The sequence below is a fragment of the Lutra lutra genome, chromosome 3 (assembly GCF_902655055.1).
Source record: "Lutra lutra chromosome 3, mLutLut1.2, whole genome shotgun sequence".
Classification (NCBI taxonomy): Eukaryota; Metazoa; Chordata; class Mammalia; order Carnivora; family Mustelidae; genus Lutra; species Lutra lutra.
Genome location: NC_062280.1, coordinates 61,552,979 through 61,625,067, shown reverse-complemented (window position 1 = coordinate 61,625,067; position 72,089 = coordinate 61,552,979). Strand labels below are relative to the sequence as shown.

Below are 72,089 nucleotides of genomic sequence, written 5' to 3'. Positions count from 1 at the left end.
ACAATTTACTTATTCTTAATTTATTTTTATAATGAACTGCTTCAGTAAAATGACAAATGATTCCATTAGTTAAGAAACTAAATGTCAATTTACATGTGGTCTTTGGTGACTAATTTGCTGAGTTGAGGTTTTTGTTTTCGTTATGATAATAATATTTGGCTATGCTCTGTGAGCAAAATTTATGAGGTCTTAAATATTAATCTTTCGATTTACTGAAACAAGGTAATTTTCAGCTTCAAAATGTTAGCAGTTTCTCTTTTCAGGGTCTTGACTATTCAAGTTTTAGGCACAAACTTCGGCAACACTGTCATCCAAAAAATAATGCTCACTTTGTTCCCTGGGATCAAAATGATTCTTTCTCACTAATGACTGCAAATATCAGCTCATTTCTAACACAGTTTCCAATGGCAAACATTACTCAATTGTCAGTAAAAGAAAAGGGATTACATCAGCATTCAGGGGGAAAAAAATGTTCTGCTCCTTCTTACTCCACAGTCTATGCTCAATCAGCCTGGAGCTAATGGAAGCCCTCCAGTGCTGAGAAATAAACAAACACAGTTGGGCAAGTAGTCCAAAATCAAATCTAGTATATAAGGTGGACAATACATAGTTAGTTCCATTACAGAATCCTCCCTTGGGAACTGGAGCAGCTTCAGAGCCCTTCTCATTACACACCAGCACCATCTGTAGCCAGCCTGAGCCTGATTTGGGAATGTATAAAGTACACGAAAAACAAAATAGACTCCGAATCAGGAGCCAGAGAATCCTATTTCAAGTTTAAATTTTGCTTGTGAAAGATCATTTGGTTTTAGACTCCGCAAACAATGGGCCTCATCACTCACAATGAGGGATGTAAGTTACAAGGATTACTTCAGATCGGGGAGAATGAAGGTAATTGCTACTGTCCACAGGGATAGCCCCAGCTCTTGTAGAGCTCAGGAGAGTTACAGCATGGTCCCATTAGCTGCAGAGCTCCCATTCCACATCAAGTGGCAGGCCCCCTTTTCCTTGTGGCATGTGTTGCAGCGCTGCTGTTGAAGTGCATTATTTAATTCGGACTTTAAATGGAAAGGAAGCCAATGGCATAGGCATCCCGGAAGTCTGTAGGCACCTTGTGTGTGCATGCCTGTGAATTTTAAGAACAGCTCTGGCTCAGGAATGGGACAAAATCTTTTATTTACCGAAAAATAAACTGTGAATCATGAGCAGGGAGTGATGACGTTGGTTGTTACTGTCTGGGAGTTAAAAAATTAGGGACGTTATTACCATCTCGAAATTCATCGCAATATTATGTGTAGTACTTGGATATTTTCACCCAAGATACGCCACCATCCACCTGGCAGGCGGAAGTTGCTTTTTCAATGTTTTCTATTGCCATTTTTATTCTCATTCCACCTCCATTCCCCTACCAAACTCCACCTTTGTCTGGCATCAAAATGTCTCCAGAAATCTGATTCTCTTCCTGGTTTGAATCACACTCATACAGAACTGCACGTGATGATGGTTCTCCAGGCTTTTGAACGCCATGAAAAGTCTATATGTAAATTTGGGGAGCACCATATATAAAGTAGCTAGGGATTCCCAGGCATGGTAGATTACACGCGTCTGAGGTTCAAAGAAGGCACTCGGAACACTGTTTTGATTCTGGCTTCCTGACCCAGCAGAGGCTGTACCCCCTGTAATTTGAAACCTGAAAGTAGAATCCAGCCCCCGACTTAGGAAAACCCACAATCCTCAAATTGTGTCTCCCGCTCCCAACACAACGTGTCGGCACACAGCACAGGTGGGAATCATTCATTATCAGTAAGACCCGACTCTGGCGCTCACCTGCCCGAGGGAGGCGTTCCCAAGCTTGCCCAACTTCAGATCCTTTCCATGGTGGCTGCGGCGGCATTAACTCTGACCCTCCCGTCTTGGTAGGAGTGATCAGGACCTCAGGCTTGACGTGACAGTGGCTTTGCTCTAGGCAAAAATTTTGTGTTGGCAAAGTTGTCGTTGCTCCATCCTGTGAGATGGACCTCTGGTCTTCTTTGGAATTTGACTTTCTCTGTTCTTGGCCTTGGCTGAGAAAAGCTGACAGTCCTTCAGAACACTTGATGAGGGCGCCTGGGTGGCTCAGTTGGTTGAGCGACTGCCTTGGGCTCAGGTCATGATCCCGGACTTCCAGGATCGACTCCCGCATCGGGCTCCCAGCTCCTTGGGGAGTCTGCTTCTCCCTCTGACCTTCTCCTCTCTCATGCTCTCTTTTACTCATTCTCTCCCAAATAAATAAATAAAATCTTTAAAAAAAAAAAAAAAAAGAACACTTGATGAGTCCTGTTCACATCAGTTCAAAATCTTATTTGGGGAATCTTCTTCACCGTAGATTGTGGTACTGACTTTTTTCGTGACTATTTAGAACCTGAAGGCTCCAGTAAGAGAAACATGAAATTCAATCTTAGTTCTATCACTTTCTGGTTGAGGATTTGTGTGAATTACTTAATTTTTCTAAACCTCTGTTTACTCAACTAAAAAATAGGTATAGGGGCCCCTGGGTGGCTCAGTTAGTTGAGCATCCGACTCTTGCTCTCAGCTCAGGTCTTGATTTCAGGGTCATGAGTTCAAGCCTCGTGTAAAAAAAAAAAAATGGGTATAATAATAACATTTGCATCATAAGGTGACTCTGAGTATTGAATAACTTGATCTCTGTGAAGATCTTTATCAAGTTAGTACTCAATAACTGTTAACTGTCATTATTAGTAACTTAATAATCATCTAAACTTGCAATGCAATTTGTTCCTTGCTTAAGATTTTGTTCAGTAGCTTTTGATCCTGGATCATCCCCACTGAGTTCTGATAATTCTCCTCATGACAGTTCAAATGATGTCCTTAAATACTTTATCCACAAAAAGACAATAGACAACATTTAGCATGTAGTTCCTATTGTCAAACACTGAGCTAAGTACAGTAGAGGCAAATCACATTTAATCCTTAGAACAGTTATACAAAGTATGAATTACTAATACTACTATTTTATAAAAAAGGAAACTAAAGCTGTAGAAGTTAAGTCCTGTGCCCAAATGTATGGGAAGTAAGTGGCAAAGCTGGGACTTAAAACTACCTTTGCCTGTGGCAGAGACTGACATAAATGTGTCAACACCCATTTCCTCTTCTCCTGGACACACAGACTCTTAATGCCCAGCCTCTTGCAGCATAAAGCTTCTCCACGTAACTAGGTTTTAGCCAGTGGAGTGTGAGTGAAAATGATGTGCACAGTTTCAATGTCTGGCCCCCTAAAATCTCCGTTCAAAATCTTCTACCAGCTGGATGTGAGTACCACATGGGGAAAATGGCAGAGCCTCACCCACCCCCATCCTTGAATAACCGTGTGGAGCAGGGCACTTCCTGCTCCCCCCTTGCTTTGCCAGCTGAGCTGGACCAAACTTGGTTTGTGGTGGAGGCATATGCTTTTAAATCACATCTGATGTTGCTGTAGCTAATGCTGTATCCAACTCCAAAGGATTCTGTCTCTGCTATTATATTACGCTGGCATAAAACCAGCCAGAAACATGTCCCACTTTGCTAAGACACAGAGGAACTGCTGAAATGTTTCCTAGGTACGTTGCCTCAACTTTGGAATAAAGGTGTCCATGCTTTTAATTAATTATTTCAAAGCATTATAAAATGAAGTCCTCAAATTAGAGGTTGGTATATTTAGAAAGTTTCCTATTTTGAGTATTTCCCAATTACCAAAAGTGGTATAGAAATGAAATAGTCAGGATATCTTTAATCATAGGAATCAGTCCCTTAAAATTGTCTTTTAAAAGTTTCTTAATGATTTGCCACAGTACCCTTGATTTTGTACCTCTCTATGTAACTGACACATTTTTTAAATGAACTAAATCGTAGTATCCTACACAGTCAATGATATTTTTTAAAAAGTAGTGTTCTGTCAAAATCCTCTGCATGTTAGGACCCATTAACTATGAAAATTTCTTGCATATTGCCTTTTCACAATACATCAATTAGCAACAACAATCATGTCAAGGAACTAATGCTTTTATTCCACAGTAAATTCAGAACTTTCCAAAATATATCTTTTTGTTTCCATTCATATGCCATGGAGGGAAAGTAACATAGTGAAGATAAAAAGTTCGATAAAAAGGTAGACAGTTCTACCTTTATATCTTGTCTCCTGCATTTATAAGCTATGTGACTTTGAGAGATTTACTTAAAATCTTTGGGTTTCATTTTTCTCTTTTGTAAAAGAGGGGCAATGATTACATCTTCAAAGGTTCGATATGAAGAGAAAAAGGTCATTTAGGAAAAGCATTATCGACTGATACATAATAAGTGCTCAATAAATACTAGCTTTTAGAAGACTATAATTATTATTAAGTGTACATTTTCCAAAAAATTTTATCTAAGATAATCTTTACATTATAAATGCTGTGCTGTCAGACATTTCAGATGGAAAAAGTCTGGACTATATTTGTATCCACTATGTCTTAACGAGAAGACATATTGTGAATGAAAATGGTGTGTTTCATAGATATTTCCAAGAGATTTGGAGTTTTTATTTCAGATTCCAGGAAGCAGAGATTTAATGGCTAATATTTAAATGACAGGAAAGAAATTTTTCATTTGGGGTCAAAAGCTTTCTCCTTTTGTTAATGTAATGATGTCAAAGGATGACGGAACCCCATTCCTCTAGCTTAGTCTGATCCCAAATGATGATGAAATAGAATATTCATCAGTTCTCTCTTCTCCTGAGAATTGGAAATAATGAGTCTCTACCCTCTACTTGGTGATTTGTGGAGGAAGAAGAGGAGAGGAAGTTTTGTCTTTTTTTTTTTTCTAGTTAGAAAATTTAAGTTCTCAGTCGTCTACCCAATACCTACTTGTCTTGCTCTCAGATGTACCGTCAACTTAATTGCTCTTCTTTCAGCATGACTGGAGGCACCTCTTGAATCCTGTGCATATCCAAGCTATAGCCATCGAAAGAGTAGACGCTGTCAATGAGATTTCTTTTCTTTTTTTTTTTTTAAAGATTTTATTTATTTATTTGACAGAGAGAGATCACAAGCAGGCAGAGAGGCAGGCAGAGAGACAGGAGGAAGCAGGCTCCCTGCTGAGCAGAGAGCCCGATGCGGGACTCGATCCCAGGACTCTGAGACCATGACCTGAGCCGAAGGCAGCGGCTTAACCCACTGAGCCACCCAGGCGCCCTGTCAATGAGATTTCTATACCAGCTGTGGGCATTTTCCAACCACAAAGACCTCTCCTCCAGTGTCACTCCACTACCACATAAAGAAAGTTCTTTAAATAAAGCCGTTCAGTATGATTCAGCAGTACATTTCATTGGGTAATTCGGAACTTCCTCTTCAGCTTCTCTGCCCATCCAGTTGTTCTCTTACAGGCAACTAAACTCTGCCTTCTCCCCGCGAGACTCATTCTCTTGCCCTCACAATGGCCCTGCTTTTTGTGTCTCTATTTTTGTTGATGGCATCATCTTTTCATGAGCTCCAAATAGAATCTTTAGTCATCTTTGACTCCTTCCTCCCCTTCAAGTTCTAAAATCAGTCACATCTAACTCTGAAATTTCACTCACATTCATCCTCCTACTCTATCTTCATAGTTTCTATAGTCTGGGCTTTACCCACCTGTCGCAGAGGCTGGCTCATTAACCCCATATCTGACCCCTCTGTCTCTACTCACTTTCAACTGCCTCACAGCCCCCAATTTATTCTTTATTCTCTTGGCATAATTTTCTGTCTAAAGCACTGATATCCCCCACCCTTAAAACCTTGGTATAATTTATTAAGATATCAATACATACTTTGTTCTCACTATACTTTCTGTTCTGCTAAATTAAATTTTTCCAAGTTGTTAGATCTGGGTTTTCTTGAACAAGAGAAATTGCAAGGTAGAAAGCAGGAATTGCGTGCAGAAAACTGCTTATGCCAACTTTTGTTTCCCACAGTGTGAACACCTTGAAAGGATTATCCTCTTGGGCATGTTGGAGGAGAGCTCCTTTGAGGAATCAAGGTGTCAGGCACGACACCGAACACTAGATGATTCTTCTCTTACAAAAGCTTTCTTTTTCTGGGGAACTGAAAAAGAACTGCTGTAGATGATGCCGGCAATGCAATCAGTGGTGGGTCTGGTGTCAGAAGGAGCAGGCAGCAGCCATTTGAGGGCAGAATCTCTATCTATCAAAGGTAAGATTCTCTAGAAACATTTGAGTCAGAGTTTAGTGTGCAAATTGTTTATTAGGGATTAACACTGTTAAAGAAAGGAAGGCAGAGTGAGCAGGATTGGGTAGTGGGACCAACTTATTTGTGGAGCAGGCTGGACAAAGCCTTGGTCAACCCGAAAATGAGCTCTAGGGTGAAAACTGGCCATCAGAGTCATCTTGCAACACGAACTGTCCTAGGAAGGGCACAAACTGGGTGAGGAGGTTCTTTGTGGCTGAAGCAGACTGGGCAGGAGCTGAGATCTGGAGGCTACCTGCTGACCACACCCTTCTACTACACAGTAAGTCCTTCTGTGCAGATGGTCTGGGGTGAGCCTCTCAGTGTCCACCATGATCTCTATAGGACCACTGGGAGCTGGCATGAGGGAGAACCTTTTCACTCTAAACTTTTGGAAGAAGAGCAATTTTTCTCTAAAATTGTTTGTCACTCTCAAATAAGGGTCAAGCATAGTAAGGGTAAAGTTCTATTGCCCGAAAAGCAATGCCTCTCCAGTCTCATTGACTTTGAGCTTCACAGATGGAAACACTCAAGTCAAAAACTGCAGGAGCTTCAGTGCAGCCTAAGAGTCACTGGCAGCTTGGCAAAACTCACAAACCCATTGACAGTCAAGAGGAATGCCAGCAGCAACCATTCATGTTCACAGATAAGTATTTCTAAAAATTTTCAGAATTATTAAGGATAGATAAATCTGTACAAAAAAAATAATAATAGGCATCCTAAAGCCAAGAAGTTGGAAGATAAGTCACAATGATTTGAATATTCTTTATGGGCAAGTCTGTGCTATTTGGGATACAATAGTTACATATTCGCAGGTTTGTCTTTCTTTCTAAATTATGTTTCACAAGATAGAAAATATCTCTTGCTCATAGGACATTAAATAAGCAAGTCAGTGAAACGAAAGGATTTAATTTAGTGTAATTTAGGTGTAAATGTAATATTTAGGGTGTCAAATTTTCATAATTTTTAATATATTTAGATTGCATACTCTTATTTTCTATAGAAACAGAGTTGGTTATTTTTTAAAAAGGTTTATTTATTTATTTATTTGAGAGAGAGAGAGAGAATGAGAGAGAGCATGACAGGGGACAGGTCAGGGGAGAAACAGACTCCTGGCCGAGCAGGGAGCCCAATGCGGGACTCAATCCTGGGACTCCAGGATCATGACCTGAGCCAAAGGCCATTGCCCAGCCAACGGAGCCACCCAGGCACCCCAGAGTTGGTTATTTTAAAAGAATCATATTTTAATAAACCTATGTATATATTTAAAATATAAGTTATTTAAAATGTGAATTTAAAATTTTATGGAATTGCAAATTACCTAAAACTTCTGCCCTAAGTGTGTATGGGAGGAAGGGAAGTAGGGGGATGTATGTGCTTGCATAAAATGTGTATGAAGAAGAAAGGAAAAGACAGAATAACAGTTTTTAAACAGGAAGTCTACCTCAGAAACCCACTCTTGAAATAGAAATGTTTAGGAAAACCCTTGATCAGATTATTGGAAATGAAGAGATTAGAAAGGTAGACGTTGAAAATGAATTGTCATGGTATGTCAGACACTGAGCATACAAATTGATTAAGACAAAGGAGAATGCAATGAGCTCCCAGCCATATATAATAACTGACTTTTGTATAGTGTTTTCATTGACATTTTCCCATTTGAACAACCAGGTTATGCATTATAACAATTTTCACTTTACATATGAGGAAACTCATGTCAGATGCCTAGTTTAGAACAGAAATATGATTTTGAGTCTGTGATAATCGGTGCAACATCCTCCTTCCTACGTCATGGTGACCAGCTACTGATACTGAGTTGAAAATATTCTTAAAAAAAAAAAAGAGAAAATATTCTTAAATTAGTACATATGAGATAATGTTCATTCATCTTTTCATTCCACACAATTTAGTAAGCCCAAGGATCAAAGCCACCAAGTGAAGGGAGTATACAGACAAAATAGACTAGATTCCTGTCCTAAGAATGCCTACAGTCTAAAGCATAGGACTCTGTGGAGACAGATTGGTGGAATGTTCTAGAATGTGCTCGTATGCTAAATCTAGGAAGAAAGATAAGTAGAAAGTTCCATGAAGATGATCCCAGGGAGAGCAGTCTAGAGTAAAACAACAAATTGATTTCTCCTCATGGAGTATGTGATATCAAATCTTCATGTGGATGAACTTGGAGTAAAATGTAAAGGGTAAGGGAAACCATACCCCAGAGGATGCTGTCTGATCTACTGAAAAATGAATTCTGTGCACGATGAGGGCCAGGGAATGGTTTTAAGTTGAAGAATCAAGATTTTAGAACCAATACCTTCACTTGTGCAACAATGAGGAAACTGCTTCCATTCACAACTGTGGATTAGCATTGAGGAAAATGAAGCCGGGAGAAGGGGGAGAAGCTGGGGAGAAGCTGGAGTCCAGACTAGCAGTGTGTGAGTGGAGAGAGATGCTGGGGGCTTGGTTTGGGAGCTCTTTAGGAGACAGACTCAACTGGACCTCATGATAGATTTCAAATAAGAAAACATAGTGAATAGGAGGTGCGATGCCTTTTCCCTGGGATGAAAGGAAAACAAACAAGAGTGGGTTTATCGGTGGGAGATTGTACAAGTACATGTAGATGGATTCGTGAATAAGGAGACTAGATCACCTGCTACAGGGATCACAATGGTCTGGAGTGATGGAGCTTTGCATAGGTTCTGTGTGAGAGGCAGAGCACCATGTGAAAAGATCTCTATTTGATGTCATGGTTTATCGAGGGTCCTTGCCATATCCTCACAGCATTATCAAGCCCAGCTATCTCTTTTCTACTGGCCCTCAGCTCCTCAGCGCCAGAGTCAACGTGCAAGGCTGTGCAGACCCAACTCTCAGCCGTCAAGGAACAGATTAAGAGAAGGATGGGAGTTGAAATGTAATTCCAAAACTTCTGAGCTAGGTATGACAAAAAGCATGGAGGATTAGAACTGAGACTGGAGGCTTTGATGACACAGAAGATTGTGTGTAGAGGGAGTACAGATGAAAAGAACCGGAGAAAGGAATGTCATGTCAAAGGGAGCATACTGTAATTTACATCGTCTGAATTGGTACAATATCCCTGTGCATGGTGCGGTAGTCTTGTACAGCATTTTACGATGCAGAGTGCTTGTTAGAGGTAGAAAGGACTTCAGAGGCCATTTATTCTTGTCCTCTCTGTTTACTGGAGACATAAGTAAGTCTTAGAAACCAGGCAGCGAGCTAGGGAAGAGCTGATGAGCGAAATATTGACTCGGCCAGGTTGTCTGCCTACCCCAGATACAGCTAAAATTTTAACAAAGATTTGTTAAACGCTTGCTAAATAGCAAGGCACAATGATTAGCATTTGCTGATACATCATCCCTATTCTCAAGGAGTTTATTAACGAGTGTCTTACTGAGAATTCACATTATATATTAAATCAAACAATTATTAAGGGGATTATTCTAAAAAAATTAAGAATCCAAAATCCCTCTAAATTAAGCAAGGTGTGTCACCAAAGTGTTGAATAGTTGCCTCTTTCCTTATGGAATCACTATTTGGTATCACTAAGTGAAGAGATAGTGGCATAATTTTTATGTTCTGGGTCCTTAAATTATAGTTTCTATGAAGAATGCCTGCTGAAATCAAAATAAATAAACTAGAAAGTTATTTCATATTTTTACTTTCCTATCTACAATATTAAACTGTGCTCATTTTTTCCTTAATTTTCCCTACTAACTTTCTGGTGAGGCTGGAATTGAAACTGTGTACAAAATGCTTCATTTTTTTTTTTCACAACAATTATTTTTTATGTTCTTCACCTCTGGTGAAATGACCTCTACCGATTATATCATTTTACAAGAGGCAATCAGGAGCTTTACAGGAAAAAAAAACACAAAACAACCACAAATATTTTATTAAATTAATTTAAAAAGAAATATTTGAACATGAAAATCTGCATAGTATAAATATTTTATATGGGAAATAGCAATAAAAATTAATATTTAGTTCTATTATTCGTATGTACGGAGGGTGGAATCTACGAACTAATTTGGAAGCCATGGTTCTCCTCCTAGAATATTCCAAATAGCATATGTAGAACGATTTTGCTGTACCATATTTTAAAGCTTGCTTATATTAACTCTGTTTTACTGTTTTTTAAACCATACTCATGATTATGTTTCTCACATATTTTCTTGAATACTCATATACCACAGAGATACAACATATAAATAAATTAATGTAAAATCCTTATAACCACTACAACCAAATTGGAAAGAATCCAATATAATACATATTAAAACTTCTCAGTGAAGTGTGAGACCGAGATACTTACCAGCACTTCTTTTTTCTGTGCATACTGCAGTATTTAAATGGCGCTGGGATGCCCCTGGCTACATCGGTCCCCTACAGAAGGGAAGGGATCCAGTTTCAGTCTTCAGAAGTAGAAGCCTTCTTCAGGTTTGGCTTTCTGAGCAGTATTTAGAACTGTCTGAGAGCTGTCTTGGTGGTCTGAGTAATTTGGTTCAGATTCTCAATGTGCTTTACTTTCATGAAATAGTCTCCTCTGGGAGGATCATCAAATTGAAATGATTCCTGAGCCTGTCTCTCTTTTAACTCTTATTTTTTGTCACAAACTTTTTGTAAAGTAAGATTCTACAACAGATTTCAAAGGTCTTACCATCCTTACCTACCTGTGTTAATGGCGCCATCAATCAGCTGAGCAAGCCCTGAGAAATGTGTAACTCCTGAAACAACTCCTCAATACGTTTGACTAGCTCTTCCTCAAAAAATATATAAAATCCTCCCAACACTGTTTTGTTTTTTGTTTTTTGTTTTACCATCCTTGCCATTCCCTCAAGAGTGAATTCGAGCAATTGATGAAAATAGCATGTGACACCTTGTGACTTGTCTCCTTTCTAATCATAGCCTATTTCCAGCTAAAGGAGTAATTATTTAAGCTACATGTGGGCAGTAGCTTAGAGGGGTGGTTTCAAGATGTTGTCACTAATCCAGCAACATCAGCATCACTGGGAATTTGTTTAAAAAGGCAAATTCTTAGGCCATTCCCATTTGGAATTAAAAAAAAAAAAAATCTCAGGAGTTGGGCTCAAGGATCTGCATTTTGCCAAGACTTCTAGGTAATTCTAATGCAAATTAAAGTTGTATACCTGCTTTGGAATTCACCTTGCCAGAATAGGCCCATGTCTTAGGTGGAAAGCATTGCCCTACTCTATAGAACACTGTTGAGGGAAAGAGAGGGAGGAATAAAGGAGTCACAGAAGGGGTGAAGTCTTTGATAAGCCTTAGATTCCCACCCAGCAACAAGTAGAAACAACAAAACTGGTTATTACTAGACAAAGCTCAGGCAAGATATCCCTTTATTACTACTTGTTCACATCACCCTGCTATCCCTCTTAATCACTGACTCGCGTATGAATTTTACAGTCCAATTTTAGAATGACTATGTCCAGCTCTCAGTCTCAGGTCCTGGCACTTCAATAGACTCAAGGTGTTGGTAAGAGAGACGCCTAATAAACCTGACCCCCTGACATTCTAACCTGCTCACTCTGGGAAGCTAGAAACTGTTGCCTGACATGGAGGTCCCTGTTCCATTCCAAACAAGTATGGGAAATATTATATCCACAGATCCTGAAATTAGCTCAAACTACAAAACAAAGCCCGGAGTAACTGTTGAAAATCCTTCACAGAGAATAACTGTCCAAGATGTAGTTGAAAAGAAAAAAGAAGTAAAGACAATTTATTTTTAGTTTCTGTGACATTTAAAATGTGTAAAAATTTGTAGGTAATTGCTTGGACGTGCTTCCACTCACGTGTGCCATTTCTCCTAGGCAAAAAATTCAGGAACCAGGGGAAGAAAGTAATTCTCCTAGCAAATCACTCATTCATTGCCCCTTTTGGGGGGACTAAATTGTCCAATTCGAAATCAGGCAGAGAAGTCAAATTTATTGAACTTTAACTTGAAATGTATTGCTAGCGGAATGGCAACAAATAATTATATAGCAAACAATAAGCTAAAGAGGGTGACGGTCTTACGGCTTTTATAAATCTTTTCCATACCTAAGATAACTTCTTGAGCTCTCAAAAAGCGGTGAGGACAATGTCAAATTGTTTCTGTTTGGCTGCATTTTTCTGATTCCTCTTCATATCTGGGGTCATTTAGAAAATTATGAAGTAAAAATTACACACACACCCACCCTCCCCACCCCCCACATATATAATGTAATAAATGCTTAGAAAAGGATAACTCACTAAAAGTATTGCTTACAAAAAGATATGGGAAAAACCAGTGGGATTTTTATTTTGTCAAAACCTTGTTAGTCATGTTTTGGTTTTGGATTTGCAGTCTGTAGAGTATTTTATACTTCTCAAATTTCTTCTGTTCACTTGTGACTCTCAAACCTAATAGAAATCTCCTTTTCCCCTTCAAGTAATACTTGTCTGCTTCGAGGGCTATCAGGGGAATACTTTCTAAAAAATTGTTCAAACCAGCCAGAGCAGTGCACAAATACATACCGAATAAGAACATACTGAAAAGCAGCCGTCAAAATAGCCAAAATAATCTAAAAGCTCATTGTAAAAAAAATACAGAGAACAAAGTAGAAAGAGTGCCTTAAGGGCTTAGTTTCAATTTCTGTAATAATCCACCATTTCAGATAGAGTTAATTCCCCAGACTGTGTACACATGGATAATTTAATTCCATGGATAATCTCTAATATTTGTTTGGGGATAAAATGTCAAACTTTTCCCACTAAACCTTTTCACCTCACCTTTGGACAAGCGGTCAAATGGGGAGAGCTGTGGTTGCCTCTCGTTTGCCCGACTCCACACTCCAAGGGTAGTGCAAACAAAGTGTGAAACGGATCTCCCCACCTCATTCCTACCATAACCTCAGCTTCGTTTTGCCTGGACTGGGGCAGAGAAATGAACAAGGGAGTAGTGAAATGTGAAAGTCGAAGTATCTTTTTAAAGACATTTAATGAATTTCAAAAAATATAGGGATGATTATAATATTTTAATGGGATAGATAACATGAACACTACGTAGAAAAATGGATATCTGGTTGTTTTGTTTGGGAAGGCAACCTTGGAAAAAGCTTCAGATTTTGAGGCAAAATGCCATGTTTTTAGATTGTAGCTCTGGCACTTGCTAGCTGAGTGACCTTCAGAACTAGAAAAATCCATGAGTCTTCATTTTGTCATCTCTGAGATGGGAATAGCAATAACTTTCTCAAAATGTTACAAGGATTAAATAAGGCCGTGCACATAATAAGCACTTTGAAACCCTAACTGCTGCGTAGCTGTTACTTGTTAAGAGCTAACATGTAGGGCGCCTGGGTGGCTCAGTGGGTTAAGGCTCTGCCTTTGGCTCAGGTCATGATCTCAGGGTCCTGGGATTGAGGCCTGCTTCTGGCTCTCTGCTCGGCGGGGAGCCTGTTTTCCATCCCTTCTCTCCACCTGCCTCTATGTCTGCTTGTGATCTCTCTCTGTCAAATAAATAAATAAAATCTTTAAAAAAAAAAAAAAAAGAGCTAACATGTAGAGTAGGAGAGCTCTAATACTGGTTGCGTACACCACCAGGATGTTTCAGTGTGCTGAACTGCAAAACATCATTGGCAGCAACAGTCAGTGGTGTGCCCATGGGCTCCTTTGTTTCAGTCCCGCCTTCTCATTCAGATGTTCTACCTCTAGTAGACGCCCACTACACATTTGCTAACAACCTGCAAAATCCTTTTCTAACAGACAGATTGAAATCCAGGACGGCTAGCAAGAGTCTTGGCGATATATCTTTTTCTCTAGCTGGCTAGAGATGGATAGCGGGACAAGTAAAAACAACTTCAGTCCCTGCATCTGGAAGACACATGTTTTCTCCAGCAGTCTACAGAGTTGCTTGATATAACAAGGAAAAATATAAGAAAGTTTTATTTTAAGAAGGTACAAGTGGTTTCTTTTTCATTTGATGTTTGCATGTTCCAAAAATTAAGGAATTATGTTTCAGTGCTGTCAGCACCCTAGAGTGAATCTCCTCCAGAGAGAGAAAGAGAGTTGCTAGACAAAAAATTCAACACGTGGCCTAAATATTGAAGAATCAAATACTTGCTAGTCCTTGGTGTGCCCCTCAGATTATTTTCTGTCACACGTGGTAGGATCTCAACTCCAGTGAGCTTAGGGAACAAAAGTAAAATGCATTGGTTCTCTCTGCCTCTGTCTCTCTTCTCCTTTCACATTATCCTTATTCTCTCCTGCTGTCATAGTTCTCTCATCTTTGGGAAGAACCATAGCCAACAACAGCCTGGAGCTATATACTAATAACTGTACCACCAGAAAAAAAATAGAATGTCCCTTCTTCAAAACTCCAATTATAGTTTTCATCCTGGAAAATTTTCTTGAACAGCTTGACCTCAGGTACCCCTTGGGCCCATCTTGAGTCAGATATATGTGGGGTTGAGGGTGGGGTCTAAGACCAGAAGAGTGGGAAGGGAAAGAATTCTGGGAAGACAGATTTTGTATTTGGTATAAGGACAAATTTGGTATTTGATATTTGGTATAAGGACAAATTATTTTCATTAGTAAAGAATGTGTTAGAAATTCCATTAACTTCTGTATAATTCAAATATTTTTTGCTAAATATATTTTAAGTAGAGGAAATGCTTTGAGTTATCACTGAAACATTTATAATACCCTTAAAGAGTACTGCAAAGCCTTAGATATTACCTTAGATGAAGGAAAAATCTTAAATATTATTGTCAAATTTGAACAAATTCTCAACATAACAGTGAAATCAATATGTGATGGGGAGGGTTTTATAGCACTGTGACATTTTAGAAGACAAAACTTTCCATTCCTCCTTCTGAGAAAATTAACTCACTAAAGACTTTTGGCATCACTCTCCTCAAACATAAAATTTCATATCAGCAGAGCTGGGAAGACATTATGACCTACAGAGAACACTTCAAAGTAAATCACTGTTTCTCCCATCTAGATCATCAAAATAGTAAGGAGATGAATATCTATTAAATAAAAGCTCAAAGAGAGCTGAGTTCTAACAATCTTCTCTATTTTGACAGTGGTCAGTCATGGATCTCCGAGGTTGAACAAGTTGAATTAGCTTCATCTCTGGCACACTTCAGAGCCTTCAATGAGCTGTGATGTAACACCTCCAAACCTACATGACTTACAGAACACTTTTAAAAATGGCCTCCAACTGCAGAATAGTTACTATCTTCTTCCAGAAGAGTAATCCTATTTGGTAACTATTTTTCATATATTTATGACATAGAGTTTGCCAGTCTTTACATATTACACATTTCTCTTTTTAGTGGGCCAAATTTTCAATAAAATATTATAATTAGGAAATACCTCTTAAATTTTCAAAAATGAAAAAAGAATTTTAAAACTTCATGTGACATGTAATTTCTTAAATTTTAATTTGTAATTTCAGAGTAGCATAGTAGAATATTTAAAATTAGGACTTGAATAATATCTACTATTTAAATGTCACAGCCTTTGAGAGGATTGTTCTGCCCCCAGTCTTTCCAGTGTTCAGTCATCCTACACTCTGGGGAAAAAAACACTTTGGAAACTGGATTGCTTCTCTACTGAAAAGGTCTTTTGGATTTCTTCTATTTTCCCATCCAGATTTCTTATCTACTCTTTTCTACCCTGCTCTTTGTCCCAGAGTCTGACCTGTATTGACCACGTCAACCATCTCCCTTGTCCTCTGACTTCTGGCTGAATTTGGAAATGGAAAACACCAATAGGAGACAAGAGATGGAGAAAAGACTAAGTTCAGGGTCTTAATTCCCTTATCCTATTTGTCATGACCAGGCTGCCCACCTCCTGGTTCCTGTAAGGCCGCATGTCAACAGCACCCTGTCTGTTGGTTCCGTTGTCTGCTCATTTCTCATGCCTTCTCAACCTATAGGTGGTAAGAGTCAATGAAAGTGCCATCCTTAGGTGGAGTCATAAGGGCTTTTTCCTTTAGCCTAATGCTTTCCAGAGCCCCACTCTGATTCTCCATATCACTAAGAGTCTGCAGCATTAAAAAGATATGCTGACCCAGAGCTTGCTCTCTTCCCATTTAGACCATATTCAGAACCTCAGAATTCCCTGTCCAGGCTGGTCTGCCACCATTCCCAGGGCTACAGATGTCCTTTTCTCCAAGTCAGCCCTCCAAATCTTGGACTATGTTGTAAGTGAGTGCATCCTAGGGCCAGAGAAATGGCCAAAGATTTGTGATATGTGGAATGCAGGTAGAGTTAGGATCTAAAAAGTAGAGGATCTCCCCAGGAATATATCTTTTTCCAATTCTTTCAGGTGTTACCCTTTTACCAAGCCATGTATCTAGGGGGCTATATCCACCTGAGCATATCCACCTGAGAATGCTTTCTTCAAATTTGCAAAAAAGGTATCATGCAAACTAGTGGTAGCATTGCAACTGATAAAATCAAAGTTTTTTTCTAATAGTGCTACCCTGCTCTCTAGGGTTTTCTTGAAGGTGCCTTGTTGGCTACTGTCAAGGTATGAAGGGGGAATTGTCAGTTAGGCAGGTTTTCCATTATTAATCAAAGCAGTGAGACTCTGATCTGTTTTATATATTATGTTATTTGCAAAGTTTTATTTGAATAGATGGTTCTATAGAAAAGTAATGTAGAATATCACTGGAATGTATGGTCTAAAAATTTCCATCAAGCTTATGCATTAGGAGGAACTATGATCTCCTATCTTAGTGCAATCTTCTAGTCTTTTGGTTTTAGACCCTTCATTGAAACTATGAAATTCCTCACTGCCCACCTAGTTCCTTTACTGGTCCTTGTTCACATATGCCTCTCTAGCTTAGTTGGAGGGTCTTTCCCCCCTTCACTTCACCTTTCAAAGATCTGCACCCAAACCATCTCCTCTGTAGGGTCTTCCAAGTTAATTTGAATACTGATGAAAATTGTAAGTTCTCCATCAGGTGCTCCAAAGTAGAAAGAATACAAGCTTGTTGTTAGAATTTTGCTGCTGTTACTCCTGTTTCTTTATTTTCCCCTTGTTTGAGCTCTAGATATCGTGCACTTTCTCTTGACTCTATAATAGGCAAAAAGGTGGCTCCAAGTCATAAAGCTATCCTCTGATGTATTAAAATTAAAATAGAATTCAGTGTAAAGCAGGAACATAAAGATGAGCAGAAGGATTCAAATGAATGCCAGATTTCACACAAAGGAATGGAGAAGCATTGGCTGAATACCATGAACCAAGGGTTTTGATAGCAAGTTTTGTCACACAAGAGCATCTAACATTCATTGAACACTTACTATATGTCAGAAACATAATTTCACTCAAGCATCCCAATCTGCAAGGTAAGAAATATTACCAGCCCTATTTATAACTTTGTATATTTTAAATGTGCTTATTTTAAAAATCTTGTCTGATTATGCTTTATAATTAATTTCATCTGAAGTAATTCATACCCTGATTATTAAATTTGTCGCCTACATTTTTAAATATTTAATTTGTCATTTGTTTGGAATTTTAATGTTTGGACTCAATTTGAGTACTTTTTGTTTGTTTGTGTTTTTTATTTTGAATTTTACTCTCCTGTGGTCTGTCTCTGTCTCTGTGTGCCCTTATTCTATTAATGTGTTTGGAAATTTTATCTGTGAGCTTATTTTAAGTGTGATTTTCTTTTTTGTTCTCAACTTTTTTGTTGTTTATTCTCTTTGTCCTCCTTCTCTCTCACTGTGCACAACCTATTTGTTCAACTGTCTTATATTTGTCTCCATTTGGTTTCTGAACTGAACCAAGTCTTATAACGGTATTTAGGTACTTCTCTTCTATGGTGGTTTGGGATTATTGGGGACTCAGTTACAGAAGCAATGGGGAATAGACTAGATACAGATCCAAGTTATGTGGCTGTGGCTGTGTTCTCTTGCCTTACCGAACATGCAGTTTGCAAAACACAGAAACCTTGACCATATTGTTATTATAAATACACATATTTCCCTATTTTGAATTAGCAAATGGGAGTACCTGATCTAATCTCTGGTTTTAAATTCTAAATTTGACTCTATTGCTCCATCTTGTGTGGAACATTTTCTTCATTTTTACCCTGGAAAAAATCCTAACTTCAAGTGCCTTTGCCTATTTCCAGGGTCAATGCCCAGCTGGCTCACAGTATCTCAAAACAATATTTGCACGGAAACTTTGAAACCAATGAAAATACTTAAGGTAATTTGGCAAATTCAGAAAAACGCCAAATCACTATAGATTGACAGACAATTGTTTCTTAATGACTCCAAATGAACTTACCATTGAGTAAGTCATTAACTTAATCACAACTGATAAAAATAGTATCGGCCAATGTAAAAAAATGTCAGTGTACTAATATACATATTTAAAATTTAGTGCTTAGATTTAATGTGCACATAAACCACAGGGTCTCTTGTTTTACAAAGTTTTGCATAATAGCTGCAGAATACAGCTATATTTACAAAAAAACATTTAAGGATATTTTGGCCAGGTTTTAAAATTACCAGACTTCCTGTAGTCAAACGTAAAGAAGTCCTTGGGGAGGGTATGTGTTGTGGTGAGTGCTGTGAATTGTGTAAAACTGATGAATCACAGACCTGTACCCCTGAAACAAATAATACATTATATGTTAATAATAATAATAAAAAAGGTAGAAGAGTCCTGACTGGGTACCATACAATAAAAAGCACAACCAAACAAGTAAATAAACAACCAAAAAATATGTTATCATTCCTTTAACTTCAGGATAGGTAACAATTATATGTTTAAGAGCTATATTTAATAATTGGTTGAAAATAACCATTAACCCATTCTTTACCTTGTCTCTGAAATCTAAGATGTTAACAAATTGGTGATTTGGTTAGTCTATTCTATTTATTATGATGACAGTTAACAAAATATGTTAATTCATAAGATGATTGATGAAATATTGTTAACGAAATATATTCATTTTACAGGTAAGGCTATTAAGTCTCAAAGGTTTTCAGAATATTTCCCAAGGCCATACAACAAATTGTAAGTGGCAAAGCCAATTTTAGAAGTCACGTTTTTGGACCATGAATCTATTAGATTCAGATCTTAGTTTCAAAGTCCAAAAACTAAGATAAAGCTCATTTTCTTATCTTGGAATCAGTCATGGGTATTTTACAAGTGTTATTTTATATTTTCATATTTCCATTGCTATTTTTTTGCTATAATGTCATAATAAATATGCAACATATTCTTTTAAGCAACTTTCTAGAACTATAATACCAATGGATGACTTTACAAAAAGAATTATTGAATAGAATTTCCACTTAGTATAGAAGAAATAAATGCCTTGGTTCAGCAACATCCAGTAAGTGAGGACATAAATAATTGCTTATTAAAGACTTTATATAAAGAATACTACAACCTCTAAGTATTAGCAATTCAATAATGAAACATTATGATTTACTTGCTACTACCATTAGTAATTGACACCATGGATTATATAATATTACTTCCTGCCAGTAATTTTGATTGAAGCAAAGGAGAAGTGGCCATGAAATATACATTTATAACTATATGAATACAGTACAATTACTATGAATGGCTGATGAACTCTTTAACTTTCTGATACTCATTGACAAGCTGTATTAAATTTCATGCTGTGGCATGTGTCAAGGAAAATACAAAACTCTATTTACTGGGCCAATTAGAGGGAGAAGGAATGTTCAATCAAATTTATGTGAGGTCTGAATAAGTTACATCACATTTAACCTTGGATAGGGGAAGAAAATGTTCTTAGACTTTTGCACTTTTGATATAGGAAAGAAATTGATAAATTGGTGGGGAATTCACAACAAAGGGAAATTTTGCAAGGCCATAGCATATGGAGGTCCCTGTGTTATAGACAATGGAAGACCTGAGCTTCAGCAAAAGAAGAATGGCCAAGATCTCCATGAAGATCTTAAGTACATACGATGGTATTATAAAGACAAGGTTATACAACCTCATTCCTTTCATGTTCATATGAGGACAAAGCTGTCTAGATAAATGTATCCATTTAGAAATTCTTGTTTATAAATGATTTTTGAAAGCAGAAAATCTGTCTCCAATCTAGAATTTGTCTAGGTTAGAGGAGGGAGTCTCTATTCTTGAGTTAAGAGAAAAAAAATATGACAAAACCAGTAACCCATGTGCAATTGTTAAAACTTCTGATATCTCTAACAGAAATGCAATTGTCTGGCCTATGTGTGATCTCTTATTTTTGTCTCAGCACACACAAAAAACCATGGCCTCTAAGTGTCAACAGAGGTAGAATTCGAGGTCTCTCTGAAGATGACCTAAGATACAAATATGGGGCCCAAAGAATTGAAGAAAATTTGGCCCATGGCCCCTTTAAATTTTTCCTTCAGCTAAACAGACATCTAGTCATTTGGAAAAGAACCCACCCCCTTGTTAGACTAGCTGAGGGACAATCCCCTGTTGTCATTTTTATTGTCTGCCCTGGAGAAGGAGGCAGCTTGGGATGCCTAATGGAATCTTGATTCTATTTCACAGCTACAGAGCACAGCCAGAGGCCCGTGGTGCTTTTGTGAGCCAGAATCCACGGAGGCTAATTTTGGCTGAATAGAGGCTAAAGAGAATTCATTTTTCCTTGTTACATTTATTTCGCTAAAATTGTTCAAACTCACAAGATATTGCTGGAAGGACACCAGCAAGCACTTCTTAATTGGGGCCCCATTCAGTAGCAAAACTGACTTTGCAGGTACCAGCACAGAGGTGATGAGGATTTCAGGAGCCCTAAATGCATGGAAATTAACCTTAACACAGGAGATATAAACGTTATCTCTACTTAGATGTGGAATGTAATCTCGAGGCTTCTGTTTCACATACTTGCTGGAAACTGTAACCATGGCTCTCATCTTTCAGTTGCTACATATGAAAGGTTTCATGTCCAGACATCACCAGTAGATTCTGTCCAGCATGCTCAGCGAGATAATTGCTATTCCCCCAACACTAAGAGTCTCTAGAGATAACTAGTAGCAATTGAGTTTTAACCAGCATTCAGGAAGCCAAATGGACAATAGAGATACAGGAGGAAATGTTTTGCCCTTCCCTCCTACTGAAAATTTTAATGAGTAAGAAAAATTTTATATTTACATTTTTAAATGTGTGCAATGTTCTGGTCTTACAAATGATCTCAGTGTTAATAGTACAGAATCCTGTTCTGAATTCTAATCTTGCACACATTCTGATTACTACTCATAACTCTAATTCCTTGCATACTTTTAACGCGGTAATTAATAAGGACATCCACTCATCTGCTAAAGTCTTGCAGGAGAAATTTGCTAAGTATTGATGTGACTTTTATTATTTTCTATGGGCTCTTCAAACTTTGTTTAAAGGAAGCATCATCTTCAGGAGGTACTAGGGAGAGATGTAATTATCCCCATTTTACAGATGGAAAAATTAAAGCTTATGGAGACAGGGATAGGAGTGCCTCATAGAAGAATTTGTCTTCTGTTTCAAAACTCACTCTTTTGAAATCAGCGATATAAAATAAACCCGATGAATTTAAAACACAATTCTGCAATAGAAGATTGTGTTTCACAAGGGGAACTTGGGGAGAAAATGAATTTCCCTGTAACAGGTACTCCACGTTGTTTGTTGTCCAGAGGGTTCTGAGGGTAGTTAACCTAAGCTCACCTGCATTAAATATTGACCCTGAGGGGCAATTTGAGGCCTTGCTAATGGGGCAATTTGGGGCCTTAATGATGCAGACAAAAAGGTCCACAATCCTACTTGATGAAGTGAAGAGGCTCATTAGCATGATTTTCAAGGGTGGTGCTCAAAGAATTAGCTTGCCAACCAAAGCCATGTCTAAACTGGTCAAATAATGAGCTCTTCATTTAGCTAGAGTGCTGTATTTGACCAGCGTCTCCATGTTCTTATGCATTCGAATTTCTTTTCTTCTAGAGCATTAACTTTTTTACCACAACCTAAACGGACAGCTGAATTTTTGCAAAACTTTGAGAGGGTACCAAATATGTTGCATTTTTTAAAGTGATACAAAATAAAAGGGGAGTTACCGTCAGCTTACCCAAAATCACCAACTATGCCTACTAGGAGAAAGTGCTGTGGTGAAAACAATGGTATATTGTTTCCGTTACTGGATTTATGGAACACATGCCAGTTTCTGACATAGAGTGGCAGCAAATTTAGGGAATAAGACATACCATGTCACCTTTAAATATCAAGCAACAGAGTGCCATCACATACATGATGACATGCGTGGAGCTTTTGCAAGGGCTCAGTGAATTTAAATCCATAATGCCTTGTGTAGACGAATGGACACTCAAATACGTACCACACACACACACACACACACACACACACATAACATGCAAACCCACATGCCAATGTTAACTCAGTCAAGTAGAAAAGGCAGCTGTACATATACTCAGTGCTTCATTATTAGAAATTCACATCCATTGAACAAATACATGGTAAGAATTATCAACGAAGGTGGAGAATTTTCCTTGTTTATGGAAAATGTGTTTAAAGACTTTAAGAAACATCACACTTGGTAAGTAATTGAAAATATCTTACTTCGTCAGATAAATAAGTCAACTTTTTTCTTGTATAATTTTAGGTAATATACTAGCACACCATCTAATTCAATTATGAAGTACGATAGACTGTTCTTTGACTTATTCTTAACTGCTATACCAGATAGACTAAAGTGCCCTCAGCTTTGCCCTAGGCTCTTAATGCCTCAAGCTACTGCTTTAGTGACTGATTCAAGGGAAAAAATAAAGAATGAAAATTCAAAATGTGCCACTTTTAACTAATCAACTGCAAGATAATTCCCTTTCAGCACTGGCAACAGATAACTTTCCTACATATGTATTCTATAGTTGCCCACAGTCTTTGAAATGAACATATTTTTAAAAAGGAATAATGTAATTATTATCAAAACTAATTGGCCCCTCAAAAGGCCCAAATTTATATTCAATAAGCACCGTAGAAATGACCGGGTTTTAAGTTCTGATGTTTCACCCTACTACATTTTTAATTATGGCAGATATGGTCTGCCACTGGGATGTAGAAAAAAGGGGGGGAGCAAAGACGCCCGACATTCCTCCATATAAAAATGTTTTTGTAATCACTCTATTTAAATAGTAACATTTTATTTTTTTAAGCACTTAGTTTCTTGATCAGGATCCATATTCATGGGGTCTCGCTGTAATCCACTTTACCACTTAATGTTGCAATTCAAATGTTCAGTCAGAAGCAAAACCCTCCAGAATAAAGCATGAATATTACCGTGTGGGGCTGTAAAGAGAAGACTATTAGAATATATCACCAACACACTAGGGGACCATTTAGTCCACTGCTCTAAATACATCATTTAATTACAATGGAGACATTACTTCATGTTTCTACTGATGTAAGTATTATTAGAATTCATGATATTCGCAGGCTACTGTGGGCCATTACATTGGCCATAAGCTATTCCATAAGATTTACTACTAAAGGCCCGCAAGGGTATTTGAGCATTCATGGATTCTGTGGCAGTAGGCTTTTATCTAAGACACATAAGTGAGGGACAACCGAGTTATTATCTCTAAGAAACATAGCTTAATATTTTGGATTCTAAAGGTTAAGGTACCATAAATCCTGAATTACTCTGAGATATCACATAAAGAGACATTTTTATTTTATTTTACTCTATTCTGCCTCTTAAAATATTTTATGATGGCAGTTTCTAGAGTTGTACCGTGTTGTTTACATTCAGTCCCTGGATGCATCAAAACACTGACACAGCATTTCTTTTAAACTATAGTAATGAAAGCATATATACGTATATGTATGTATATATATATATATATATATATATATATATATATATATCATGTGTGTGCGCGCATGTATAGTGTGTTGTCTGGGGTATAGAGGGAAGGGAGAGGGAGGGGTTAATCAAATGCCTTTTTTTTTTAAAGGCATACCCAATTTCCATTTTAGGAGTCTTGCTCTCAGTGCTTTGATTGGCCCTTTTCATGATGGGTGTCCTTGTGTTGGTCGGAGCTGAGCCGATTCGCCCTTAGATGCAAAGCCAGGATCCTCTTGGGAAGGGAGATTCTGAGGGACTGCAACAGGGAAGAGCAGAATCAGCTGTAAGAAGCAGCTTCCGAAGACTGCTTGCTTTTTTAGACAGTGAGAACTACAACTAGAAACCCAAGCAAAGACTGCATAAGGGGCTTAGTGTATTTGTCACAAAAATAAGCAGACAAGAAAAAACTTTTCTTTGTTATGAAATGAAAACTTCTGGATAACTTCCCAACAAATGAAAGATTTGGAAAAACAGGTATTAACATGAAATTCAGCCAAACGCTCCAACATCCCCCTGTGCTGTGGCAATCCCAGCTTTCCATTTCTCTCCAACTCTCTTTCTTGGTGTTACAAGGCACCTGCTAAGATTCTGAGTCCTAGCTCATGAAGTATTTAACTCTTTTGCTTTTTCCAGGAAAACGATCAGATTCGTCAGCATTGGTTGTCTCATCTAGAGAGAGATCTAAAATGACAAATAACAGCAAACAGCTAGAAGGGGATAGGAGGGTACAGGAGTTGTGTTTATTCGGAGACAGGAAGAGATATTGGGTCTGAACACAGAAAATCAACTGAAAAGTTTGGCAGACAAGTCACATATTTGGTTTCTGAAGTTGAAATATGGATGCCTCGTTTCTGTGGCAGATTTTTCTGTGATCCACTTCCTGCCTACCCTCCTCTTTACCCCAAACTAAGAATGTACTCGTCTGGACCCTTAAAACTTCTCCTAGGGGAAAAATTTTCCACCTCTGCTACCTAAACTGTCACCAGAAGGGTTTATAGCTTTGCATGATTTATAAATGCACTAAAATGTTATCTTTAAGACAAGGAAGTAAGTACAATAAGCACAGCTGCCTTGGACAAATTTAGCTATTCTTCACTAAAATCTAAAATATTTAATTATTTCAATTTAATTTAAAAATCACCATATACACACTAAGAGTATTTATCATAAAGTCCCATTACTTTCTTTTTTCATCCAATTAGAATGTGCTAAAGCATTGCCCTTTGGGGCCAAAATTCTAGATTTGACCACTTTGTATTTTACATACAGTGCACACATTTTGTCCTCAAACACACTAAATCTAAATAATATTTTAAAAGCTTAGCCTTTTGAATTAACACTTCAGGTTCAGAAAGGTGCTACTCACCTTCCTAATTCTAAACCAAGTAGTGCTTCCTCTTCAGAACTGAGTAGCACCTGTGTGATGGGAGCTTGAACTCAAGGGGTTCCAAAATCCCAATTGAGAGAGCCAGCCCAGGATTTTGGGAGCCTTTGAACCAAAAGACCAGGGCTGAGGATCAGGGCTTTATGATTTCTGCCTGGGGGAATCATCACCCTGGTGACCCAGAGACATCTAGCCAGAGCAGCCTGTGAAGATTTGGGGTTGAACTGATTCCCAAAGAATGGGCTGAACAGGTAGACTAATACTTAGAAAGGGTTAGGATCCCATTAATTATCATGCTTATTGAGCAACTACTGCATGCAAAGTCATACTGCAAATGCCAGGGATACAAGAAGGAAACCAAAAAAAGGTAGAAATCCTTGGCTTTTTGAATCTACCATTGTGGTGAGAGCGGTTAAAACCAAGGTTCACATGAACTCACCAGGAAACATGTCCTACCATCCTTGAAAGTGTGGCTCACTCCCAACTCAGCCTTCCCATCTGGTTCTCCTACCAAATAGAGCAGCTCCAGGTTTAGCCTCACCTTTTTAGGTTTAATCCCAGTGGGTTCAGATGGTAGGTCTTGGGTACCCATATTCATCTTACTGAGTTGTCTCTTTGAAGTCAATTCTGACTTTGCCTGAGGTGAGGAGAAAACCCCTCCCATTCCTCACCCTTGGGTAGGGATGGGAGTTCCATATACAGACAACTACCTCCAGAGAAACTTCATTTCTCAGCTCTAGAGTGTCCTCTCTTTCCTGGTGGAAATAGATGCTCCCTGCTTCTGAGACAAATGGTTTTTAACCTTTCAGCATGGCAAGATGTGATAGGTGCTCTAAAACAATACCTTTTGTTTTCTTTCATGTAACCCTAAATTTTTAAATTGGTGCCATCACATATATTTTTAGGTTGATAACACAATTTTTACCTTATATTTAAAAAGTCAGAAAGGATGTAATTACTGACATTAGAACAAAACCTGTTTTCATCCTTTTTTAAATGTATCCAGTGAAATCTATCACAGCAATTTGATACCCATCACTATCACTTTAAAATGCATGAACAAGCTCTTCTCTCACAGTTGGAAATTTTACATCTCTCTTTTTTAATCCTTGAATTTAAAGTCTCATCCCAATTCCCTTCTCAGGAGTTTTGCCTAATGTATTACATTGTTATGCTTGAAATTAATTTCCTGATCCCCATCATAGTTCTCTGGGACTAAAATATGTATATAAGCCAAAATAGAATTAACCATTTTTTATGAAGATTTTATTTGTTTATTTGTCAGAGAGAGAGAGCACAAGCAGGTTGAGTGGCAGAGAGAGGGAAACGCAGGCTCCCTGCTGAGAAAGGAGCCCAATGTGGGACTTGATCTTAGGACCATGTGAGGCAGATACTTAACCAACTGAACCACCCAGTCATCCCATAATTAAATGGTTTTTTTTTTGTGATCACAAATTTATTGATGTTTGAAAAAAATTATTTTGCATTGAGCCATCTTTGTAATTATTATTAGTATATGATTGGTTAAAATGACTTGGATGGGGTGCCTGAGTGGCTCAGTTATTTTTTTTTTTTTAAGATTTAGTTATTTATTTATTTATTTGACAGTGATCACAGTAGGCAGAGAAGCAGGCAGAGAGAGAGGAGGAAGCAGGCTCTCCACAGAGCAGAGAGCCCAATGCGGAGTTCGATCCCAGGACCCTGGGATCATGACCTGAGCAGAAAGCAGAGGCTTTAACCCACTGAGCCACCCAGGCGCCCCGAGTGGCTCAGTTATTGAAGCAACTGCCTTCGGCTTGGGTAGTAGTCCCAGGGTCCTGGGGTCAAGCCCCCATGTCGGGCTCCTTGCTCGGCGGGGAGCCTGCTTCTCCCTCTCCCTCTGCCTGCTACTAGGCCTACTTGTGCTCACTCTCTGTCAAAAAAATAAAATTTAAAAAATTTAAAAAATAACTTGGATATATTACTAATTTTGATAAATAATTTTCAAAGATAAAATTATAATTCTATTGGAAAGAAGTACTTTAATGAGAAGAATAGGCCTTTTGTTTTTAGGTAGTTCATGTTTCCCTGGATAAATATTATATTTGCTGGGATAACACAGGATTCAGCATCAAATCTATTCCTGTATTTTATAGATATAGGCATAATAAAAGCTGACATAAATAAGATAAAAGTGATGCAAGAGCTTTTGTTAGACCAGTGTTTTTCAGTTCTCGTAGCTCTTAAATTATAAGCCAAAAGTCACATAGTGATTATAAGAAATCTATTTTTAATTACAATTTGATTAGTTCCTGCTTCAATTTTATTAAAAAGTAAATAAAAGGAAATCATCATTTTTTTAAAAAGGTTGGATTATTCCTTCATTGCAGTAATTCATTTTCTTATTTCTGGCAGTAACCCAAGATTTATCAAATGACAGTCATCCCATTTTTCCTTCACTTAGAAGCACTGTTTTACTTCACATACCCAGAAATGGCTAGGAAAAATGAAAGTGTGATAATTATTTTTGGTGGAATTTTTTTGATATTTTCATATATTTTTATCAAAATAATGGGCCTATTGATTTTTCTTATTCCACTTTGGGAAAATATTTATCATAAACCTACAGGCAAGTCCAGTTCTTATTTTTAAATAACACAGACTGACTTTCTATTAAAAACCTGACTTCATTGTTTATGTCAAATAAAAGTGCTAATTTGTGGCCCCATGAAAACTATCTTCCTTTTGAATTCTAATTCCGAGGCGATAGACAGATAGATAGATGGAAAGGTAGAATACCAAGTGGAATGAGAGCCTCCCAAATATATCCATGTCATAACTCTGAAATTTGTAAATATAACTTTATTTGGAAAAAAGAGTCTCTTTAAAGAAAAAAAATTATTTATTTATTTGTCAGAAGGAGAGAGTGAGAGTGCACAAGGAGGGGGATTGGCAGGCAGAGGGAGAAGCAGGGTCCCCTGTGAGCAAGGAGCCCAGTGGAGGACTCAATCCCAGGACCCTGGGGTCATGACCTGAGCCAAAAGCAGCAGCTTGATGGACTGACACACCAGGTTGCCCTGGAAAAAAAGAGTCTTTGGAATAATAATTCAATTAAGAGTCTTGAGACGCAGAGATTATCCTACGTTGTCCAGGCAGATCTTAAATCTGGGGACAAGTGTCCTCATAAGAGATACACAAAGAAGACACACATGGAGAAAAGGAGGCGACGAGACCATGGAGGCAGAGACAGGAGTGACACAGCCGCAAGCCCAGGAATGCAGATAGCCACAAGCAGCTGAAAGAAACTAGGAGGTGATGCCCTCCCAGCGTCTCTGAGGGCCTGACAGCCTCCTTAATCCCGTCGTCTGCCTGCAGCACTGGCAAACAGTACATTCCTATTATTTTAAGTCACCAAGTTTTGGGGAATTTATAAACAGCAGCCATAGGAAACTAATAGAGACAGATAATCATAGAGAGAGAGAGAGAAAGAGAGAGAGACACAGATAGATAAGACAGATCAAGGAATTTGCTGCATGGATGAAAAAAAAGCACTTCCCCCTTCCTTTATTTTGTCATCACTGGACTCTTCAGAGCCTTCCTATTCCTCATCAGTCATCAGTGCGTGGAAGAGGCAAAAAATCTAAATGAAAATAATTATCCAAATTTGGAGTTTTCCAACATGGCTAAAATATTCCCCTTCTAATGTCCTGTGTCACTCTTAATAGAAACTAAGTCAGATAAAAATTTTTAAAAATGTCTGAAGTAGAGGAGCCTTCTCCAAATGCAATATTTTATAAAATCTCTTTGTTTGGAAGCTGAATATTTTTAAACCCAGAAGGAAAAAAGTCACCATATTAAGATTCAGGACAAATGCAAGTTATGAGCTTCTTTTGTAAAGTAGGAGAAAGAGGATTGTAAAGGGGAAAATGGGGAAGAAAAACCAGCATGACACTTGGATCACAGGCATATTTTTAGATAAATCAATTCAGTAAAAAATACACACAGAAGTTGAAGATATAAAGACTGATATTCTTAAAACTATCTATGCTGCACACTTCTTAGTCAGCGTGGGTACCCTAGAAGTATATTTACCCCTGTGTAAAAACCCCTAGTCCCCAGTAGAAGATTCAAATTTTGCAGTGCCCAAAGCTTCAGCAATTCTAGGAACCCTCTTGGAGAAAAAGAAGACAAAAATTGAGTACATGTTTAAACACAGGGCCTTGGGAGGAGCTCATGCACCCTGAGGTCATTCACAGACCCTGAAGCTTAAATTTCATTAGTTTCATGGTAATTCCACCTCTGGATATGGGGCTTCTTAGCACTAATTGTAGAGTTGGCCTTTGAGGACTCATGTCAGACACAAAGCATCCTATTTTAACTCTGTTAAAATTATGTTTCTTTTGTCATTTATGATATTTCTTTACACAGACTTGCCTCTCTCCTCTCCTAGACTACAATTATTTTTCTGCTCTTGAATGCTCTCCACAATCCCGAATAATGGATATACTGAAATATTGGTGAACAAATAATTGACTTCAAATAATTGACTTCAACTTTAAAAGTCTTCAACCCTAGACCAAGGAACAGCACAATGTTTGGAACAATTCCCCTCACCATATTTTGCAAAGACCTCATGGTACTATGAGAGTTCAAAAATGTTAGAGCACACTGCCTCCTGTTATCAAATGTGTTCCAGAGGTCCATTGTTTCTGAAAGAAACCTGAAGGGGAGCATGAGTGGCTGGGTAAAACGGAGTCTGGACAAGACTCGCTAGCAGTTCAGAAGCAGGGCGAGATTTTAACCAGGGTGTCCTGTGGGGATGTCAGAGGAAACTTCTAGAAGCTCAGTAGGTTCTGGATTAGCAGTTGGGTTTAGAACATGGAAGCAGGCAATATTCTCTGTTCTTGCTCCCTCATGATCTTTCTTACAGTGGTTTATGTTTTGGGGGGCCTCAAGTCTGGATCCAGAATCCTTCTGTGAATGAAGCCTGCCTCTCCCTTTAGAACCACACCAAAGAGTTCTGATTATATTCTTGCTAGACAGTAGAGGATCCATTCTAACAAGAGGAATAAACCATCGTTGTTTTCAAGGGTCCTGACAATTGCACTCTTTGGAGAGATGCTATCTTCAGATAGTTGAAGTTGATCTGCTTATCTGAGAGATAATTTCTCAGTGATTCCAAAATTCTCTAATCTGTATTTCAAGGTGTGTGTGTGGAGGGTAATTTCAGAGTTCCTATAAGTCTTTCCTACATGAACGAATGCTTTAAATGTTATGATTATTCTCCAAGAAGGCATAATACTCTATTGACATTTTATCATCTATCTGCTCTTTTACATGCATATTTATGTCCAAATTGTCCCTTTTTCCTTTCAACTTCTTTAAGAGTGTAAATTGTACCAGGGTGTTTCTCTATACATGTATTATGCTTTTTAATATTATGCTATTTAATAGTTTAAATATCTCTAGGAGAGAACTTAGTTACCAGTACCAATTCCCAAGCTAATCATACCCTACGTCTTTCCATTTACAAATACATGTTTCTTTATGGGGTACATACTAAAGAAGCCAAAATGAACATGAGTTCTCTCAGACCCTTTGGCAGCATTTCCCTGGCTTATATCCTATTCCTTCCCGCACTTGCTAATGTAAACTCTTAAGCACATCAGAGTAGGTATCTCAGTGTTAGAGCTCTTATGAATTATGTGTTTTTGAAGTAGATATGGAATTAACAGGTATCCCCACTTCATCATTTTTGGTGGCCCCAAAAGAATTACTGCATCTTTCACCTCGTGGTTCAAATGAGTTCAAAAGAGGAAGACAGCATTACATGATGGAAAGGGCCTCACGATCTCAATTAGATTAATAGACACTTACCCTAATCCAGTTCCACAGTATCTAACAAGGACTAAGTCTTGCTGTATAAGTAATAAAATGGTAAACATGGACCATGTGATAGCCAGAACGCATTTTTGTTTGACATGTAAATTACCAACTAAATCTGGGTAAAGAAAATAATAACCACCAATGCTTCTCGAATATTGAATATATTTATCAGATTATACAAATAGATTGTATCATGATGGCATCAATCCTACGAGATAGATACTGCCATTAGCTTCATTTTACAAAATGGGGAATTGAAATTTAGAGAAAATAAATTGTATTGACTAAACTTATACAGGTAGATAGTAAGGGAAGCAGGATCAGTGCCCCCAAGTTTCCATATTTGTCGCTACTACTTTTACAGAGAGGTTTGAGAAATATTCCCAGTACTATGTATTCAAGGTTGATTTCTATGATAGATGATGAAGCGACAGAAAGGAGGTAGAAAATTCAGGGATTTTTATTTGCTGTTTTCTTCCCGAATAAGACATAGCAACTTCTATGAAATTCTTATTGACAAATTCTGTAAACTTAATTGAGAATTAATGGTGAATTTTGCATCAGTATCAATACCATATGGTGACTCTTGAGTTGGAAGCAAGTGCCACCTCTGGGCTGTACTTGTAGATATAGATGAAGTAGAGTGCTTTAAGAAAGGGATTCTACCCAAATGCAGACATTCCCCTTCCTTCTGCGGTCCTGGAAAAATCAATATCTATGATATATGCAGACTTTTTAACCATTCCCATTTCCATGGAAAAGTGGGTTCCTTCGGCAGATTATGCATAGTAAACTTACAGTCTTTTCAATATCCAAATCAATTCAAGGTCACTAGACACAACTCTTAGTAACCATCTCCATGAAAATGATTCCAGAATCCATTGCACAAAGCTTAGCCAAGATAACAGGATGGCTGTCTTTTGAAAGAGCAATATAATTTCCACAGAAAAAAATGTCATTTGTGTCAGATAACTTATGTTACTGTTTTGTAAAATGGTGAAATTCCTCAGGAAGCTTTCTTACTTCTGTTTATACTTTAAAACAAGGTAGACTAAACTTACCTAAGAAGTAAACTAACCTGTTCCTCCAACGTCAACACTTTTCATAGTGGTGGTACACCTATTCTGAGATCTGTAATGGACGATCATCCAGGACATTATATAATATTTAAGCCAAAATGGAGATAAGTAGATAGTCATAAACACTTAACAAAAATAGTCCTATGTCATGCAGCTTGTATTACTAACATAAATGGACTAGAAGTCAAATTATCTAAAAGTGGTAGAAGTAGTTTCTGTTTTCTCTTGAAAATTTTGTAATGTTTGTATCATGGCAAAAGCAGCACAATTTTAAGTGTGTTAAATTTCAAATTTTACAGTTCCTTTATGTTTCTTTAAAAATTTGATAATATTTCTGAGACTTACAAATATTTGACTGTGCTTATGTGATATATGTGTTTCCTACTGCTGTTGTAAAAAGTTACCACAAACTTGATGGTTTGAAACAAGGCAAATTTATTATCTTACCATACTGGAAGTCAAGAATCCAAGATGGGTCATAAACAAGGCTAAAATCAAGTATCAGCAGAACCGAGCTAATTCTATAGACTCTAGAGGGGGGGTCCATATCTGACAGAAACTTCCACAGCTACTCCCAAAGGATGACTGAGTTCTTTCATCATGGTTGCATCACCTTGACCTGCTTCCATCATCTTATCCTCTCTTACTCTCATCCTGCTTCCTCCCTCTTATCAGGACCCATGTTGGGTCACTTGGATAATCCAGGATAATCTCCCCATCTCCAGATCTTTAATTCAGTCACATTTGCAAATAAAGTAACATTTATCTTAAACCTATTAGATAACGTGTTTACAGGTTCTGGGGATTAAGAGGTATACATCTTTGAGGAAGGGAGAGCATTATCTTATCACATGTGGTAACAAAAATAGGGATGCAATAGAGGGTTATAGTGGAAGAAATCCTGGCTCTGTAGTAGCTGGACAGCTCTAGGATGGAATCCCAACTCATCACAACCAGGTCTTGTTATCTGTGAAGTGGTTATTCCTCAGAGCCTTCATGGAGGAGTTAAGCACAACTTGTAAAGAAGTAACCAAAAAACTTCACTTTTATTCTCATTGGCTAGAATTGTATATCATATCAAACCCCGAACCAATCAGAAATCTAAGCAAGGGGATAGATTAATTCTACATAAAATGAATCAGGGCTCACTTGGGGAGCTGGGGAAAATTGATCCAGAAACCATAGAGGGAGGTATATAGATAACTAAAAATAAGAAATAGAAATAGAAAAAAGTAATAAAAATAAACCAGGGTTCTCTTAAGAAGGAGCGTGAATGAATGCTCATTCATTGGCAAGCAGTAATAACCATTGTTGAGTTTTCAAAATTTAACCTAAGCAATAATTATAGCAAAGAATAACTCTAAACACATAATTGCCTTCATTCTGTAACATGAAGTGATATGTTTAAAATACTTCGAATATGGGATACCTGGGTGGCTCAGTCAGTTAAGCTTCTGACTCTTGGTTTCTGCTTGGAATCACGATCTCAGGGTCCTGGAAGGAGCCCCAAGCTGGGCTCCATGATCAGCAAGGAATCTGCTTCTCTTCATCTCCCTCTACCCCTCCCGCTGCTGGTGCTCTCTCTCTCTCTGAAATAAATAAATAAATAAACCTTTAAAAAAAAACCCTAGAATATTGCTTGGCATACAATAAATATTCAAGATACATAAGCTATAGTACCATTTTATGAGAATTATTTGATGTTTTATTAGATAGTTTTTTTGTTTTTAATTAATGCTTTGGACAAGTATGAAACAGTAAACCTTAAGAGACAAGGACTCAATGTGTTTCACTTGGCATTTTTCAGATTACAAATGAGTATATTTCTTCAAATTTTTGGCTATTTATATTTTCTCTTCTGTGAAATACCTGGACAAGTCTTTTATCTGTTTATCTATTTTTGGGAGGTGGTGGGGGGAGGAGGTGTTGACTTCTCATTTACTTTAAGGAATTCTTTAGATTTTCTGAATTCCAGTTCCCTATTATTGATTTGTGTCACAAATATGATCTCCTATCTTGTGGCTTACCTTTGCTTGATCTTTATAGTGCCTTTGAATAAGCATGGCTAAAATAAATTTTTAAAAAAGAGAGAGAGACAGGGACTTAAATGATACAAAAAATAGAGTGAAACTTGGGCTTTGAAAAAGGTGAGACTCTGGCAGACAGAATTGTCTACTGGTCACATTTATGCCCCACGTTCCTCCTCACATCACAGCTCTACACAGTCTTAGATAGTGGTTCCCATTTGAGACACCGTCCATCCACTTGTTCACATTATCTTCCAAACTCTGTCTGGCATTTCTTTTATGTGACTACAGACTCTTAGTCACAACTCCTTCATTCCAGATGTCTTAGGGCTCTCTTCTCAGCTTGACACATGTCATTCTCCCAGTTTTCTGCTGTTATTTTGCACCTCTTGGTGATAACCATCTCAGCCAGAAATCTCTGTGGCCCACCTACTCCTGGGATATTGTCCTTTGCTACCTTCATTGGCCACCACCCAGCACTGCAGGCCACCTGCCAGGGACACGTGGGAGAGGACAGCACACCCAATGGGAGCCAAGCTTTTATGTGCTGTCTGCTTCTTTTGTGAAACTGAAAGTCCCAAGCATGAACTGGTAGTGTAGGAAAGAAGTGCCTTCTTAATCATGTGGCAATGTGACCAGACAGCCGGGTCTTGGTAAAGCAAGGATGGCGAGAGACCTTAACATGGCGTGTTTGGGACCAGAAGTCAGGAACATTATACTCTCCTGTGCGGTGATTTTTGTATTCTTTGTTTTCAATCACAGTTGAATTCTCTCACAATAAGAGGCCCCAAATAAAAATTGTTGACATCCAACTATTCAATATAGGAGTATTTGGGGCATTTTAAAAAGGACAGAATATTCTCAAAGTTTGGACTGAATTTGGTTTCACACAAAATTTTTCTGAAAAAAAAATTTTTAATTTATTTATTGAGAGAAAGAGAATATGCATGAGTGGGGCGGGGGGCAGAAGGAGATGGAGAGAGAGAATCCCAGCAGACTGCATGCTGAGCATGGAGGCTGACACATGGCTTGATCTCCTGATGTTTAGATGGTGACCTGAGCCAAAATTAGGAGTTGGATGCTTAACTGACTGAGCCACCCAGGCACCCTGCACAGGAACCTTTTTGAATTTTCTCTACTATTGCCAAATTGGTGTTTTTATTTGACAGACAGAGAGACAGGCAGGTGGGGCTGAGCAGAGAGCCCAATGTGGGGCTTGATCCAGGACCCTAAGATCATGACCTGAGCCAAAGGCAGAGGCTTAACCCACTGACCTGCCCTGGTGCCCCCAAATTAGTGTTTTTAATACCGAATTGTCAAACATGCTGAGTTTAGGGTAGAAGCAAATAGGCAGAATTTGAGCACTAACTTTATTGTATCTACAAATCTCCTAAGATCCTCCTTCCACTTCCTGTAGCATATAAAGATCTGGGCCTATACAGAAAACTGAAATCAGTCTCCAAGCCCATTGAATGTCACCCATTAGCCCTGTAGACAAAGGAGCACTTACTAAATACTTAATGGGGGATGATGATTTGGCAGTTGGTGCTACGTAACTGTGAAAGAATTGAAATAGTCTTTGCAACTTTGTGCACGTATCCACGTGTCTTCGGATTATGCTTAACTTGTCAAAGGATCTCTGTATTGTACCCCTTGTGTGGTTTCAGAGTGTAATAGCCCTTTCTGTTTTCCACCTGGAATTTGTAAAATTGTTCTTTAAAGTATATGGAGTTTCCTCTTGTGACCCTCCTATCTCACTGACTTTGGTTGCCCCACTCTCTTAATTCAAAACTCCCCCGGGATGTTTATGATGCCCTGACTCTTCACCATCCAGTCTAAGCTTCCTTTCTCCTCAATTTGTCCCCTGACTTCTCTACCGTTTGCACATCACCCTTCAACCTCAATCAACCTCAATCACAAAGCCTGTTCCTTTTAGATATTAATTTCAGATGTTCAAAAAAATAAATCTAATAATATCTTATGTTCATAACATTTCCACCTAAAAAGCATTCATACATACAATTTTCTTATTTGATCCTCATGACAGTCTTTCTAATATTGGTAGGCTGGACATTATCAACCTCTTTTATAGATGATAGGTTTATCATCTATATTTTATATATTATATTACATATCTATCTATCTATCTATCTATCTATATGTATATAGATAGATAGATAAGTAAAGAGAAAACAGGTTCTCAGGAATAAATGAATTAAGCTAAGCCACATAACCAGCAAAGGAGGAGGGGGTGTGTGCCCAGACACATGTAAGTTTCATGCTTCTTACTTTACTATTCCTTCACTGATCATTCTAAATGTTACTAAAATAAGTAACTTGCTGGGGCACAAAGCAAAACAATAGTGCCTGTGACCAATGGTAAAATAAATAGGGCCCCCTTCCCCCCCTCAAAACGCAAATCACTTTTCCTTATGTGGATCAGTACAGCAGCCAGTCCTTTTATCGACGTGATTACAACTCCTGGGGTGTATTGTTGAAACAGACGTTTTTGAACCAGAATGTTCAGATAGATATCCATATTTGTCCATGCCTCTCCCCCTTCCTCCCACCTATCTAGTAAAAATGGGCAGAAAGAGAAAATGCAGTATACGCTTTCAACCAAAGGGCCAAAATTTGAGGTGTGGTAATTTTGGGAAATCTCCTCTCAAGTCTCCAGGGTCTCCGAGAACTGATGGTGTTTAGTGACCTCCAGTTGTAGTGTATCATCCTTGGAGGATTGAAATTGATTTTCTTCACGTTACCGTGTGAGAATCCAGAGCCGGCGCCCCCTGACCCTCTGGTTGCCTAGGAGTGTGCCGCAGCGTTAAGAGCGGACGGATGTGAGCACGGGGCTTTGAGGGAATCATAAATGGTAGCAGCAGGGCTCTCATCCTGCTGCATTGTTTTGAAGTTATTCTTCCAGATTGTGCTTTCATTTCAGTTCATTCTTCTTCTCCGTGTGCTGCCGCGTGTGCCAACTCAATTCTAAACTTGCTTTTTTTAGCTTCTGAAAAACAAAAATTGGTTATCTACTAACTGATTTTAGTTGTACTATAAAAGCCCCATGACTGAATTTTGCAAACAAAGCTGAAATCGGCATGGTCGACAGTGTATTCACTATCCTGCATAAAGCTCCCCAAACCATCAAAAGTTGAAGCTGCCGGTCCACCACCCCCCGCCCCCCCCCTTTCTTCGCCCCCAGTTGTTAGTCAGCCAAGCTTTCAGAGCAATCAATGGTGATAGCAAAGCAACGCTACCCAGGAAGCAGGGAGCAACAGCTGGAAAGAAATGAAGTGAAGCCGCTGGGCCCTTCGTTTGCACAGGTGCTTTTCAAGACCTGTTTCTATCACATGTTTCTATAAAATTTGCAAAACTGAGGCATTTAATGACAATTCTTTCAAGTTTCTCTCTACTCCCACAGCCCCCTGGACGTCACTCTGGAGGCACTGGAAAAAGCCATGGGCATTTGGGGAATCTGGGTTCAGACAGGCTGACTGGGAGATACACTTAGTTTGGGCTTACTGCGATGTATTAATGGAATTATCAGACACGTGTGTGTGGAGTGCAGCGTCACAAGCCGTTCGTCTTAAGAACGGCTCCCAGGTGTGCCCCCGGGGGCCCCACTGTGCTGCATACCTAGCATTGTGGCAGCAAATGCAACACCAGAGGTCGCATCCAGACAGGAAAGCGTCTGTGAGAAAATCGTTATAAGACTTGTACATTTGTCAGCAAAGAGTTAGAATCTTATCAAAACCCAGTAAGCATGAAAGTTATCTCCTGTCAAGAATATACTTCAAAATGTAGCATATTAGGTTTTTTTTTTTTAATTTAAATTCAGTTAATTAATATATAATGTATTATGTGTTTCAGGGGTACAGGTCTGTGATTCATCTGGCTTATATAATTCCCAGTGCTCATTACAACACATACACCATCTATATAACTCTTCCAATTTCTTTTTAATAGGAATTGCACAAAATAGAATTTATCAGAATTCCCATATTTATAGGGCACAACCGACAAAAGTGACAACAGAAAGATTATTTGTAATAATTCACATATGAAAGAAATTTGATAAAGATTTTCTTAAATTTGATAACAATATTCATGTTTCCAAGTCATGACCAATAATGATTTGTGAAGATGAAAAACTCTTCTAAACTATTAGTTTTATGGAAAAATTTTGAATTATCATGTATAAGAAACGCCTGAAGTATATTAAGAGTCTCTTTATTAAAATATAGAAGTTGTTGTCATATGAAGAACTGAAGAGCATTCATCCAAACACTAAAGGAAAAAAAAAGTAACTGTGTCAGGTTATTAATTAGTTAAAAAAAAAAAAAAAAGTAAATTGTGACTTTTTCCTGAAATTGTGGGTATGGTGTCTTTGACTACTTTTTTGAATTTGTAAGTTGTCTTGGGTTCTTTTTCCTTGTTTGAAGCACATTTTTACATTTGAACAGATCAGTCACCCACCCCTGACAGTTTTGGGGGCTGAAGGAAAGAGTATAACAAAAGTGTGCCCTCCACCACATTTCTAATTATCAGTTTTAAATATGCTAATAACTGTAAATAAACTATGTTCTGTAATCCTCACAACTATAATTCCATAATTAGAGTTTTTTTTTTTTTTTTTTAATTTGGTTTTTAGGGACGCCTGGGTGGCTCATGCCTTTGGCTTAGGTCATGATGCCTGAGGATCCTGAGATCCTGAGATCGAGTCCCACATCAGGCTCTTTACTCAACCAGGAACCTGCTTCTCCTTCTGCATGCTTCTCCCTCTGCCTGCCACTCCCCCTGTCTGTGCTCTCTCTCTCTTTCTCTCTGACAAATAAATAAATAAAACCTTAATTATTTTTTGTTTGTTTTTAGGTAACTGGAAGTTGGTCAATTGCCAAAGGTGACAGAAATTAATTGTTATAAGTGAGTATTCTATTAATGGAATGATGATTTGGGGGTGATAATAACATACAGATCATGGATTAAAGATATTTATTCCCTTTTTTTTGCTTTATCAAAAACATCTTACATATTGTAATAATTAAGGCTTTTAGTTAATTTTTATTTTATTGATAATGATGCCATACTATTAACTCTTTTTGAGTAATTTAAAAATTTTTTTATCAAATCCAAGTTGGAGAAACTTTCCTTTATTGGGTTGGTACCAACTGAAATTGTCAGTAAACTTTTTTAAACTGATTTTAAGTCTTTTTTTTTATTTTTAAAGATTAAAAAAAAATTTTTTTTAATTTACTTGTCAGAGATGGAGAGAGAGAGCATACAAGCAGGGGGATTGGCAGGCAGAGGAAGCAGCAGGCAGAAGGAGAAGCAGACTCCCCACTGAGCAAGGAGCCTGATGTGGGGCTGGATCCCAGGACCCTGGGATCATGACCTGAGCCAAAGGCAGATGCTTAACTGACTAAGACACCCAGGCATACCATCAGTAAACTTCTTAAAGCAATACTTGGATTCAGAAATGAACCTTGAGTCTGAATATCATGTTCAAACATTACAAAATGCCATATACGATATATTATTATATTACAAAATATTACAAAACATTTTTGTCTTATCATAGTCATCGTTCATACTTATATTGTAATTTCATTCTATCTTAAGGCAATATGTAGACCCAAACAGTACGGTAAAGAATCTATGTTTACTTAAGGTACTAATCTAAATCTGTAATCTGTGTCTATATATGCACAAATTTAACAATACTATGAATTGTTTACTTCTGCAAATGTTTCTCAGCTGCCATTATTTCACAAATTGTGAACACTGAGCTGTATGATGAGTACCTCTGTGATTGCACATTAGAAGAGGTGTAGAAGCCTAAGTGAATGAATGAATGAATGAATGAGTGAATGAATCCCCAGCACCCCTGGGAAATGATACTTGAAGAAACCAGACACTCTTACAGTCATGCTTACTCAGAGAAAGGAGTTGACAAGATGATCAGTCTTTTCTGCTACCCAAATACTTCTGCTGCTCAGATCCTCTTCACACTCCAAAGCAACGTCCATCTCAGATGTTGAGATCCGCAAAGCCTCAAAATCTTCACAGTGTTCAGACACAGTAGACCACTCTTACTTTTTCTTTTTTTTTCTCTTTTCTTGTCTTTCTTTCTTTCCTTCTTTCTTTCTTTCTTTCTTTCTTTCTTTCTTTCTTTCTTTCTTTCTTTCTTTCTTTCTTTTTTCTTTCTTTTTCTTTCTTTCTTTTGAGAGCGTACAGTGTGAGATGTGAAAAAGATTTTCCCTGTGGACTGAAGGTGTTTGTCAGGAGGGCACATATGTTTAGGTTTACAGGTTGTTCTGTGTGATGTTGAGTGTCATTTCCCAAGTTATAGAGGAGCTTTGATTCTTCAATAAACTCTGTGTGTGTGTGTGTGTTTGTGTCCAGAACAGGGGCCCCTCTTGTCCAGGTTTAAGGACAATACTGCTATTGTATCTAATTTTGTATTTAAAAAATTTTTCTTAAAATGGGCCTTGAAAATATCTAGTATTCAGCCTCCACTGATTTACTCCCGGAGAGTACTTCTGGATAAACATTGCAGATAATACACACATGTGTTTGTTACAGCATCTTTCCAAACCCCACTAAAATGCCTTGCTAGTGACTTTTTTTTACATTAAAAATCCCCAAGAGAAAATAAGGAAAACGAGCCAACAACAACAGAAATGAGAAAGCTAAAAAACAGATGTGTGAGTGGTAACTGAATTAGCAGACAAGGAAAGATGAAAACTTAAGGTGTAAGTCAATCTTGGAGCCTTTTTCTTTCACAGCCAACATCCATCCTCTCAGAAGATCCTGTTGGCTCTACCTTCAAAATACACCCAGAATCTTATCATTTCCCACCATTTTTACTAGTACCACCTACTGTTGGGGTTAAGTTCTGTCCGCCCAAAAGATATGTTAAAGTCCTGACCTCTGGTACCTAGAATGCGACTTTATTTGGAAATAGAGTCTTTGTAGATGTAATAAAGTGAAGATGAGGTTGTACTGGTTTAGGGTTTCTTTTTAACAAGAGAGATATTTGGAGATACAGACACACACAAATGGAAGGTGGCCAAGAAAAGGTGAAGGCAGAGACTGGAATTATGCTACCACGAAATAGGAAATGCCCAGGATGGCTGGCAGACACCAGAGGCTGGAAAAGGCAAGAAGTGATTCTTCCCTGAAGACTTCAGAGGGAGCATGGCCCTGCCGACACCTTGATTTTGCACTTCCGGCCTCAAGACTGGGAGAGAATAAATTTTTTGTTGTTTAAGCCACCCAGTTTGTGATACTTTGCAACAGCAGTTGCAAGGAACAAACATGGCTACTGTTATTTCTTGCCTGGACGGATGAAGTAATTCCTAACTGATCATTCTGCTTCTACTGTGGCCCATCAATCAGTCTACTCTCAACACAGCACCAGTTATCTTCCTAAAATATGAATCAGAGAATGTCATTTCTGTGCTTAACACCCTGTATTGGCATTCTATTTCTTTCAGAGAAAAACCTGTATTTTCACAATAGCACCCAAGGCTCTACATAATCAGAGCATTTCCACCCCCAGCCCTGTCACCTCTCTGCCTTCCTCACCACCTCCCACAGTATTTTTTTCTTCACTCCTTCCACCCCAGACACACTGGCCTCCTTGCAGTTCATCTAACACATAAGGTAGGTTTTTCCCATCAGACCTTGGCATGAGAGGTTCCCTCTGCCAGCAATACCCTTGCCCCATCCCTTGGATAAGTGGATAAGTCTCGCTTCCATCAAGTCTTAATCAAAATTCACACTCTCTCGAAAACCTATCACAACCACCCTTTTAAAAAATTCCATCTGGGAACTAGAGGGTATCATGCTTAGCGAAATAAGTCAATCGGAGAAAGACAACTATCATATGATCTCCCTGATATGAGGGAGAGGAGATGCAACATGAGGGGTTGAGGGGGTAGGAGAAGAGTAAATGAAACAAGATGGGATTGGGAGGGAGACAAACCATAAGTGACTCTTAATCTCACAAAACAAACTGAGGGTTGATGGGGGGAGGGGGTTGGGAGAGGGGGGTGGGGTTATGGACATTGGGGAGGGTATGTGCTATGGTGAGTGCTGTGAAGTGTGTAAACCTGGCGATTCGCAGACCTGTACCCCTGGGGATAAAAATATATGTTTATAAAGCTGTAAAAAAAAAAAAAAGAAAAAAGAAAGGATGAATACCCAGTTTTGTAGCAACATGGACGGGACTGGAAGAGATTATGCTGAGTGAAATAAGTCAAGCAGAGAGAGTCAATTATCATATGGTTTCACTTATTTGTGGAGCATAACAAATAGCATGGAGGACAAGGGGAGATGGGGAGGAGAAGGGAGTTGAGGGAAATTGGAAGGGGAGGTGAACCATGAGAGACTATGGACTCTGAAAAACGATCTGAGAATTTTGAAGGGGTGGGGGGTGGGAGGTTGGGGGCACCAGGTGGTGGGTATTGTAGAGGGCACGGATTGCATGGAGCACTGGGTGTGGTGCAAAAATAATGAATACTGTTATGCTGAAAAAATAAAAAAATTAAAAAAACAAAACAAAACAAAAAAAACCCTGAATGAGATTGTGGCCAAAGAGGTCCCCACCTGATGGGGCATGTCAGTTATGAGCCCTTGCCTTCAGGGATTTCCAAGAGTGTGAAAGAAAGAGTGTTAGGAGCTTCCTACCCTGACCCAGGTGTGGAAGCCCTGGGTGCTTTGTGGGGCCTGGTGTCACACCAGCTGCCTTGGCTTCCTTCCCATCGCTGTCATAAGTACTCTAGAGGATCAGGACTTTGGAAAACGTTGATGGGGCTGGGCAAGTCAGAAGAGATTCTGAGCGTTTTAGTTTCCTCATTTACAAAAACGGGGGAGGGATAGTAATTATGTAATTATAATAATATAATCAATTATAATAAATACTTATAATAAAAAAATCAAAAAAAAAATTCCATCTGCCCTTCATCTTCCGGCAATTCTAATCCCCTTACCCTTTTGCTATATATATATATATTTTAAAGATTTTATTTATTTATTTGACAGACAGAGATCACAAGTAGGCAGAGAGGCAGGCAGAGAGAGAGAGAGAGAGGAGGAAGCAGGCTCCCCACTGAGCAGAGAGCCCGATGCGGGGCTCGATCCCAGGACCCCGAGATCATGACCCGAGCCGAAGGCAGAGGCTTTAACCCACTGAGCCACCCAGGCGCCCCGCTATATTTTTTTTTTTCATGGCATTCACTAGTTTCTAAAATATTAAATAATGTATTTAATTATTATGTGTCTTGTTTATTGACTATTTCTTACACTCCGTAAACCCCTTAGGAGAGAGAATTTTGTTTTGTTTACTCTTATATCCCAAGTGCCTGATCCCTGCCTGGCACATGATAATAAATATTTGTTGGATGAATTTGTTGTATTGATTGGAGAATCTTAGTCTCTATCAGAGAACCCCAGAAATACTAAAGAAGTATGGAATAGCAAAACGTCTAGAAATAGGAAACATTTGGGACAGAGATGGGAAAATGCTTGAAAAGTTATATAAATAGCTATTGGATACCTGGGTCTCCTCCACCGCCAAGAAAGAGGCAATAGGTTTACTCTTTGGAAAGAGTCTCTAGGAGACTCTAAGGGTCAGGGAATGATTTCAGGCGTATCACATAAAATTTGCTCACTGCACAGGGAGATTCCAAATTCTCTTATGTTATTTGACTCCAAGAAGACTGACATTGAAGCTCATGAATCATGGGTGGGAACTTGCAAGATTTCTTTCTGAAGAAACTGACAAGCCCAAAAGAAAATATTTACTGATACAAAGAGTTGAGGATGCTTCCAAAGAAACAATCCAGCCAAATAATCTCATACTAGACAGTGTGAAACCTCCTGTTGACACTGGACAGCTAATAAGCTTTTACAGCCTAATCCTAAAACATGAGGGATCATCTTCATGAAAGCATCTAATTTGAAAGACTTTACCCACCAGCAATGGAATAAAATAAGTTTATGTATTTCTTCAAGAAAATAACTTTGTAAGAACACTATAACAGAAATGGAATCTTGTATTACAGGAAATATTTCCAACCAAATCTATTTTAAGCCTTAAAATATTAAGAATTTACAATGATTATATTCTGATATTTTTTAGAAATCAGATCAATGAATTGTTTACCAGACATTTGGAATCATAATTAATGATTTCTGTGTCTATTTGCTGATCAGTGATCCAGTTGTTTTATTTAGACTTTCTGTCTAGGTTCTTTAAATTCAAACTACTTTGTACAACTTTACAGATATTTATCAGGTACTTAGTGTGTGCAAAGCATTTTTGAGTGCTGGAAAAATATATAATATCATTATTATGGTTACTGGGAAATATCCAGGACAGGAATTAGTACTTTTGTTTGGTAACCAGAAAGAACTGAAACAAAGAGATTATGTGATTTAGGTAAAATGAAACCATTAGCTAGAAAATCCCACTGTGGCAAGTCTTCCCAACTGACAAAACCCAAATTCCTCTGGGAATTTGGCTTTGATGAAGTTTCTTGTCATTTGTCTGATCAAGCACCTACCTAGGAATTCCCATGGTTTATTACATCAAACAAGACAGATTACATTTGATGCTTTCTCAAAGCATTTGGAAATTCTCCTCCCTGCCTCCAACCATGCATTTTATTTTCACCTAGTGAAGGGGAGCCATCAGTTCAAGATGACTCCAAAAAGCTCATTGGCTCAGGTAATTACTTGATTTCTTCTCTTTGAAAATGTCATGCACATTTTAAGCACATTGACAAGCAGGTTTGAAACGCTTGTCACATTCGGAGATGCTACAAAATGCAGTCTGCAAGGATAAATGGATCTTTGGATTAAAAGCTGTTATTAGGTCCAATCTTTGTGATTTTTCTTTTTCAGTCTTCAATGTAGAAACAACATTCTCTTCTCTGATTCTCATCTCCCAAAGTTTTCTGAGATCCATTTAATAGTGAAGATTCTCTCAACAACAAGCATGGGAAACCCCAACTAAAATTAGCTTATTCACTTTGCTAGAAACCCAGTGGACTTCAAGAAATTTAAGTCATGCTCAAAGACATCATTATGTCTCTGTTTTTCCATTTTTGGAGGTATTGCCTTCATCTTATTAGTGGTAAAATGGCTTTAGTAATACCAGGAGGTGCATTTAGACATGACAATAATCAGAAGAAGAAAAGAGATGCTTTCTTCTTATGTACCTCTAGAAGCAAAACAAAAGTTCCCAGAAATCTCTCCAGCCAACTTCCCTCCATACCTTATATCATATCACATGCTCCTTTTTGAATCAATTGCAGACAAGTACAATTACATGATACCAAAAATTTGGGGAAATGGATGGCTTGAGGGGTCAAACACACTGTTCTCTTCTTTATCTTTCACTTGTTTCTGCCTGGCCACTTAATTTTGTTTCAAGTTTGGCATTCCTGCATTATTAGTTTAATAAACTAGTTTGAAATTGGAATTACGGTAAAATTAATTTAATGAATTAGAATGTACCTGTTTCAGGCCATAGTTAGCATCAAATGCAAGGATTTATTAAGTTATATGCTCATTAATTTAAAATGCAATGAGAATCACAAATTTGAAACTACTTACTATCACCTCTTGCTCTCTCCCCCAATGCCTGTTAATTAGTAGATAATTCAAGGACAAGTAGAGTCAAAACTTGAGTTTCAGTCTTATCTCTTCCACTTACAAAGTGTATAACATTGGACAAATTAATGTCTGTGAATCTCAATTTCTGCATTAGTAAATTGAAGATTATTGAATCCCTATACTTTATTATTGAGGCCTATTGATTTCATTAAATAAAATAATCTAAAAACAAACTAAAACTCAAAGGCTAACCAAAGTTACAATTATTGAGAATTTTAAACTGGCTCTATGTTAATAACTTTAACAAACATTTCATATGACCATTACAATAACTTTATAAGGACAGAGTATTATTATTCTTGTCTTACAGATGAGGAAATCGAGACTCAGAGTTTAAGGGACTTGTCCCAGTAAGTGGCAGAGCTAGGATTTGAACTAAACCCATGCCCGTATGACCCCAAAAGTCATGTGCTCAACTGCCACACTTTACTGATATACAAAATTGTTATTACTATTACTGAAAATCCACTCATATTCAGTTCCTTCACTATTTCTATGTTATGGTCTAGAACACCTAAGTCAATGAATATTCACTGAGCACATGCTATATGTTAGGTATTAGGCCACATGTTGAAACAGATCCAGATAATGATGATGCGCTTTCTGTTCTCAAGGTGATTACAATCTAGCCTGGGAAACTAAAATGATTAATCAGTCAAGGCCATATGCCATCTGAACAGACTGGCTCAGGCAGTAGCTACTGAAGAACGTGTGTACTTACAGAGAAGTGGGCCAGAAAGTAGGAAGCCATGAGGCTTCAAAAAGAAGTGAGTTATGGACATTTGGGAGGGTATGTGCTATGGTGAGTGCTGTGAATTATGTAAGACTGATGATTCACAGACCTGTACCCCTGGAGCAAATAATACATTATGTGTTAATAAAAAAAAATGGAATATATAACTTAAAAAAAAAGCCATCAAAAACAAATTAAGGAACCAAAAAAAAAAAAAAAAAAGGTAGGTTTTAACTGGTCAGAATGGATCATCATAGCAAGTAGTCTGGTAAGTAAGAATTTGTGGGGAGAAGTAAACTAAACTATCTGCCCTGGATAGAAGGTCTGTGTAAAGACACCTGAAGATTGGTCCTGATGGGGAACTTCTACAATAATTCTGCTCCTCAGGAGACACTAGATTCTTGAGCTGGACAGCTGAGGTGGGAGAGACCAGGCCCGGTAATGAGTACCAACTCTTCAAAGAAATGGCAGGATCAGATTTTATCATTTTCAGATTTGGTAAGAGTGCTCTCCAAGCTTATTCTCTGTCTATAAACACCTCCATATGCACACATATTTTATTATTTGCCAAAGAAATCTTCACAGAAAACGTTTGGGTTTCTTAAAAAGTGAAAACTTAGGAATTAAAAGAAAAAGATCGTCTAAGACTATCTTCTCTAAATGAGAGCCTGTGGGAATTCTCCTCTTTCCCACACTCACTTCCATCTTTTTGTGTACAGAGATTTATCTCGGCGTCTCTGAACTTTCTTAGGTTAAATAATAATATAAAAATAATAAAATTTTTAATAATTTCTTCTTATTATTATTTATACCCTTCAGAATATTTAAAATTCTTTCCTTCCCTCTGCCCCTCCCAAAAAACCAATGATCAGAGGAATGTTGAAAAAGAAAACCAAAGCTGGTGGCATCACAATCCCAGACTTCAAACTATATTACAAAGCCGTAATAATCAGGACAGTGTGGTGCTGGCACAAAAACAGACACACAGATCAATGGTACAGAATAGAGAGCGCAGAAATGGACCCTTCCACTCTGTGGTCAACTAATCCTCCACAAAGCAGGAGAGAATGTCCAATGGAAAAAAGACAGTCTCTTCAACAAATGGTGTTGGGAAAATTGGAAAGCCACATGCAGAAGAATGAAACTGGACCATTTCCTTAAACCACACACAAAAATAGACTCAAAATGGATGAAAGACCTCAATGTGAGAAAGGAATCCATCAAAAACACAAGCAGCAACCTCTTCGACCTCAGCCACAGCAACTTCTTCCTAGAAACACTGCCAAAGCCAAGGGAAACAAGGGCAAAAATGAAGTGTTGGGACTTCATCAAAATAAAAAGCTTTTGCACAGCAAGGAAACAGTCAACAAAACCAAAAGACAACTGACAGAATGGGAGAAGATATTTGCAAATGACATATCAGATGAAGGGCTAGTATCCAAAATCTATAAAGAACTTATCAAACTCAACACCCAAAAAACAAACAATCCAATCAAGAAATGGGCGGAAGACATGAACAGACATTTCTGCAAAGAAAACATCCAAATGGCCAACAGACTCATGAAAAAGTGTTCAACATCACTCAGCATCAGGGAAATACAAATCAAAACCTCAATGAGAAACCACCTTACACCAGTCAGAATGGCTAAAATTAACAAGTCAGTAAACAACTGGTGTTAGTGAGGACACAGAGAAAGGGGAAACCTCCTACAGTGTTGGTAGGAATGTAAGCTGGTGCAGCTACTCTGGAAAACAGCATAGAGGTTCCTCAAAAAGTTGAAAATAGAACTACCTTATGATTCAGCAATTGCACTACTGGGTATTTACCCCAAAGATACAAATGTAGTGATCCAAAGGGGCACGTGCACCCCAATGTCTATAGCAGCAATGTCCACAATAGTCGAACTATGGAAAGAGCCTAGATGCCCATCGACATATGAATAGATAAAGAAGATTTGGTGTATATATATATATATATATATATATATATATATATATATAAAATGGACTATTGTGGAATATTATGCAGCCATCAAAAATGAACGCTTGCCATTTGCAATGACATGGAGGGAACTAGAAGGTATTAGGCTAAGCAAAATTAGTCAATCAGAGAAAAACAATTATCATATGATCACACTGTTATGAGGAATTTGAGAAACAAGACATAGGATCATAGGGGAAGGGAGGGAAAAATGAAACAAGATGAAACCAGAGAGGGAGACAAAGCATAAGAGACTCTTGATCTCAGGAAACAAACTGAGGGTTGCTGGAGTGGAGGGGGCTGGGAAGGATGGGGTGGCCGGAGAATGGACATTGGGGAGGGATGTGTTATGGTGAGTGCTGTGAATTGCATAAGACTGATGAATGACAGACCTGTACCCCTGAAACAAACAATACATTATATGTTAATAAAAAAAAAAGGGGAAAAAATGAAGCAAATAAAAATGTTTGACCTTTTAAAAAAATGTTCAAATATAGGAAACCTTAAGTCCTACCTCATATTTTGTCTTGGAAGTCTCATTTTTAACCAGGAGTATTACAATGTTAGCTTCCAGTTAGCCATAAAAATAATTGAAATATGTGAAGGTTAAACTTTTTAGAATTCACTTTTAATTTTTAGCGACTTTGTTGAGCTACCATTTATATACAATAAATAGTACATTAAAAAAAAGTTTTCAACTGAACTGGTTCAACTCATGAAACTACCACTGCAAAGATACAGAATGTCTCCATAATCATCCCAGAGTTTCCTCATGGTTTTTCTACAGTCCATCCCTCTCTATCCCCTGACCCCAGAAAACTATTAATCTGCTTTCTACCACTCTAGACTGGTTTGCAAGTACCTTTCCTGTCTAACTCCTTTCACTCAGCATCATTATTTTTGAGGATCATCCAGGGTGCTGAGTGCAACAAAAATTTGTTCCTTTTCATTAGCGAAGAGTATTCCATTGTATTGTTATGACATCATTTGTTTATCCATTTATCTATTGTTATACATTTGGGTTGTTTTCAGTTTAGGGCTATTACATATAAAGCTGCAATGAGCATTTGTGACAAGTTTTTGCATGGGCATATATTTTTAATCCTTTGTGATAAATACCTAGGAGTGAAATAACTGGATTAAATGGTAGGTGTATATCTAAATTTTAAGGAAACTGCCCATATGGTTTTACCATATTATATTTCCACCAGCAGTGTATGAAAATTTCACTTCTTCCACATCCTTACCATGGTCAGTCTTTATCAACATTCTTGAAATTGTAAATTGGTTGCAGTTTTAATTTGCATTATCTGGTCAGGATCTTCTCTGTACTTACTTTCCATCATATGTCTTTAGTAAAACTTGTGATCAAATTTCTTGCCCACTTGTTTTTATTGTGTTGCCTTATTATTGAGTTGTAAGAGGCTATTCTGTTTGTATTTTGTGTGTGTGTTTTTGTTTTTTTTATATTCTGAACACAAATCCTTTCTTTCTCTCTCTCTCTCTCTCTCTCTCTCTCTCTCTTTTGGTTACCAGTTTTGGCTTCTTTTTTCTATTTTCTTTGTGGAAAAATAAAAGTTTTTAAACACTGATAAAATCTAACTTATTGATTTACTCATTTTTGTTCCCTAAACAAGAAATTCTTGCCTAATCCAAGATCACAAGGTTCTTCTCTTACATTTCTTCTAGAAAATTTTATGGTTTTTAGTTTTATTTTTAGATCTATGATCCATAACAAATTAACTTTTTTGTGCATAATTTGATGTAAAAGTTCATTCTTTTTTCCTTATGAATATTCAGCTTACAAGAGCCATGACTCCTCTTTCCCCAAAAAATTACCTGGGCAATTTTATTGACAGTCAATTAAACATATATGTGTGGGTTAATTTTTAGACTACTAACTGAGTTCCATTGATCTATATGCTGATCTCTTAGATAATAAGAAACCACCTTGACTATTATAGCTTTAAAAGTCTTGAAACCAAGTAGTGTTAGTCCTCCAATCTTGTTCTTCTTTTAAACATTATTGGCTGTTTTAAATCATTTTCATTTCCATATAACTTTCAAAATCATTTGTCAACTTGTCATTTACATTTTCAGTTGAGATTTTGTTTGCATTGATCCCCATCTTTAGAATATTCTGTACTCCAATCAATTAACATGTTATATATCTCCATTTGCTTGGCCTTTTTTAATCTCCACTTGCAGTAATTTAAAGTTTTCTTTATAACAGTCCTGTGCATCTCTTGTTAGATTCATTCCAATGTATTTTGTGTAGTTTGGCACTATTTAAAATGAAATCTTATTGTTAAAATTCCTTTCTTAATTATTTGTTGCTAATATTAAAAAAAAAAATAGGTAGCTCACTTTGGTCCCCCTTTCCAACTTAAGTGCTATAGCCAAGTAGAGTGAGGAGGCAACTAGCAACTCACCTCGACACAGTTTATGGATAAGGTGAATTTTTGACTCAACCAAATACATTTCTAACTTGCAACTCAAATCGGATTCTTGACTTAAATTAATTTACCTCATTTTAAATTATGCTAAGTAAAAGCAGTAAAAGCTAGACCACCAGGGACTGTTAGAGTACTTTACATATAAATTTTTCTCTTAATCTGCGACAACTGTATGTTTAGGTACTGTTGTAATTCCCATTTTACAGAAGCTGTCAGACTGTAATTAAGTAACTAGATCACATTTACTAATCCAGTAATCTTCAAAGACAGTGCTCAACCAGTTTTATACGATGTTCCTTGAAAAACTTGTTAAGATCTCTACTCTTGAGTTGCAACTAGAACAATTTATGGTGCACTTTTGCGAAATTTCCAAAACTAAAGCGTAAATCCTCTCTAATGAGAATAGTACTTCAAGAGTTCATTCTTAGAGCATACCTTCCAAGAGGAAAAACATTTGTAGGAAATAAAATATTGGAAAGGATGTTGGGCTAAGACATGATGGAGGTAAAATTTGAATAAATTTTGAGACAAAGTGAAGGAAGCTGCTCAGGGGAAAGGACCTTAGTGTTATTAGAGATGAAATGGAAAAGACAGAAGCCTACAATTTTACCTTTACTCTCCCCTCCTCACCTCCTCTGGAGAAGCAATGAGATCATTATTAGTTCCTTTTTACTGTCCAGAGAATTGAGACATTCAAAGTCTCCTAGCTAAGTGGTGTTTTAAGAACAGAGATTCAAACCCAGGACAAATTTGATTCCAAATCCCAGGCTCTTTCCATAGTACATCACTTCTTCTATCTACTCTTACCAGCTCCCATCCCCACTCTTCCTAAGAAGCCAGGTGAATATGGTGAAAGGAAAGAGGGGTAGAGAAACTAAAAACCTACTGTATAAATGCAAAATTGACTGAACAATAAAGTTTGGAACTAATCTCTGCAAGATTGAATTAAGTACAGGGAAAAGAATAATATTATTCCCAGAATTGAGAAGGAGGGAGCCAATAGAACCTTTTCCCCCAGATGTTAGGAGGTGGTTGAGACTTTCAATGAAAAGAATGGAGGAAAATCAAGATAGGTCTCAGTGATACCACGTTTTCAGAACTTGAAAGAAAAAGGAAAAAACCTCAAAAGTGACTAAAGAGAGCCTTCAGTTCTTTTATAAGTGTTTTATCCTAAGTTGTTGGTTTTTGTTTTGTTTTTTGTTTTGTGTTGTTTTTTGTCCAATCACCAAATTAAGTAGGGAAATGGAAACTCATGGCTTCCTGTTCCCCCCAAAAATGTGATCCTATCTACTAATTTAAAATGAAAGGTTAACTTCCCTGAAATTGCAACATTTAAAACCTACTTGTATTTTTTTTTAAGTAAATGATTTGCCTACTATTAAATTTCAAACATTCTTGAAGAGTTACAAGAAGAATTTTGAGTTTGTTTCCCCCTAGGAACCAATGTGGAAGGTCAAATTTCTTTGAGTAAAGCTGCTGCAAACCTAAGGGAGATTAAATGTATTCACTACCTGGTGGTTAAAAAATACATTTAACAGAGTTCTTCCTATCTAGTCAGAGAGCACGGTGCCGTTCTAAGTTAGAATTAAAAGAGCTGTTTGCATTTCCACTTCATGGTCTTATTAGCTTTATCCTATTAGGAACAATTTCTGTTAATGAACTAAGAAGCAGATGGACCTTGGCAGCAGGAAAAAAAAAAAAAAGCTTTGTTTTCAAGATGTCAGAAAAAAAATTGACTAAAAATATTCAAAATTTGAATTACATACTAGCCTTCTTTTTAGCCATTTAATATTCTAAGTATATACTTTAATGACACAGGTTTTATGTACTTGAAGGTACTAACTTGTGAAAGCAAGGAAATGAGATCATGCATATATATGTATACACACACACACACACACACACTTATATATTTGCAATAAGAGTATTTTGTTGGTTAGTTTTTGGTCTTCTTTGTTTCTGTGTCTATACAACACAATTAAGGATATTTAAGGAAATTAGAATACTGTGAATTTTTCTCATAAACTCATGTAGTTCAATTAATTCAGCTCTAGATGCTAGGAAAGAGAGAAAAGGAAACATCAGGAATTCCACCTGCTCTTTCACTCTAGGGGTTTATGTCCCTTAGTCTTGAGAGCATTTATAATAAGGCTGACATGTACATACATTCCATAGACATTACCCCCAAACCACAACTAACTATTTTATATACACACAAAACCACATGTTCTCTATTTAATAGGTAAATAAAGATATCTTCAAAGCAACTTCAACTCATTTTTGCTTAGGGGCTAACTTTCAAAATCCCTGAACCAAACGCTTTTAAAGACATATTGTTCAAGTCAGATATTTTTAAAATTTTAATTTAAGTTCCTGTTATTTAACATATAGTGTCATTTTAGTTATCGGAATGCAGTATAGTGATTTAACATCTCCATACAACACTCTATGCACATCACAAGTGCCTATGTAATCCATCCTCCAACTTTCACCTCCCTTCCGCGAACAATCAATTTTTTCTCTACAATTAAGAGTTTGTTTCTTGTTTTGCTTCTCTCTCCTTTTTTGTCCCTTTTTTGTCTGTTTCTCAAATTCCACATATGAGTGAAATCATATGGTTATTTGTCTTTCTCTGACTGACTCATTTTGCTTAGTATAATACTCTCTAGCTCCATCCATGTCATTTCAAATGTCAAGAGTTCATTCTTTTCTATGGCTGAATAATATTTTATTTGTGTGTGTGTGTGCAATATAGATGTGAGATATAGATATATCTATAGATATATCTATATGTTACATCTTTTTTATTCAGTCATCAGTTGATGGACACTTGGGCTGGACACTTGGGCTGTTTCCATAATTTGACTATTGTAGATAAAGCTGTTATAAACATTGGGTGTGTGTATCTCTTGAATTAGCATTTTTTTATTCTTTGGGTAAATACCTAGTAGTACAATTGCTGGATCACAGGGTAGTTCTATTTTTAACTTCTTGAGGAATTTCCATATTATTTTCCAGAGTAACTGCACCAGTTTGCATTCCCACCAACAGTGCAAAAGGGTTCCCCTTTCTCCACATTCTCACCAACACCTGTTGTTTTTTGTGTTGCTGATTTTAGCCATTCCAAGTCAGAATTTTTAAGTCAGAATTTTTTTTTTAAGCTGCCAGTTAAAATAAAAGTCTACTCTATTGGGCTTCTGAACTTATCTCTTGGTCATTGATATTACAAGCAAAGAAATTACAGGCCTAAACAAATTTAAAAAACAGTACTTTATAGCTAAGTTTTAAGACATACATATTCAAATATATACAGGTGTGTAAGTTTTAATGAACATATAAAAGTGATTCAATAATGTACATTACTTTAATGCATTCTTACCCGAATTTCTTCCAGTGACAGGGTAGTAATGCTCCATCATCCGCTAAAATAATTCCATGATAATCCCAGTAAAAGTGTCAGATTCAGTTTTTCTTGCTCTAGTAGCAAATGTCAGAGAGAAAGGGAAAGACAGAGACACAGAAGGAGAGAGAACACAAACAATGAGTAGAGAAGCTAGTTGACTTAAGAATTTATACTTTTGTGTCAGCTGATATATTTTTCTTTGACTTGATCATAAGCTCATTGGTTTATGATTCCTATATTTCCCACTGTCCCAAGGAGCACTGCTTTGTTGCCACACATGCCTAAATGGAATGTGAAATTTCTTGTCAAATTTTAAGCGTACCTGGGTAGCTCAGTTGGTTAAGCATCTGCTTTCGGATTAGGTCATGATCTCAAGGTCCTGGGATCTAGCTGTGCATTGGGCTCCCTGCTCAGCAAGGAGTCTGCTTCTCCCTCTGAGCTCTCTCCCCACCCTCTGAAATAAGTAAATTAAATCTTTGGGGAAAAAAAAGAAGAGAAAAAAAATATTATCCTTCACACAAGCAAGTGACCTTATCCTTGAGTGTTCAAGAAGAGAAGAGGGAGGGTCAGAAGGAGAAGCAGACTCCCGGCAAACAGGTAGTCTGATGTGGGACTTGATCCCAAGACTCCAGGATCAAGACCTGAGCTGAAGGCAGTCACTTAACCAACTGAGCCACCCTGGTGCCTCAAATCTTTCATGTTACACATATTTACTTCTAAAAGCAGCATATTGTTCATCTGATTTTCAAGCTAGGTACACATTAGAATCTTCCAAGAGACTTCTAAACATGCTAATGCATAAGAATATTTTCTAGAAATTCTGATTTAATTTGGTTTGAGATGGTCCCTGGGCATTGGGGGAAAAATCATCCCATGTGGTTTTTAATGTACAGTCAGGTAGAAAACCACAGTAGTATTTTAGTATTAATTTTGGATACTTATAGAGGTCACATATGAAATTAAGTGTGGAGAAGCAGAGAAATATAACAGATTTAGTAGATTGTTGTGAGTATGAGTTTGTGATTATAAGTGTTGAACATCACAGTACCTGAGACTTTAAAGATGGTTTCAAAAAACACGTTAAGTGGTTAAATTATAGAGCTCATAACTATGATCATATAAAACAATAACAACAATAATATTAACACTATTAACTGAGCACCTAAGATGGACAGAGAACATAAAAATAGAATTATACTAAAATTATACAAATGGGTGAGTGATACTTGGTATAAAACTTCCAGTAAAATCATTACACAAGAATGCTAAAGTGAGTAATAACACTAACAGGAAACATGGCTTATACTTCATTTGTAACCTCCTTAACAGTTTTCAGTACAGTTCTAAGAACTTACATACCGATATGAATAACATATTTATATTTAACACATTATAATGCCATACTACATTGGCTTAATCTTAGATATCCAAAATTGCTTAATACGCTTTCTTATGACAGTAGATCAAAATGCAAAATTATCACTTCAATATAAATATCAATTAAAATTATCAATATTTTATCTTTCCACTATCTGAAACATTCACTTCAAACTGATGTTTCATAGTCCTAGATTTTTTACTTATTATCATTTTTAGACAGTCACTAAATCTCTAATAAAGAATTTTTAAAAGTTGAAAATACTAAACATTTGTCAGTAGGATTTTGAATGAGTTTGAATGAATAAATGAAAAGCATAAAAGCTCTGTTTCTTATTTTTCATATATGAATATTGGGATTTTTTCAAGATTACATTATCTAAAAAAAAAAATCAGAGATGGCTACTAGAGCATCTGAAGATGAATTCATTAAGGTGGCAGGAGCTTGGAGCAAACCTACTCTAGTCGATCTATGCTTTGTTCTATTTTGTTTGCCCTATGAGGGCTTAACAGTGACATGATAATACTAGCAAACATTTATGAATTACTGCTATGTGACAGGCACTATTCTAAGCATGTCACATATATTAGGTCACCTAAGAACTTCATTAATAATGAGGTTTCAGTTTGTATTATATGGATCATCATTATTTATAAATTCTAAAAAAATGTTTTTAGGCAAAGTTGATTAGATCCAATTGTCTTCCAGGAAATTTATATGAGAAAACTAAATCACTAATTGCATTTGAAATATGCAGAAATGGTTTGTTGAAAAAAGGAGATTCAAAGATGTTATTCATAACGTGCTAACCCTTTTGATGAATTCAAGAATGACTCTGCATTCTAATCTTTGATCTCTCAGTTTTTCTTTCTCTTTATGTTTTTTTACCACCCCCTCCAATGATTAATCTTCAATAATGAGGCCAAAGTTGACTTCTTATACCTGTTGCATTAGCCATGCTACCTACTTTCTACAATTTCAATGGCATTTTGGATTAGAACCAACCACCAAGTTGATCCTATGTTTTTCAAAAGGGTGCTCTGGCCATTCAACATACTTTTGCTACCTCCAACCCACTTTTCCACACTCCAGTTCTTTCAAGCTCACTTGTTAAGTATCTCCGTCTCTCCCATTATTCCACTTAATTTTTGTAAACTTTCCTCCAGACTCTCCATGGAGGCTAGATATTTTTAAAGCTTGATTTCTAATTATTTCCCTCTTTACCTTAAATGAAAGGGAAAAAGAAAATCTTCTTTAGTAGAAAAGCTATGTCAGTTTGGGTTAGCTTCTTTCTTACTAGAAAAGATGCCATGGGTTGAATTGTGTCTCCCCCAGCCCCTTTCCCAAATTTATATGTTGAAGTCTTGACCTTACCTCAGCATGTCAGAATGTGACAGTTTTAGAAATAGGGTTGTTGCAGTTGTAGTTGATTAAGTCAAAGCAATTTTGGAATAGGGGGACCCCCCACCCTCATGCAGTAAATGTGCTTATAAAAAGGGGAAACTGGGACACATACACATACATGTACACCATGTAAACATAAAAGTAGAGATCAGGGCAATGCATCTACAAAACAAGGAATGCTGAGGACTGCTAGGAAATTGTCAGAAGCTGGGAAAGAGGCATAGAAAAGATTCTCCTTTGCAGCCTTCAGAAGAAGCCAACCTTGCTGACATCTTGAACTCAGACTTCCAGCCTCCAGAACTAAGAGACAATAAATTTCTGTTTAAGATAGCCACTTTGTGGTACCTTGTTATGTACCCTAGCAAACTGATTTAGAAACCAAATACATAGCTGACTTTACTACAATATCCTTGTACTTCCCTACTTCTTTACATGATGGGGGCTTTGAACCAACTCTCCTTAGAAACAAGTATAATGATAACACTCTAGCACCTACTATAAGGGAGCTGAATAGAAGAGTGAAGAAAAAACTGGGTCAAAATGGGGAGACCTATCTCTCTACCTGCCTCTCTGCCTACTTGTGATCACTCTCTCTCTCTCTCTCAAATAAATAAATAAAACCTTTAAAAAAAATGGAGAGACCTAGTGTCAAGTTTTCTTTCTCCCTATTTTTTGTTAATTTGAAGACGTTTTGATTTCACTGTGTTGACTTCCTCATCTATAAAATGGGATAGCAACACAAACTATTATTGTAAAATAGTAGAGGTAGGGTTAGGAGTCTGGGATCTTGAATCATACAGAGCTAAGTTCCTAGTCAACCTCCTATTCACTGCAGGCATAATCTCAGGGAAGTTCTGAGGTGGCCACTTCTTTCTGTATCAGAATTAAATCCCTGACAATAGGTATGGGCTCCAAACTTCAGCTGGACCTTCAGGATAACATCCTCCTATCCATGGCAGTTGGTTCACTGATGGGTGGGAGAACCAAGCCAGGCCAAAAAGCAAGAGTGTAAATGGAGAGTCATTCTGGAGATAGAGCGTTTTCTCACACTACCTTAATTGAGAAAGTCAACACAAATACCTTCTGACTGCTGGATGTTGGGCAAATCCCCTGACCTCTCAAGCTTGTTTTCTTTCTTTATTAACAAAAAGGGGGGGATAATAATAACTAGCTCATAAGACTTTTGTGGGGTATATAGTTTTTAGCATAGTGCCTGGAATGAACTATGATGAGTTATATTATCATTCTGTGTACTTCCCTGGTTGTTGATGTTGGACATCACAAGGAAAAGTGTGTTCTTCCTCTCAGATTACAGAATTATTAGTATGTGACTCCAGAGATGCCAGGGATCACTATACCAGCACCTAGAAAGAAGCAGCAACAAGAAGAATAGGGGAGATTTGAGAAGAGGTTCTGGAAGAGCCCCATCCTCCGTCCCATTTCTAAGGTCTTGTTTTTTCCATCTGTGAGCTTTCTGGTGTCTGCCATTAACTCTCCCTTTCCCAATTCAGTGAATAGCAGTTGAATTTCTGTGATTCACACACAACTTAATCTCTCTTGTTCTGTTTCTTCATCAATAAAATATGGTCAATAATAGTGTCCATCTCACTGGGTGATGATACCGATAAGAAAGTTCTTAGCCCTTTATATGACACACAACAAGCAACTGATAATAATAACTATTAATCTCACCGTAACTTAGACCAACTCAGAAAAAAGTAAATATATGTAAAAATCATTTGGGAAAATTAAGTCTGAAATATATAAAGGCAAGACTGTCTCACAATGATAAAAATTCTTTTTGATGATCTCAAGGGGATTGACTATCAAGTGGTCATTGCTCCTGGCCTGAGCTTCTATAGGTTCTGCCCTATACTGATTTGGTGAAAATGGTGCTAATGAAAAAGTTTATTTAGCTGTATGCTAATAATGGGGAAAATAGACTTATACATACATGTAATCAGCTCATGATACCAAAGTCACAGAGGAGTTGAAATTCCCAATGCACTACTTTCTGGGACGGTGAGTTTTGACAGGTTGCTATATGATTCCAAATGTCATATTTACTCTCAGTCTTCCTCTGGCCATGAGCAGGATATCTAAAAATAAAGTATAAGCTTCATCTTGAGAAATATTATCCTGTTGATTGCCAACATCCACCTACCACTCCCAGGAAATGTCCAGAGAATGTAAGCTTAGGAGCATTGAGTGAGGGCTTCCAAGTGGAGGAAAAATGAATAAAGAAAAAACTTTACTGAATGGAAAAAAACAAAAATCCCACTCCATGTTTTGGGTTGAACTAGAATGAACAATGGCAATAGTAATATTTTTTTCTTGTTAAACCTAGACTTTCTCAACCTTTCCTTGATTCTATCTAAATGGTTGCCATCTAAGTGTACAGCTCAGTGCTTGTCAAAGGGAGAAGTTATTTTAAGAATGAAATGTTGTTAGCATTTTCTAAAGAAAACACCATCTGGCAAAGGGCTAATGCCATCACTTTCACCTTAAATCTCAAAAGGTTATTGTGAACATGAATTACCCCCAATTTTTTAATCTTTGATAACTTAATACATTAACATGCTCTTTGTTATTTTTTTTATTTTAAATTTAAAAATATTTTTAGTATTCAAATTAAGTGTGATGGCAACAAGGGAAGTCAAGTAATTATTTTTATTTTTAGAAGTTAAATTATAAAAACTTCTATGGCCTTAGACATTAAAAAAGCAGTATAGATAACCAGTAAAACTGAAATAAAACTTTATGTTGATCTATGCTCATAAAAATACTCAGAAAAGCAATGTAATGATTGGTGTTAGTTGAAATATCTAGGGTTTCAAATTTTCTTCCATTTTGAAAATATGGTTAAGAATCTGAGAGTTTATAGTATTCTTTTTGGTGATATGTTTAATTTCCATAGATTATTTTATTCCCATCTCACCTGTTAATACTAATTTTTCTATTAATGAATAATACATTTGTTTTGTTTGTTCCTCTCTTCTCTTATGTATATGGTTGTTTTAAAATATTTTTATTGGGGCACGTGGGTGGCCCAGTTGGTTAAGTGGCTGACTCTTGGTTTCAGTTCAGATCATTATCTCAGGGTCCTGGGATTGAGCCCCGTATGGGGCTCCATGATAAGCAGTCAGTCTCCTTGAGAATTCTCTCTCCCTCTGCCTCCACCCCCAACTCATGCTCTCTCTCTCTCTCAAACTAATAAATAAATCTTAAAAAAAAAATTTTACTGGCCTTTTTTGTTCCATGAATACCATAGTTTAAAACAAAGAAATGCTGCCTTCAAAACATTTATTTAATTTAAGGTGAAGTTGTGTAAATCTTGAGGAAAAAGAGTTAAGCTCTCTTACTATAATTTTCAATTTGTAATTACAAGACTGAAAGAGTTAGTATAAAACTTTAAACTTGATGAAACAACAAATGTATTATAAGTTGTGTGTTAAATGTATAAAGAACACAACTTTTGCCACAGGGAACAGAAGTCAGAATAAATAGCAGTGTGAAGATTGAGAGTACCTATAGAAATAATGAAACGAGGCCAGAGACTATAATAAAATATCAGGACATCCTCCCAATCCTTGTTCAGTTAATTTGTCTTCCACATCATGTGTCTGAACTAAACTCAGTTGTTTACATTTCAAGTATTTTGGAGACAGGCATGAAACTGACAGGCATATTTTGCAAAAATAAAAACAGAAGAAAGCTCTTTTTTTGCAGCTTCCCAATATTATAAATAGGCAGGGGATAGTTTAATTAAAACTCTTTATAATGGTTTAAAAAAAAAAAATTCTCCACTTTCATCACTCTAGAGCCATGGAAATACCAAAGGTGAAAACTAACAAGAACTGAAAAACCTTAAGTAAATGTGAGCATAATGAAAAGAAGAATAATTGCTATTGAAAACAATAATGGTTTTCTAGGGGGTAGAGTTCTATAAAATGGAAGGTCTTTTGATCCTGCAGAGCATATTAATGGATGGCGTTATGCAATGGTCAGACTGGGAATAGCTACTGGAAATTATTTAGTTGTTGTGCATAAGTGAGATAAATTTGGTGCTCAGAGGGAAGGAGCTGAGGAGGAAAAATGAGAGGGAGAATGAAGCAGATCAAAAAACCAGTTCTCATGAGTTCCCGTCAGTGTGAATTATCACAGAACAAACTTCAGTCATGGAATAGCCCGAAGAAAATAAAAGCCTCGATGCAATTGGAATTTCTTTACTTTCCTGTTGTAAACATTTCTTATTCTCCCCACGACATTAGTAAAGTCTAATGTCACATGAATACCCTGTGGGTGTGAATTTGTGGAAATAAAATAAAAGGTCTGGTTTCAGAAAGTGAGGAACAACGTTCTTGATGGCAAAATGACCTATAAAGTGAATGTGGGGTGCCTGGGTGGCTCAGTTGGTTAAGCGGCTGCCTTAGGCTCATGTCACGATCTCAGGGTCCTGGTATAGAGTCCCACATCATGCTTCCTGCTCAGCAGGGAGCCTGCTTTTCCCTCTCCCTTATCTGCTCCCTCTGCTTGTGCTCGTTCTCTCTTTCGCTGTCTCTCTCTCTCTCTGTCAAATAAATAAATAAATAAAATCATTTAAAAAATTGCAAAAGTGAGAAGAGTTAGACCAAAACAAAGACAAAGAAAGGCAGGGCTAGTAAACAAAATAGTAATTAGTATGTACTAAACTTTAAGTGCTGTCCATACGAATACATTTAATTCCCACAACAGTCATAGAGTAGGTGTTATTAGAACCTTCATTTGGGGTGCCTGGGTGGCTCAGTCGGTTAAGCGTCTGCCTTCGGATCAGGTCATGATCCCAGGGTCCTGGGACTGAGCCCTGCATCGGGCTCCCTGCTCAGCAAGAAGCCTGCTTTTCCTTTCCCTCTGCTCCCCCTACTTGTTATCTCTCTCTCTCTCTCTCTCTCACTGACAAATAAATAAATAAAATCTTTTTAAAAAATTGTTTAGAACCTTCATTTAACAGATGAGAAAAATGAGGCACCAAAAAATTGAGTCATTTGCCAAGATTATACCCTTAGTAAGTGGTGGAACTAAGATCAGAGATCAGTCTGGCTAGTTTAATATGCTTTATTACTATATTACACAATTTTCTTTCTGGCAAGTATTTGCATCCCTTTCCAGAATGCCATGAAATGAGTAAGAACTCCTTTCTCAGTGAAATTAATACTTAGAAGGAGGAGGGGTGTGGTATTAACTTTTCTGCACCTTTGCCATTTCTGCCTTTATGTCATTTTAGAAAAGGAGAAGTAAGGAGACGGAGGCTATTCCATTCTCCTCAGTAACAGAGTTGTCACTCACAGGGTAGATGTCCCACTGAGGCATCTGTGAGGGTTTCTTCATTCAATGCCCACACGAAGAGTGATATTTTCCTCAAGGAGATTAAAAGAATGGGAGGTTCCTGTTTAATCTTTTTTCTATGATTATATTTAGGAATATTTTACAGTTTGTGCTACTACTTACCTACTTACTAAAAATAGATCTTTAATTAAATTCTTTCTTATGGGATGGTGGTGTCCTTGGTTTTGTGTGAGTGATCACCTACTCCATCTGTGTGACAAATGCATGAAAAATAGTTTCTGCTATTGTTTTAAAGAAGGATCATGCACATTAGAGATGGGAGGAGTAGAGAGACTCATGATATTTTTCTAATTAGTACAGACAAGTATATGGATTTAAAAAGAAAAAAAAAAACCTGCAGTTAACAGCATTTCTCACTCTATCCAAAGAACACAATACTTCAAGGGCTCACAGTTAGTAAGAAACCTGACTTGTTGACAGCTGGAAATACCCGTGAATGTCATTCCTATATTCTTTTTACTGCTTAGATAGTGTTTTTTTTTTTAACACTTAAATCTCAACAAGTTTGATTCTGTGTAAATAGGTTACCTCCACATCAGTCAGTGACAGCAAAATCTCAAGATGTTAGAAGAAAGAGACAAAAGTTGGAAAAGTTTTTCATGTTATTTGTCAAAAGCTCATGTATTCATTGTTCATTCCTAATAACTCATAAACAATATCTCATAAATGTTGGCTGGATTAATCAGATGTCTCGTAATTACTTTTACTCTAGTAATAGTGATTTACTAAAAATATGAGGCCTCCCTGTCACACAGCCCTTGGACTCCATGATGTGAGTTTCTCTTATAAATGAGACCAGTTTATAATGAAGTCCTTCTCTTTGTCAGTAATAAAATCTTGTTGAAAAAAGTTAAGCCATGCACATATCTCAGGCTGAATTCTGACTTTCAACAACCTGCCTCGTAAGAAGATGTCACCTAAGACAGTAGCCATCCCACCCCACCCCAACCCCGCCCCATGCAATTATTAGCACTGCTACCAAAAACAGCAATAGCACTATGATGCCTGAACGTACGTGGAAGGGTGATTGTGAAACCATTTTAATTCCGTTGCACGTTTAACAGAAATCTGAGTCATAATTGGAATAATATCTCCAAGAGGAATAGAAGGGCTGGAAGCAGAATCAAGGTGTGCTGTGAACTACTACAGTCTTTGGCCCTTGGAGAATATTTCTTTCCATGCCATAGCACTAGAAAATGTAAATACTAGAAAAAGCGTGGATTGTACATAGGTCTGCGAAAAGAATAATAGGAAAGAGGAGCCAAAGTATTGTGATTGTAGGTCAAGGCCATTAAGCTTTACAGAAGTCTTAAAAGGAGGGCATGCTCACAAAATTCTTTCTTTGTTCATCATATTTACTTTTCCCCACGTGTCAATGTCACACATATTCCAATGATTTATCAATGGATTCAGAACATTAAGTTATTGTCTTAAAAGTTTATTACTGGTTGCCAACTCATTTTTTTTTATCTTCCTGGAGTGTCTAAAAGAAGTGCTTTTAGCAGATGATATAATTTTTCAGCACAGAATATCTACTGATGCATAATTTTTCTTTTGTGGCTGGCTGGAGGAATGACTATCCACAAGCATATAAAGCTAAGAAAATTCGTACAGCAAGGTAAAGCATTGACTATTATAAACATAAATAAAAAAGAAACATTTCTATCATTTTATTAATCAGAAAAATAATTAGTTGGATATCTACATTTTTTGACAGAGTTTGTCAAAAGAGATCAGTGGACATTCCAGGTTTGGGTTACTGTGGACTATGATTTTTTCAGCTTTGTATTGAAATAAAATTGACAACTAGAATTGTAATATATTTAAAGTGTACAATGTGATGGTTTGATATATATGCAGACATGTGAAAGACTCCCATATCAAGGTAATTAACATACGTCACTTCACATATATTTATCTTTTTTTTTTCTTTTTTTTTTATTTGTCATAGAGAGAGAAGCGAGAGCGAGCACAGGCAGACAGAGTGGCAGGCAGAGGCAGAGGGACAAGCAGGCTCCCCACTGAGCAAGGAGCCCGATGAGGGGCTTGATCCCAGGACCCTGAGATCGTGACCCAAGCCGAAGGCAGCGGCCCAACCCACTGAGCCACCCAGGCGCCCCCACATATATTTATCTTTTATTTTTTCTGGTGAAAACACTTAAATTCTCTCAATAATTACAATTATATAAGACAGTGTTATCAATGATAATCATTATGTTATACATTAGATCCCTAGACCTTATTCCTCTTGTAAGTGAAAGTTTGTACCCTTTTGCCACCTGTTGCCCATTTCCTTCTGGCAACCATCATTTTATTTTTTTGTTTGTTCGTTTCTATGAGTTTACCTTTTGCCTGTTTGCTTACTTTTCAGATTCTTCATATAAATGATAGCATAAAATATTTGTCTTTCTCTGCCTGGCTTATTTCATTCAGCATAACGCCCTCTAGCTTCATCCATGTTGTCACAAATGGCAGGATTTCCTTTTTTTTTTTTTTTTCAGGCTGAATAATATTCTATTGTGTGTGTGAGTGTGTGCGTGCATGTGTGTGTGTATTTCACATTTCCTTTATCAATCTATTTGTCAACAGACCCATAGGTAGTTTCCATACCATGGCTATTATAAATAATGCTGCAATGAACATGGGAGTGCAGATTTCATTTCCTTTAGCTATATACCCAGAAGCAGGGTCACTGGATCACATGATTGCTCTATTTTAAATTTCCCGAGGAGCCTTTCCATACTGTTTTCTATAGCGGCTGCACCAATTTACACTTTCATAAAAGTGTACAAGGTTTATTTCTGGGCTTTCTGTTTTGTTCCATTGATCTATGTGTCTGTTTTTGTGCTAATACCATACTGTTTTGATAATGATAGCTTTGTAATATAGTTTGAAATTGGAAAGTATGATGTTTCCAACCTTGTTATTTTTTCCTTAAGATTGCATTGGCTACTTGAAATCTTTTGTGATGCCTTATGAACTTTATATTCTGGAGTTAATTTAATTATGCCTCATGATCCAGGGATGTCTGTTACACATGTGAGGAGTCCAACGTAACCTGCATGACATTTTTAGTGCATTTTTCTAAACAAGACTGACAAACACTTACACGTGCCTAATCTTACTAAGAAATAAGAACCCCATATCATGATCATATTCTCACTGCTTCTTGTTTTCTCTTTCATGTTAGAGTTGACTGCAGAGCTATCCCTCTAAAATACTCTTTACTAGATGTATTTTGTAGGAAGAAATGTTGGAGTTCCTCCAGTTTGGGATGTATTCTCCCCTCCCGCAATTCCCCAACACTGTCAGCACCTCTACCCTGTCTCAACACAGCAAGAATAGGTAGAGCAAATAGCATCATAAAGCCACAGACTAACATACATTAAACACATGGCTTCATTCAGATCTTCTATCTTGGAATATTTTCAGATAGTGAGAAAAACTTAGACCAAAGAAAAGTGAGAAAGAATTACACCCTTGCACATTTGATTAATTTATGGTTTCTTTTATCATCTGATCTAGTAATTCCACTTCTGATTATTTACTACCCAAAATAAAAACACTAAATTGAAAAGATATGCACCCCTATATTAATTGTAGCATTATTTAAAATAACCAACATACGGAAGTGGCCCAAGTGTCTATTGATCCATGAATAAAGAAGATGTAGTACACACATGAGCAAAGGTGTGCACGCATGCACACACACACACACACACACACACACACACAATGGAGTATTACTTAGCCACAAAAAAGGATGAAATCTTGCCATTTGTGACAACATGGATGGACCTGTAGGGGATTCTGCTGAGTAAAATAAGTCAGACAGAGAAAGAAAAATACCATATGATTTTACTTATTTCTGGAATCTAGAAAACAAAATAAAACAAAAACGAGCTCATAAATATAGAGCACAAACTGTGGGGGTTAGGAGGATGGGTGAAACAGAGGAAAGAGATTAAGAGATACAATCCTTCAGTTATAAAATAAGTAACTCATGGAGATAAAAAGGATATCCCAGGGAATATAATCAATAATATTGTAACAACATTGTATGGCCACAGATAGTAACTACACTTACTATGGTGAGCATTAAGCAATATATAGAATTTTCTCATCACTAGGTTGTATACCTGAAATGAATATAACATTGTTTGTCAACTATATTTCAATAATAAAAATTAAAAATAAATTAAAAAGAAACTTAATTCCTAGAATAAATCCTGTTTAGTCATGGAAAGAATAAATACGTGAAATATTACTTCTTAATTGTATAGGAAGATATAAATAGACTTTATAATTTGACTTTAACATTACCACCATTTTGGTGAACAACACAAGACAGACAGATACTAGATTCCTAGTGTTCTAATGACCAATGAACCCCGGAGCTGACCTACTTTTAGACATTTTGTTATGTGAAATAATCCGTGTCCATATTGATTAGGCCATTTTCAGTTGTATTTTCTGTTATTTTTCACTGGAAACATCCTAGAAAAATGCAGAAATATTATCTCATTTATGCCTTTATTATAGTGCTTGAGTAAATTGAATAAATGGGGATGACAGAGGTGGGGAGTTAGGGAAGACATTAGGAATCTTTGTGAAAAGGACTACTTAGGGGAATTCAGAAACTGCTGATTATAATAGTCCCAGCTTCACAATTTGGCCTAGGATTAGTTTTATTATAAATTTCTGATTCTGTACCGTATAAATGGATGTTAATGGATTACAAACATCTGTTCCTCCCACAAGGTGATATTTTACCCCTTTTCTTTTCCTACTGCTAAGATAGGATTTCTGTCACTGTCACTGTCCTCAAAGTCATATTATAGAGTATTGATAACTAGCTGACATTTTGCTACTGTTAAAATCTGGAAATTTAAGGCATTAATTGCTTTTCTTTAAGATGTTCCAGGTAATAGGTAAATATAGAACTAAAATGCAATATAAAATGATAATATGTGTGCATGTATCTGTATATTTGTATACATACACGCATATGTATGTGTGTGTGTGTGTGTGTGTGTGTATATATATATATATATATATATATATATGAAAACATACATCTGAGAAAGACACAATACATATTGAATTACATTTACTTAAAGATAAAACCTATTATACCGACGCCTGGGTGGCTCAGTCTGTTAAGTGCCTAACTTTGGCTTAGGTCGTGATGCCAGGGTCCTGGGATGGAGCCCCATATCAGGCACACTGCTTAGTGGGGAGTCTGCTTCTCTCTCTCCTTCTGTCATTCCCCCTGCTTGTGCTCTGTCTTTCTCCCTTTCTCTCTCTTTGTCATACAAATAAATAAAATCTTAAAAAAAAAAACATAAACCCTATTACAAATTTTCTATTTATATATCTGAAATAACATCTCTTTCAAAATAAATACATACTTACAATTGATCTTATCTCCAGTGAATACAAATAGGTGAGTTACTTACATGACATAAAAAGGCAAATGAAATGATTTTAGGTAGTAAGTCACCTGCTCAAAGATAGGGAGGACCCATTTGGAGATTCAGCAATCTGACCTGACCATCCCAAAGTCAACTGTCCCTTTCATTTGACTGAGTTTGCCTTTGTAAATCATGGGCAGTCATTGTCTTTTTTTTTCCTTGAAGAGTGATTTCTTGGACCACTGTCCTATATCCGCTTTTCCTAGACTTGTGCTGCTATCTACTTTAGATCTTGTAACAACAACAAAATTGAAGCTAAAGGGTTCTTTAGGCAAATGAAGCTATTCAAGAGAGTCAATAATAGGAATGGCATGTCCATCCCTCCGTAATTTGTTAATATGCATTGTGCTCAAATGTTCAGATTTGCCGGGTCAGTGTTCCAAATGCTGCCTGGAACTAACATCTAATGTGCATTGTATGCAGGAAGGTCACACTTCAATTTCAGCCCAGGTTTTACATTTTAGTTCCTGCTCATAATCTAAATAAACATAGCGTTTCTCAGCTTAAATTTATTTCAGGCATGCTCTCTCCAAAGGATTTAAAAATTAAAATGCCTCCATGGCAGAATGGGGATGTTTATCCATTTAAGATGCCTAGAAATATAAGGAGGAATCATCTTTCTTCTCTGTGCAATACAATTTTTGAATAACAGTTTTTGAGAAGATCATTTTGAACTATATTTAACAAGTAGCTTGTTTCAGCTTCCATATTAGCTTGATTTACCATCTGCAGAATTACCAATAACATGATGCATTTATTACCCGTAAAAGCTATTAGCAGGTCATTTTGTTCAGTTCATCATATGTGTCTTGAGACACAATCTGGCGTCTAACAGATTTTCATACATTGATGTCGCAGAGAATCAGACTGTTCTTTAATTGATTGTTTCTTGCTAGACTCCTTTTGATTAAAACAGGTTATGCTATTTGCTTTTAGTTCTACATTTCTCCACTTCAAAGTCTGGCCACAGAAAGCAGAAATTATTCTCATTTCTCTGGATTCTTTTAATTCAAAGTGAATGTATATATTTAAAAGTCGGCCATAATCAAGGGCTTTAAAAATGGCTTCGGTTTTCCCAATCTAGGACTCCCTCAACAAGAATACAATCCTCACCAGGTCTTTAAAAAACGAATTTATCTTTTCCTGCCAAGTCATCGAATTTTGAACCTCAGAACCTCAAGTGAGTACAGATCACAGGGACCAAAGGGAACAGGAAGGGCTCCCTCAAAGCTCTCTTTCCCTCACAATTTGCACAGACCCAGACAAGCAAAGCTGAATCGTGGTGATAGTGTTATATCCTTCTCCAGAGGGAAAAGAAAAAAGGGTCTTTTGCTAAACTGGTTTCAGAAGGCCTAACTCATATTGTTCATTTAAGCAAAGAGATTGGTACGCTCCTGAGACACCCGTCCCCTCCCCCCTCAACCCCCCCAACCAAAAAAAGAAAACTCCAAAAGCTATGTGAACTCTGCAGGGATAAGGTCGGTGGGTCTGTCTCAGGCCTTCTATCCACATTCCCCACACAGTTAACACCGTAAAAATGAAAGGGCTGCAATCAGATCAGTACTCATCAATAGGAACGAGTAGCAGCTTCCAGGCTCAAAACAAGAGCCTAATTCAGCATTCAAAAGGTTTTTGTTTGCCTAATGTCAGAAACAAACATAAAACTTTCTATCATGTGACATCCATGACACTAGGAGAGAGCAGTCACCCTTCCCTCAGGCTTCTGTCTGCCACAGACAAAAGCTATCAATAGATTCTTTGTATTCTACCTCAGCTTTCTGTCTTCATTGATGAGCCAGTCAATCATTCCCAATTGTCATCAGCTCTTTCCAGGTGAAATTCCCAAGTTCCCAATCACAGACCCCCCAAGTCCCAGGGTGCACTGGTTCATGAAATGATATCCTGGCTTATAGCCTTCTTAACAGATCAGAAATGTTATCAGGAAACAGAAATATTTTTAATACTCATCTGAAAATTTCCTAATGCTTTCCATGTTGTTTACATAACACTTTGTGAAATACTTGCTATTTTCAACTATTTTGGGCAACCAGAAATATGTATGTAAGTGTATGAAACTGACTTTGTCATTTTAGCACAAACGAACTCCTTAAAATTTACGTTAGATTTATACAAAGTGTAGCTGCCTGGGGATTCGAAAGGATTTTTAGTGACTTAAAGTTGAAAGCCACTATTCAGAACCAGTAGCGCATTGAGGAAAATTATGTAAGTTATGTCTTTAGATATTACTTTTACTCTAGAATTTATTTAAAATTGAGTGTGCCGATCATTTAAAATATTGCACTAAATTTAATAGAAAAATCTCTTGGTGGATGTTTAGTGTAAATTGAAAAGCTTAAATGGCTTAAAAATAGCTTTGAAACATTATGTAGACACACGAGGCAGTTATCATGTTTAAATGATGGGAGTTTAATGGTCTTCTCATACATTAACCCTACACTCTGACAGTGAGGAATGCCTCATCTTACTCTAGAAATGGGTAAAAATAAACACTGAGATTTAGTAAATCTGATGATTTATTTAGCATCTCTTTACCTTTTTGTAATATTTTTGAAATTTAATGAAGTGAATTTTTATGGCCCAGAGTTCATTAGCTACAGAGCAACCTTCAAACATATAATAGTATACACATGGGACAACTGACTGAGGTACAGTCCTGTCTCCTTTCACGCGAGGGCCCATTTTGTATGACTATGAAATTAAAAAACAAAAACAAAACAGCAACAACAGCAGCAGCAATAAGAAACTGCTATTTTATATGACAGAATCTTTAAAAAAATAACACTAACAAATAGTATTTGTTAGTCAATATCTAAGGAATAAGTATATCCTACTCGTGATAATATACTGATGTCAGAAGCAATAGAAATGGCTAAAATGTACCATTATTTGATTTAGAACGTGAAATAAGTCACATTTTTTCAATGACTCCTTTATGGAGAGTTATATTACAGACATGTTTGCTTCTAGCAAGAATCATATGACACAGTTCATATTTAAAACCAACGTGGGCAACTAACTGAATGGGTTTAAAGAGAATTTTTTTTTTAAATGGTTAGTTTCTCTAGATGAAAATATGAACTTTTGCCAGAATTCCTTTGAGAGTGAGTGGGGAAAAAATGAAAGCAACATTCTTTGAAGTACTCTTCAATGTTATCTGGTCTAATCCAAACAGCAAAGTTATAAAATCTGTAGATTTCATTCACCAGCTCTGTATCAGTCACTCATGTTGATAAGAAGGATTGGACAAATACATTAAAATAGCAGATGTATCCTGAATTGTTCCCTCTGACATATGATGTAATAGATTCTTTTATTATTATTAATAACATCTTGAACAGAATTTCTATGCAGGTACCTATGTTATAAAAGGTAACACATCATAATTTTATCTTATTCTATGGTTCCTTAGTAGGGAAGAATGAGATTAAGTAAGTTGTCTTAAATCCTAACTTATTGTACCTTGGATAGGCCTCTATCTCCAGCTTTGGTGGGATACTCTATCATAAATAGTTTCTAGGGATTTTAACATTATTTGATAAAGAAGATATTATTAAGGGCACCTGGGTGGCTCAGATGGTTGTGTCTGCCTTTTGCTCAGGTCATGATCATCAGGTCCTGAGATCAAGCCCTGTGTTGAGCTCCCTGCTTGGTGAGGAATTTGCTTCTCCCTCTCCCTCTGCCTCTCTCCCTTGCTCAT

The 72,089-nt window shown here is 37.2% G+C and overlaps 1 long non-coding RNA gene across 1 annotated transcript; it reads left to right on the top strand.

The window, feature by feature from the left end:
* Positions 1-39,353: 39,353 nt before the first annotated feature.
* Positions 39,354-58,921, top strand: LOC125095833 (uncharacterized). Its single transcript, XR_007125962.1, has 3 exons — positions 39,354-39,398; positions 46,772-46,924; positions 58,821-58,921. It is a non-coding gene; the product is annotated as an uncharacterized LOC125095833 (long non-coding RNA).
* The last annotated feature ends 13,168 nt before the right edge of the window (positions 58,922-72,089 follow it).